Source organism: Archocentrus centrarchus, chromosome 13 (assembly GCF_007364275.1).
Source record: "Archocentrus centrarchus isolate MPI-CPG fArcCen1 chromosome 13, fArcCen1, whole genome shotgun sequence".
Taxonomy (NCBI): Eukaryota; Metazoa; Chordata; class Actinopteri; order Cichliformes; family Cichlidae; genus Archocentrus; species Archocentrus centrarchus.
In genome coordinates, this window is record NC_044358.1 from 36,994,280 (window position 1) to 37,053,623 (window position 59,344).

Below are 59,344 nucleotides of genomic sequence, written 5' to 3' on the forward strand. Positions count from 1 at the left end.
GTGTGTTTCATCAGTTTTTTGTTTTTCGGCTGACCTGATGTGAAAAAGTGAAAGCTTTCCTCTGTTTTGTACCTCAGTAACCTCACTGTTTGCGCTGCACTGCGTCCATTCACCGTTCATGTAATGGTACAAACAATGACCTGAATGTTAATTCCTGTCATGTTGTTCTTTTGTTTTTGAAGCATTTAGCATTTCTGCCTGTTGGATAAGTAGAAGATGAATGGATGGAAAATGAAATAAATAAAATGTCAAACCATTTCTTGATGAATTGACCTGTCAAACCTAATGATTTTGAAATACACCCCCCACCCCCTTGGTTTTATTACTGTAATTGTTTGGACACTTTTCCTGAAATGACTCGTAACTTCCTGCTAAACTACGTTACTTTTTCTAATACTGCAACTGATTGCCTTTATCTGCATGTTGCTTCCACTGTGCCCTTTAATTTATATTCATTAATTGTACTGATAATTGGAAGGCTCTTAAAGACACAGTGGTGAGCAACAGCTGGTAGTTACACTTGTTTGCTTGCTGCTGGAGCCTCGCCCACCTGACTCTCCCAGACCTCCGCACTGAGCCGTCTGCATTGCTGTCTGCGGAGCACAAAGTGGACATCTCTGTCTCCAGCTGGACGGAACCATTTCCGTGGGACTGTTTTAGAAACGAGCACGTTTACGTCGCATACAGCAGGAGGAAAGTATTTCCTGGACCACAATTCTTATTTTCAGAGGTAGGCATTTATTCCATGTATTTATTAAGGTTAAGAAGACTCTTCCGAATCTTATTATGGAAAATAACCTTCATCATAAATCGTAGTTTCCCCAGTTGCTGCGTATTTTCCATATTGTTTCTCCTCAGAATAATATCTTTACCCCTATGTTATAATAGTTTGATACTGAACAGAAGAAAAGGCCGGTACCAAATATGTTGAAATACAACCGCCTGGGGCATCATAGTAGAGAGGCGAAAGATGGATCCCTATGAGGGAAAATCATGAAACACTTCATTAAATCCCTCCCCACCACCGATGATAAACTGCGCTTCTTGAAAAGGGGTCTGGTTTGACCGCGCAGATAATTTGGTGCTGTAGATTATACGTTTGTTTTTAAGCCTTATTGTAACACATTGTGTTAATTATGATATGATGAAACTTTATTCTGGTTTTATATTTCCATTTATATCTTCACATTCACATATTTCAGTCACATTCTGTATTCAGTCTGGGATGTATTTCTCTGACATGTAAATGTAACAATTATATTAAAGTTAAATCTCTTGTTTAGCTGTGCGCAGGTACAAAGATGTCCTGTGGTCTGCTAACTGTCCAGAAGGAACCAGGTAAAAAGTTACTAATCAATACTGAATAAACACAGTTTAATAGAGAAAGGAAGGGATTGGAAAATGCAGTTTGACTTAATGAAGCTGTAACATATCAGTTATTTGTAACTATAGATATTTTAATTTTGTTCCGATGCCAGTTCCTCTGAAGAGCATTGAGGTGGAGCTGGAGGTGAGGGACCATGTGGCTACAGTGGTCTCCACTCTGAACTACGAGAACAAGGAGGACAAACCATTAGAGGCTGTTTTTGTCTTCCCTCTGCCTGGAGATGCTGCTGTCTGTCATTTCAGTGCTAAGATTGGACAGACACAGATTGTAGCTGAGGTGAAGGAGAAACAGGAGGTGAGCTGGACAGTAAATATGACCTCATTATAAGTAAGATTAAAGACAACAATAAACACAGTGAATGATACTGACATGTGTCTCCGTCCTTCAGGCTCGTGAGGAGTATGATGATGCTCTGAGCTCCGGTCAGCAGGCCTTCCTATTGGAGGAGAGTGAGCAGAGTCCAGATATATTCTCTCTGAGTGTGGGCAGTCTGCCTCCAGGAGAGAGCGCCTCCATCAGGTTGGAGTACGTCACTGAGCTGGCTGTGCAGGCTGATGATGGGCTGAGGTTCTGTCTGCCTGCTGTGCTCAACCCTCGATACCAACCTTGGGGTCGGAAAACCAGTCTGCTGGTGGCATTCTGTTTGGGTAAGCAAGTCAAACAGTGCCTGTCTAGTGGAAGTTGTTTATGCATTGTGGATAAACGCCTCAGCTCTAACGAGAGACTGATGGAAGATTAGCTTCTATTTAAAAAAAAAAAACGCTGGTAAAAGTTAACGTACCGATTCAATTTCTTTATTCAAACAAAAGTGGAAAAGTACATGCTATGAAGTAAAAGCTGCTTTTTGGAGAACATTTCTACCTGCTATTTTTGTGCAAAGCTGACTGAACATTGTGTTACATTATTGTAATAATAAAACAATAGTAGTTCAGAATCAGAATCAGAATCAGGTTTATTTTGGCCAAGTATGTTTACACACACAAGGAATTTGGTTCCGGTTGATGGTGTGGTCTCTAGTATTATACAGTGTCCTATAATTTAAGTTAAATGCTATACAATATACAATACACAATATACAATATGGGTCTGAGAAGGGGAGGTGCAGTGTAATTTAAGAAATAAACAATATTCAAAATCTAATAAATAATAAAATAAAATATAGTGTAGTGTGCGTTGTAGTGTAACAACAAAGTTTGTAACATTTAGGCAATTGTGTAGAGATCAATGTTATTGATCAGCTGTTAATGAGTGTGATGGCATGAGGAAAGAAACTGTTTGAGTGTCTGGTGGTTTTTGTGTACAGTGATCTGTATCTCCTGCCTGAGGGAAGGAGCTGAAAGAAACTGTGTCCAGGGTGTGAGGAGTCTGAGATGATTTTCTTTGCCCGTTTCCTGGTTCTGGAAGTGAACAAGTCCTGAAGATTGGGCAGAGGAGCACCAATGATTTTCTCAGCAGTTCTAATAGTTCTCTGCAGTCTGTTTCTGTCTTGTTTTGTTGCTGCTCCAAACCAGATTGTAATAGAAGAGCACAGGACAGGTTCAATAACCGCGGAGTAGAACTGCCTCAACAGCTCCTGCGGTAGACGGTAATTCTTCAGTTGGCGCAGAAAGTACATCCTCTGTTGGACCTTTTTGAGGATGGAGCTGATGTTGAGCTCCCATTTCAGGTCCTGAGAGATGGTGGTTCCCAGAAACTTGAAGGTTTCCACATTCGTCACAGGGCTGTTGGTTATAGTGAGGGGAATCATTGATGAGAGGTGTCTTCTGAAGTCCACTGTCATCTCCACAGTCTTAAGCGTGTTTAACTCCAGGTTGTTCTGACTGCACCAGAGCACCAGCCGTTCAACCTCCCGCCGATACGCAGACTCGTCACTGTCATGTATGAGTCCGATGACTGTTGTGTCATCCGCAAACTTAAGGAGTTTAACAGTCGGGTCTGTCGATGTGCAGCCGTTGGTGTAGAGGGAGAAGAGCAGTGGGGACAGGACGCATCCTTGTGGAGCTCCAGTGCTGACAGTGTATCTGAAGTGATTTCCCCCAGCCTCACTTGCTGTGTTCTGTCTGTCAGGAAGCTGGTGATCCACTGACAGATGGCAGGAGGTACAGTGAGCTGAGAGAGTTTGGAGGACAGGATATCAGGTTTCATGGTGTTAAATGCAGAGCTAAAGCCAACAAACAGGATCCTAGCATATGTCCCTGGGCTGTCAAGGTGTTGTAGGATGTAGTGCAGTCCCATGTTAACAGCATCATCCACTGACCTGTTTGCTCGGTAGGCAAACTGCAGGAGTCCTGTGACATTCTTCAGGTGAGTCAACACCAGACGTTCAAAGGACTTCATTACCACAGATGTCAGTGCTTCAGTAGGGGGTGGTGGACTCTTGTAGTTTGTGATGACTTTAAGGCCTTTCCACACTGATGCTGGGTTGTTGGCTGAGAACCTGTTTTTTAGTTTCTCTGTGTATGTTCTTTTCGCCCGTCTGATCTCTTTTGTCAGTGTGTTTCTGGCCTGCTTGTACAGGTCTCTGTCCCCACTTCTATAGGCGTCATCTTTAGCCTGGCGAAGCTGTTTTAACTTGGGGGTGAACCATGGTTTATTGTTACTGTATGTGCGAAAGGTCTTGGTTGGCACACACATATCTTCACAAAAACTAATGTTCATGGAAATACAAACTTTATTTCAGTCCAAATTCTAATTCTAATGAATACACTCAGCTTGAACACTCTTATGTAGAAGAGGAACAGAGGGAAAAAATTAATTAAAAAAAAAAGCTCTATTTGCTGTTGTCTACATTGTAGAGGGTAACTCTGCCTCCACATCTAAACAGAAACATTACTAGAATCAGGGGTTAAAGTGGGATTCGGTAGGTGGGGGATTATTAAGATCGGATGTAGTGGCTCAATGTCAGGAGAAAACTGCTCACTATAATTTTTATTGTGCTTCAGTAGATTTTCTTTCTGTACAGTTGTTCACAGTAGTTTTGCTACTACACTCTGGATATTGCATACTTGGCATCTTGCTACACATGGACATTGTGTCTTCTGCCTGCTTGGCAGATATTGGTCACTAACTTCAACAGCAGTAAACATATACACCCTCTTGTTAAACTGTCAACTGGTAACCTCTATAAATTATTTACACAATAATATTTCAACACATGTCCAGCATATTTACCAAGTACTTTATAAAGCAGTTTCATGTCCTCCTCCTCTATGCATCTCCAGTTTGGTGTGGACCAACTGCAACCCCAACATTAAACATGGCATGAACCATTGAAGGGGTAAAAAGGGATTCAGATAACCCCTGTCTTATCTTATTGGGCTATCAATAAGATAGCCCGATTGTTCCTTCAGTGGAACAATGGAGCTTCAGGTTGTGCAGGGGCGTCAAACAGCAGCTGGATATGTGGAGATGTTGCAGCGGGCATCCCTCATGACTGAGGGCCCTCGTCTGTGTGGAAATGACTGGGTTTTTCAGCAGGACAATGCTGCAGTTCACAATGCCCGCCTGACAAAGGACTTCTTCCAGGAGAATAACATCACTCTTTTGGACCATCCTGCATGTTCCCCTGATCTAAATCCGATTGAGAACATTTGGGGATAGATGGCAAGGGAAGTTTACAAAAATGGACATCAGCTCCAGACAGTGGATGCCCTTCGTGAAGCCATCTTCAACACTTGGAGCAACGTTCCCACAAGCCTCCTGGAAACACTGGCATCAAGCACGCCTAAAGGATTGTTTGAAGTGATCAGCAAGAATGGTGGAGCTACTCATTACTGAGTTGCTGCATGCGTCTATGTGCGTCTTTGCTGTGCAGAGATATAGAGCACACAGTCTGTGGTGGAGAGAGCTGCTGATGCAGGTGTCACACAGGGGTTCTGTGTGGCACTAGCTGAACTAGCTGAAAGTTCACAGCAGGCCAACAAGACCCTCAAGATAACAAGAGCTACTGGCAAGACATCTTTGGCTACTTTCTTGGCAGCCACTGAAAAAGAGCCAGATTTTATAAAACTGTTTGATATTCCGTGATGTCTTTTGAGAACAGCAGAACCAATCAAAATGCAGGATATTGTCTCAATATGTGGGATGACTTCTGTTCCAGCCTCTCTGGTGCCCTACAGCCTGTCTTTCTCTGCCCGAGTGTCCTCTCCTCGTCCAGTCTCTAAAGTAGAGTCCAACTGCTCCCTGGACCCTCTCCAGTACCTCAGCACTGATCAAACCCAGGCCACGGTAGGTAGAGTGCTGATGTGTCTGCTGTGTGTGGTTGTTACTGATTACTGAGAACTAAATATGAATGTGTTTGTGGTCTGCAGGTCAAGTTGGCTGCAGGACACAAGTTTGACAGAGATGTTGAACTGCTGATTTATTACAAAGACGTCCACCAGCCCACTGCTGTGGTGGAGGCAGGACAGGCCTCTGCTGAGGCAGGTCAGTGAAAATTCATGAAGTTGTTGGTTTGCAAATAAAAATTTCATTGTCATTCTTCATGTCAGGAGTTAAATGTGTTGGAATAAAATTTGTGTAATTTTTCTGTCTCTCTTCTTTTTCAGGCACTCTGATGGGTGATCCAGTGGTGATGGTGAGTCTGTACCCTGAGTTCCCCCAGTCTGTGATGTCTTCAACCACTGCATGTGGAGAGTTTGTGTTCTTAATGGATCGATCTGGAAGTATGAGTAATACTAACATCCGCAGTGCCAAGGTATTTATAATGTGGTGTTACAGTTATAAAATTATAGTCTCAGCACCTCACCATGTTTTCCCTCTTCTCTTAAGGATACTCTGCTGCTCCTGTTGAAGAGTTTACCAATGGGCTGCTATTTCAACATTTACAGTTTTGGGTCCACATATGAACACATCTTCCCGTAAGTTTCACCCTCATCTCAGTCAGCTCATAAAAAGTCTCTGCTCTCTTTGGTAAATTATCTGCATGTGTGTTTTGGTGCATGTTTGTGTGATGGCAGTAAGAGTGTGGAGTACAGCCAGCAGACCATGAAGGAGGCTCTGAAGAAAGTTGAGCAGATGGAGGCTGATCTGGGTGGAACGGAGATCCTGCAGCCCCTCAAACATATTTACAGCCAGCCCTGCATTCCTAATCAGCCTAGACAGGTAACACACACACACACACGCACTTGTCTTTTATACATGACTTCAAAAGACATTACACTGACTTATACAGTATATTTATTTTGTGTGTCTTTGTGTTGTGTTGTCTATTTGTGTTTCTGAAAGCTAACTCAGCTCTCAGCACAAACTGTGTGTTTCTGGGTCTGATGTTCTGTCCCTTATGTACCAACTCTCCTCTCAGCTGTTTGTCTTTACTGATGGAGAGGTGGGGAACACCAAAGAAGTGATAGATCTGGTGAAGAAGAATTCAGGTTCTCACAGGTGGAACCACAAACACACAACTATATCTACACAATTCCCAGGATGTCCAACATGTCCTCAATGTACTTAAAGAAAACTGTTGTACTGCAGGTGTTTCTCTTTTGGGATTGGGGAAGGGGCCAGCTCTGCTCTCATCAATGGGATTGCCAAGGAAGGAGGAGGTCACGCTCAGTTCATCACAGGGGCTGACAGGATGCAACCAAAAGTAAGACATTAAACACAATTAGAAGTGAAGTTAAACACTGCAGCAGCAGCAGATATGTATTTGAGATCAGACCTGCAGTGAGTAAATTGTCTGTTCCAGCTGTTTGTGTATATTTGGAGAGTTTTTCTTTATTTTTCAGGTGATGCAGTCACTGCGATTTGCTCTGCATCCGACTGTGGTCGACATCTCAGTCACATGGGATTTACCAAAGGAAGTGTCTGTCACTGTCCTCTCTCCACCAATCACAGCACTTTTCCAGGGTCAGAGGTCACTGATTTATGCCCAACTCAGTGGACAGGTAGGAGCAGCACCGTCTCATGTTGTTGTTTAGGTATTTGATGACAGTCATTAACATGACTTCAAACACTGTAATTCTGTCTCAGAGCTCAGAGGCAGCAGAGGGCTGTGTGACAGTGAAGTACAGCCTGGCAGGTCATCCCTCTGAGAACCAGCTGCACTTCAGTCTCAGACCTGCAGCAGACACTGGGTAAAGTGGAGTTCTAATAAGAAGCACTGCAAGAGTGCAAACCTCTGCTAAGGCACCTCACTCCCTTGGCAGTATTTACTTTTAAGGGAATAGCATTGTAGTTGTTCTTTTTAAACCTACTTTAAGAAGCTTGTAGTGCAGAACAACAGATAAGGGTAGCAAGACAGATGTTTACTGTGATACCCCAAATGTAATATAGGAGTAGGTCATTGATAATGGGCGCCCTTTGCTCTGCCGGGGGGTGGCGGGGGCGGTGGGTGTGGGGGCTTGGGGGGCATCCTGTGGGCCGGGTTGTCGTGTGCTGCTGTGCCTCCTGGGTTCTTGGGTCTGTTTCGCTGTCCCTTGGCTCGTGTGGTGCTTTGGGCTCCTTTTCTGGGTGCCTATGCCGCCTGGGTGGGACCGGGTTTGTCATGTCCTGGGCTGTTTGCCCAGCGTTTTGTGTTTAGTTTCATATTTCCTGAATTTTTGTCCCCAATATGTTTTGATTCTTGTTCCCTTTGTCCCTGTCTCCCCCTGTATCTGTGGTCTTGTGTCTGTTTTGTCAGCTTGTCTGTCCTCTGACCCACGGTGTTTCTTATGGTGTTTTATTCCTAGTGTTGTGACTAGTCTGCGTCTCTGTCCTGAGCCTGTATGCCAGTTCCCCATGTTGAGTCTGCATGTACCTTGGTTAGTCACTTCCTGTTTTATTTTGACAGTCTGGTTTTCCCTGTGCTTTGTGTTTAGTTTTGCTTCCTCTGTGTTATTAGTTTCATTTGCCTCACCTGCTGTGCCCTGCTGTTTCCTCTTGCCCTGATTACCCATTGTGTATTTAAGCCCTCAGTTTCCATTTGTTCTTTGTCGCGTCGTCGTCAGTATTCCTGCGTCCTGGTTTTTGTATTAGTTCTGGCACTTATCCACCTCCTGTACAGCTGAGTTTTGGTTCTTTCTGTTTTGACAATAAATCCACCTTTTATTTCGAACCTTCATCCGAGTCTGCTTCCTGGGGTCCTATCCTGCCTGCCACACACACCCTAGTCATGACAGGGTTGTGCTCTCGGCCTCTGTTGACTTTGTAAAGACCCTCAGAAACTGATGTAGACATTCCTGCATGTTTCTGCCCTGGCACGGGGGTTTCCACTGCTTCTTGGCGTTTAATACAGGTTGCTGACACTTGGTTTTTTGTTGCCTTCCTGTGTTGTGATGGTTGGACTCACGACACTAACTGATTTGGTTTCTGATACTCTTTGTCCTTGTTTAGGGGTCTGGATGCAGGTTGTCACTGAGGTGCTTTCATTCTTGTTTATTATATTCTTTATTTATTTATTTGATTTTGTAAAGGGGAAAAAAATAAAAATCTTATGAGTTGGGATTCACTGTTAAATTTGGAAGGGTGCTTATGCATGCCTTCGCAAGAGCATGAACATGGGCACGTATGTGCACAGGGACATGCAAGCATGAGCACACACACATACATACACTCAAAAAAAAGAGGGCCAATGATGTATTAAAACACTATCAACTAACAGATACCCCAGCGTGTAGCAGATAGCATAAATGATTTTTTTTTTTTTTTGTTTTTCCAGTTTCCTGCCTGTTCATGCTGCATGGCTGGGGTAGCTGTCAGATTTTTTTCTCTGAGGCCCCCCCCACCAAAAAAAAAAAAAGATAATAGGCACCAATTTGTAAATAAATGGACATGAATAACTTATTACACTATAGTATATTTCTAAGTAACTCTGCAGCTCATTCTCTTTCTCTTAAAAATACTTTATTTAAATAATGCATTTTAAGGTCCGCTTGAAAGAAAGACAGATATGAAATTTAAAAGTGACATCAGTGGTCAAATGTGGCATGATATTTGGATGCAAAGTAAAATGTGATCTTTAGAATCCTTCCAGACCAGCACCATTTCCTAAATGATGCCAATATATACAAATGCAGTACAATTAAAAAAAAAAAACATTTTTTATGAAAGTTTGACTTCATTTGACCCTGAAGAAGAGGTTGGAGGTCCAAAGTAACATGTTTCCCATATGTCTTTCCTTGGCTGTTGTACTGACAAGTATTTGTGTGTTTGTGTATATATATATATATATATATATATATATATATATATATATATATATATTTCTTTTTGCATCATTTTGTTTTCCTATGTTCCTTATTCAAAAAGTTGTTTATTCCAAATCTTTCAGTCCTGTCTTTTTTCAAAAATGTAGGTGTTTTCTTTCTTGTCTGTAGGTTAACAGTCCACAGTTTGGGTGCTCGGACTCTGATTCGCTCCCTGGAGACGGAGGAAATGCTGCACAGTCCACAGCAAGATGGTGGATTGAAGGAGAAAATGGTGCAGCTCAGTGTCCAATCAGGAGTGAGCAGTTTTTTCACTGCCTTCATTGCTGTCAACAAAGACGATGGCGAGAAGATTCAAGGACCTCTTTTGTGCAGATATATTCCAAGGCCCAGTGAGTTTATTCCAAAATTCAGCTCTGAAGATAAAGACAGCTGAGTATGAATGGGAGGAGGATAATGATAACTTTAAGAGCAGAATATCAGAGTCAGTTCAGAGGACCTACAGGAACAAGTACAAAAACAATCAAGTTAAAGCAAAATGTGAAATTTACTGGCAAAAAGACGATAAAAGGGATGATGATACTGATGAGGTGGTGGTGGAGCTAAATATATAATATTTTCTCTGTATTATTTCAAGGTCTTTACCTTGTGACTGTTGAGATTTGGCACTATATGAATTGAAGTGAGTGGCATGGTGTGACAGACAGAATGCAGACAGAATGACTGAAGAGTCAGAGAGACTGACAGAATCAATGAGTAGATGAACAACTTGCATATATTAAATACATATATATATATATATATAGGATTTTTTAGTTATTTGTAAGTTACTCAGAAAACATCAAGAAGCATCTGCAGTACCTGTGAAAAGTTTGGATACACCTACTTATACAAGGGATTTCCTGTCTTCACTACAGTGTACAATAAGACTGAAGATCGCAGAAATGAAACAAATAGGATTATGAAATGGAAAAACACTCTAAGTATCATTTCTGCTGTGCTGAGTTACTGTTGATATGCTGTATGTATCCAGGTCATTCTATACAAAATCATATAATTTTTGTTTGTTCTGCCAAAAACCTTTAGGATATTAGAGCCATGCAAAATCTTTACCTTCATACTATGATTATTTTCATTTACAGGTCCTCAGAATACATTTGATGTGGGTTGAAATTGGACACTTTTTGATTTGCCATATAGCCATCATACATTTTTAAGTACAGAAGCTAACACATATTTAGGGCTGAAAAACGCATCAATTTTATGTTTTCTTTGTTCTATGAACAACTTTGGGCATTTGTCCCGGTGAGTGGGAGCAGACCGTGTGGCGTGTGTGGAGCTGAGGACCCAGGAGCAGGCAGAGGTGAACTAACAAAACGAGCCTTTATTGTGGTCGAAACAAATACACGAACCAAGGTAGATAACTAAACTAAAGAAAGCCTAAACTGGGAAGGGGATCTAGAGAACACTATGAGCAAGGGGAACACAGGCTCAACTGCTTGTTTACAACAATCAGGGAACAGGCAACAGGTGGGGAACACAGCTGAACATAATCACAAAACGAGACAAGGAAGTAAAGTAAACACAGAGCACAAGAGATACAAACTGACAAAGTAAAACAGGAAACAACAGAACACAGAGACAGGAATGTAGACTTGACAACACTCGGAGGCAGGCACAAGAATGAATATAAACTTAAGGCTATTTAACTAAAGATACAGAATGAGAACACATAAAACAACTCAGTGAACACAAAGGCAAACTAACTAACTCAAAGCCCATTAACCACAAAAACATTAGGACCATCACAGCATTAATGGAATACGTTGGTTCCAGCAAATTTTCCAAAGTAAACATCAATTTCTAATATGATGTCTATGATATTTTCTGAGAATTCTGGAGCCTACTTACAAAACTGTATTTTTGGTAAACTTTAAAGGTTCATTTCTCCATGTGGAATAGGTCAAAACAAGTTACATCTGTTATGTCCTACACTTATGACATAACTATTTAGACACCATGGAACCTTCAGTGGAGCGTGACTTCCTTTTTATTAGCCATTTGCAGAAGAACACAGCAGATCAATGCGCACATACGCCACACTTGGTGCTGTTCTACTTAAACACAAAATAGTGCCACTGAACCATGTATTTCTAATGCTAAATACATAACAGTTCCTCCCATCCAGCTTTGATGAACCACAATTAACATCAAGCACCAAAATATATTCCAGGAAATGCTGTAACCCAATAAATTTGCTCCAGAGAGTGTAACAGAAACATAATAACTACTCTGAGATCTACAACATAGTGGCAGATTGTTCACTCTAAACATTTTAACTGTTTCCTTATAAAATGAACTGGAAATCTATAAATTCAGTCTCTGAGGTGCTCTGCGATTTCTCTCAGGGTAACGTCTGCCAGAATGGCCAGAGTCCATAGTACTCTGTGTGGAAGGTTCGGCTGTTTGGGCATCAGTGGTTTCACCTAAACCCTGAACCTCAGGAGGTGTTGCGAAGATAAACTCTTCTGAATCCTGAGATGTGGATGTGCTCTCAGGTTGCCTTGGAACCATGTGGGTTTCTGCATCTACAATCTGATCAACATGTCGCCGCCAGATTAAGTTGTCTCCAACATTAATGTTGTATGTCAGAGGTCCAGTTGGTGACAGAATCATGCCAGACTGCCATTTCTGATTTGGGCCTCTATAGTCTCTGGCAAGAACTTTTTGTCCAATGTCAAATGATCTGGTTCGGTTCTTTGTTGTTTCCACCAAAGAAGATTGTTTGCCCTGGACATTCTTGCGGATGTCTGGTTTTAACAGATCCAAACGTGATCTCAGATTTCGTCCCATGAAAAGCATTGCAGGTGTGTGTCCAGTAGTTGCATGAGTGGTGTTTCTGTAAGCCAATAAGAAGCTGTCGATTTTGTGTTGCATTGGCTTTCCCTCCAATCGGCTGGCTTTCATTGACCGCTTGAAGGACTGAATGAACCGTTCAGCTTGTCCATTTGTTGCTGGATGATGGGGAGCTGAAGTCATATGTCGTACACCGTTGTTCTTGAGGAAACTCTGAAACTCCTCTCCAGTAAACTGACGGCCATTGTCACTTACAAGCTGTTGTGGCAAACCTGTGCGTGCAAAGAGTGATCGAAGGATGCTGACTGTGCTGGCAGCTGTTGCTTGCTTCACAGGAAAAATTTCTGGCCACTTTGAGTGAGCATCAACCACAATCAGGAACATTTGGTCCATAAATGGTCCAGCATAGTCTATATGAATGCGTTGCCATGGAGTGGATGGCCACTCCCATGTGTGTACAGGTGCTGGTTGAGGCTGGCGCAGTGTCTGCTGGCAACCAGTGCAGGATTTAGCCACGTTCTCTATTTCACAGTCTATGCCTGGCCACCAAACATAGCTCCTAGCAAGACTCTTCATCTTAACAACACCCAGATGTCCATCGTGTAGTGAGTCTAGTACCCTTGTACGTAGTTTGGGTGGAAGGATGACACGGGTTCCCCACAAGACACATCCTTGGCAAACAGATAGCTGGTCTTTGCGGGTAGAATACACAGATAATTGAGTGTCACTGGAGGATGGCCAGCCATTCACAGTAAAATCATACACTTTGGATAAGATTGTGTCTCGGCTTGTTTCTCTTTTCACCTGAGCACTGGTGACAGGTAGAGGTTCCATCTGTGCCACGTGAAACACAGTTGCTGGGTCAGTGGTTTCTTCAGTGGTTTGCCTTTGTGGAAGGCGTGACAGTCCATCTGCATTCCCATGCAGTTTTGTCCCTTTAAATTCAATGGTGTAAGTGTGTGCACCAAGGAATAAGGCCCACCGCTGCAACCGTGCTGCAGCCATGGTTGGAATGCTTTTCTGAGGGTTAAAAATGGACACCAGCGGTCGGTGATCTGTAATCAGGGTGAAGTGTCTTCCATATAGATACTGATTAAACTTCTTCACTCCCCACACTAGACTGAGCGCTTCTCTGTCGATCTGTGCATAGTTTCGCTCTGCTGCATTTAGGGACCTTGAGGCAAAAGCAATTGGTCGTTCCAATCCATCAGGCATTTTATGAGATAGCACAGCACCGATGCCATATGGGGAGGCATCACAGGCAAGGCGAAGGGGTAGGTTTGGGTCAAAATGCGTCAGCACCTCCTCTGACGTAATGAGCTGCTTGGCACCATTAAATGCCTCTTCACATTCTTTTGTCCATTTCCATTTGACATTTTGTTGCAGCAGCAAGTGCAGGGGGTGCAGAACTGTCGACAGGTTCGGTAGAAACTTGTGATAATAATTAATTAAGCCCAAGAATGAGCGTAGTTGGCTCACATTTTTAGGTTCCGGTGCCTTCAAGACTGCGTCAACCTTGTCTTTGGTTTTGTGGAGTCCATGCCTGTCGATCTTATGGCCACAATATTCAATGGCATCCTGGAAGAACTCACATTTGTTTTTGTTTGCTCTCAGTCCATATTTTTCTAACCTGGCCAGGACTGCTGCTAGGTTAGCCAAATGAGTCTCCTCATCGACACCTGTGACGATTATGTCATCCAGAAAACATTGCGTTCCTGGAATGCCCTGCAGAACCTGATCCATAGCGCGTTGCCATACTGCTGGGGCACTGGCGATACCAAAGACCAGTCTGTTGTACTGATATAGGCCTTTATGAGTGTTTATCACTAGATATTTCTTGGATGTCTCTTCTACTTCCATCTGAAGATAAGCTTGAGCAAGGTCGATTTTTGAAAAGTGTTTGCCACCTGCCACTGCTGTGAATATGTCTTCTATTCGTGGGAGTGGGTACTGATCGATGCGGAGGACTGGGTTCACTGAAACCTTAAAATCACCACAGATTCGCACACTATCACTTGCCTTCTTGCTCACTGATACTATTGGTGTGGCCCAGTCTGACCATTCCACCTTGGTGAGTATTCCTTGCTCTTCCAGGTGTTGGAGCTCTGCTTCGACTTTGGGCCGTACAGCATATGGTACAGGACGTGCTTTGTGAAATCTGGGTTTTGCATTGTCCTCCAGTATGATCTGTGCTTTAATATTTTTCAGAGTGCCAATACCTTCCTTGAACACCTGAGCATGCTTCTCGAGTGTCTGTTTCAGTCTTTCATCCACAGGATGTGCACTCAGACCATGTGCTAGTCTCATGGACTTTATTCCTTTCCAGTTGAGGTGGATGTGTTTCAACCAGTCACGCCCAAATAATGGCACACCTCCATTTTTCAGAACATAAAGTTCCAGGTTGCACTTATCCTTCTCATATTCCACTTTCACTTTCAGTTTTCCCAAGGGAGTTATTCTTTCACCTGTGTATGTTTTTAACTTCACTGAGGTGTGTTTTAGTTTCAGATTGGGAAATTTATCTCTGTAATCTTCATATGAGATTAGTGAGAGGGCTGACCCAGTATCCAGCTCCATCTTTAACTTAACTCCTTGTATTTTTGGTGTGAGCCATATTGCATCATTATCTTTCCCCTGTATTGTGTTCAGCTCAAGACATGCCAAATCCTCTTGAGAATCATTTGAGTCTGTTTCATTTAAGTCATGCAGCTTCCTTTCTCTTTTCCACATTTTGTTTTTCTTTTTATCATACTGCTTTGATTTGCACATTTTCTGTATATGCCCCTTTTTGTTACATTGCAGGCATTCTTTATCCTTAAACCAGCAATTTGCAGCGTCATGTGACTTCTTTCCGCATCTGTAGCAGGTCTGTGACTTATCATTACGCTGCATGCGCATTTTATTTACAGAACGCGGTTCTGTGTATTTTCCCTGTAGCTCTCCTGCATCTTTTGCTGCTGTCTCCATAGATATGGCGATCTCTAATGCACGGTTCAACGTGAGATTATCTTCTGTGAGGAGTCGTTTCTGTATGCTTTCGTTGTGCAGCCCGCAGACGAAACGGTCTCTCAGTGCATCTGAAAGCCCCTCCCCAAACTGACAGTGCTCCGACAGCCGCCGGAGATCCGCGATGTACTCTGATGTGGACTCCGTTTTTAGCTGATGTCGTTTATGGAATCGAAATCGCTCGGCTATGACCAGTGGTTTCGGTTGGAAATGTTTTTGAAGCACCTCCGTGATCTCCTTGAAACTTTTGGCTGCTGGTTTGGCCGGTGTGATGAGGCTGCGCAACAAGTTATACGTTTTTGCTCCCATCACACTCAGTAACACAGCAACTTTCCTCTCATTCTCTACTTTATTAGCCACACAGTATTGTTCCACTCGCTCTACATATGTTGTCCAATCCTCTGTGCAGTTATCAAATATGTCCATTTGTCCAACACCGCCCGACATTTTCTGTGTCTTTATCAGTGTCCTTCACTTAAGAAGAGATGTTACTCACGCTGTCTATGCAGTTCGCTAGCAGGGGTATTAGCATCCACACGAAGGGTTAGCTTTTTCTCTTTTTTTTTTTTTTTTGTCTTGTCCGTCACTTCCACAAGGATTTCCCCCTCTCTGTCGTCTCATGCACATCAGGGATCCGTTTTAATCTCGTCGCCAATTTGTTATGTCCTACACTTATGACATAACTATTTAGACACCATGGAACCTTCAGTGGAGCGTGACTTCCTTTTTATTAGCCATTTGCAGAAGAACACAGCAGATCAATGCGCACATACGCCACACTTGGTGCTGTTCTACTTAAACACAAAATAGTGCCACTGAACCATGTATTTCTAATGCTAAATACATAACAACATCCATTTTCCTAATTGTTTATCAGGCATGGGTATGCTTAGGTCTCTCCCAGCTGTCTAGGGCAAGAGGCAGCATATACCCAGGCTAGGTTGCTAATTTTTTGCACACTCCCATTCACACCAGTGCAATCACCAGCGAATCCAACATGCATGTCATACATGAAGCATGCAGGTGGAGTTAGCCAGGGGGGTGGAAGAGAGCTTTCTTTAAATTTAGAACTAAAGACAACGTTTTACCAGCATGACAACCCATCATTATCTGGGACATCTATTTTTCACTTACAGGGTCAATCATTTGTTATTTAACTGATTATACAAAATTCATGTCCAAATACGGTAAAAATTAGTACAATTGTCTACATCAGATAAATATTGAATCCAGACAGTTGAGCCACGTGGTGGGTGGATTGAAATTGGATTGATAAAAGCAAATTCATTTTGGATAATATTGTTATTTTCATGATTGCATTCTTCCAGTTACAATGATTTAATGGTAAATTCATCTCGCTGTTCCTGTCTTCAAATGTTTTGATAAGTGGAGTGAAATGTAAGTGTATAAGCTCTGATCACTTGGAGGAAATATGGGCACTGAGTAAGGCATCTTCATATAGGCTTCATCTTTAATGAGATTATTCTGTTGCAAGTGGTTTAGTGTTGAAAGCAAAGATCAAAGGAGAGAGTCATTTCTTCCTTGAAGATGTAACCGATTTGACAGTGGATACAGTCTTTGCTGAGTGTTTTGATCCAATTGATTTTCAAATCTAAATTTGCATAAACAGGTTAAAAACGATTTCTCAAGCTGAGACAGGTGGACGTTTTGTGCATCTAGTTAGGCTACTGTTTCTTCTTTGTTCTTGTGAAGGACTTGTCTTCTGTTAATGAAATCTGTTTAATCAGTGTAAATTATAGATGGGGGCAGCATGGTGGTGTGGTGGTTAACAACAGTGAATTTGTGAATGTGAGTGTGAATGATTGTCTGTCTCTCTGTGTAAGTTCTGCAACAGACTGGCGACCTGTCCAGGATGTACCCCGCCTTTCGCCCTATTACAGCTGGGATAGGCTCCAGCCCCCTACCCCCACTCCCTGTGACCCTGAATGGGATAAGCAGAAGGAAATGAATGAATGAATGGATGGATGGATGGATGGATGGATGGATGGATGGATGGATGGATGTTAAAGTAAACATAATGGGCACAGAAAAACTTGGGTGGATGTGTCCGAGCTTTTTACTGGTACTGTAGACATTTCTGTAAATACACTGAATGGCTAAATACAGAAAATCCAATGTAAAAATGTGAAATATGTAGGTAACTTATATATTTGACAGACAATTACTAATTTGTAAGTTACTGTAATTACCTCAGAGGCTAGATATTTTTGTTTATTAATTGTCATGTCCTTTTTCTTTCTCTTTTCTAGCACTAGAACTCCCAAGGTGGTCATTTTGACCATTTTCAAATTTTGCAGTGCAATATGTTTTTTGCTATTAACCCCATGTAACTGTAGGACCCTGACTTTTCCTCAATATGTGTATATTCTATTCTAACATTGTAATTTTTTAAAAAATTACAAGACACGAGGGTTATGAGTGTTTCTACCTAGAACTCCCATAGGTGGTCATTTTGACCACAATACATTATTTACATAAAATTATGATAAATAAATATATGTATAAATATAATTTGTAATCAATAAAAGATCAAAGAATACATGGATCTGTAATGTTACCAATCAACTAAAGATGGTCGTAGCCAAGGTCATAGGTGTCATATTGACTATATGCATATACAGTGTAATTTGGTGAAATCGGATACTTTTTGACTCCTGATAGCTGCCACCTGCTGTTGATGGGCAAAGTGTCGTTCTTGGTATTCTCAAAAACTTGAAAGCAGGTGACTGGACTTTATTTAAACCCTAGTGGGGGCTGTACCCTTTGGAGGTGGTTGCTGACCCATCATCACATGAGCCAATGTGTGAAAATACACGTGGATCATTACCACAAAGGGTTTCCTGTGAAACCTGATCACTTCAGGTGGCCTCAATAGGTAACTTGAAGTAAGGTGTGAGTGAGGTTTGAGGCACCTGGAAGGGATCTCTGGATTGTATTGTAGGAAGCTGACAGGTGGTATCATAAACCACCATCTCTGTTCAATGATGGTCATTTACAGTGGACATTTTTGTTCCCGGTCCAAAATATGAACAGTGGCATCCTCAGAAGACATGTGGTTATCCCAACTGGGCCTTCATCAAATCAGTGAAGATGAACAGGAAAGAAAGTCGGACGCAAACTAGGAAGAAAGAGGAACCTGCATCTCTAATGTAGCAGGTTTGTCAGCAAATGCAGGAGAATTTTCTCCAAGCATGACATCCCAGCCACACTCTAGGACAAAAAATGGTCCCAAGGACAAAACTCCCAAATACAACTCCATCCTAATGTTTGCTGTGCACTGCAGCAAAGAGTGCTCAGACCTCTACATTGGAAAAACTGAGCAGCCACTCTGCAACGGCCTAACATGGAAGGGCCACCTCAGCATGACAAGACTCAGCTGTACTTCTGCACCTAAAGGATGAAGGACACACTTCCAGCTGCTGACATTTTGGACTGGGAAGGCAGGATCGTTTGAAAGAGGAGTAAAGGAAGCCATCAATGTCAACTGTAAACGACCATCACTGAGATGGTGGCTTGAAACATCAGCTGTCAGCTACCTACAGTTTAGTCTTGAGATCCCTCCCCAGGTACCTTAACCCTGACTCTCACCTTTTTTTTTTTACGTGGTGTGTCACACAGTGGTTCCAGCCCAAAACCCTGGTGGTAATGACCCCCACTTTTTTTTTTAAACCTTAACTTGTGTGCCGCAGCACATGAATAATAGTGGGTCAATGACCACCTCCAAAGGGGACAACTCTATTAAGGTTTAAATACCTGAGGTTCTCCAACTTTTGGTGGAAAAGCCTGAAAAAGCTTCTTGGATAAGATGGGAACCGACTTCAAAAAGATTTAAAGAAGTCCACTCAACTTTTTTTGAGCTGTTGAGAAAACCATGACCTGGATGACTGAGAATCTACACACACATATGTTCCGGTTACTGATGTTCCTTGCCACAACCATCTTTAGTTGATTGGTAACATTACAGATCCATTTATTCTTTGATGTTTTTATTGATTATAGATTATATTTGTACATATGATAGTGATTTATTATAAATGTAAGCAAATTATGTATGGTGGTCCAAATGACCACCTATGGGAGTTCTAGTAGTTCTAAAATTCTGGGAGTTCTAGCGCTAGGAATATATCCTAGGATTGAAAGACATATACCTTGTGGCTACAGACAGGGTAATTATAATAAAACCAGAGGAAATGATATGAATTGCATGTAGCATCTGTTCTGAGCATAAATGAAATCTAGAATCACCTAGAGCAGCAAACACACAAGGCTGAGCTGCTGTATGTATTCAGGCAGTGTGTTTGAATCGGTATCTCAACATGAAGGATGTGAGTGCCATCAAAGAGATGTAACACAATAATAATGATGTTTTTTTTAATTATTTACAGATCACTTTGTTGTTATTGTATTCTATATGATTTATACATGAGAACTAGCAAGTACTTTTTGAACTGCTGATGGGAAGAAGCTAGTTGATACTGTTTGTTATTGATACTCGTAATATAATGTCTTTACTTCCTCTTTCTTTTTTAAATGTCTTGCAGGTCACAGCAGATGTGGTAGGTAAACTGCTGTGTCTTACAAATATGATAAATGGATATAAATACAGTAACAGTTGTTTTCTTTTTGAGTCATTAATGGACTATTGGCTAAAATAGCAAGTAAAGAAGGTTCAGTCATGATCTTTCAATAGTAATTTTGAATGTGAATATTATTGAGCAAGTTGTCCATTTTAAATAATAGTTGTGATAATTTCTGAGACTTTGTAATAACCTCGGAAGCCAGGAGTTTACCTGAAAATTTTTGTTATAAAAAAATCTCACAGGTAATGTCTTGATCTCTTCGACAATGACTTAGAGTTGTGAGGAAGGCTGCACTGTTGTATGTATGTATGTGTGTATGCAGGCTGTGTGCATGTATGTGTGAAAATGTGTGTGCTCTCAAAGGCATAGGTGTGCAGCAAAAATGCAACAAAAATATTTGAATGTGTCTCAGTAGGTGTAACTCAGCATGATTCATATTAATGTCCCTTTTTATCTGGAAATGTCTTGCAGGTGGCCGGTGTGGTATACTGCGATGTTGCTGTTTCCCAGTACTGTTATTAACAAGTACGTAAAAGGTTACATGCATGTTTTCTGTAAATATATTAAATGTATATAAACACTGAAAAAAAAACACAACACATTTCTGTGGTACCACTGCTATTCAATCAGTTTAAGCTTTAATGTTACATACAGTTTGTACAGTTTAAGTTGTGTTTGCCCAGGTTTGTTTCTAGTTTTTAATAGGCTGTTGTATAAAGCAGCAACAGCAACTGGGGGAGGCTGAGTCATGATCATTTAACATTCATTTTGAATGTCAATATTATTGAACAAGTTGTAGATTTTAAATAACATTTGTAAAGTTTTCTTTAATTTAGTTTTTGGTTAAGTAATTCACATGTGATGTCATTGACCTCACCTAGAATAACTTGGAGGCAGTGTGCATGTGTTTCAGTTTGTGGGTCCTCAGAGGTCTAAGTATGCAGCTAACATGTGACAGAATCATTAGATGTGTCTCAGTAGGTGTGATTTAGTACTTTTTAAGCTGCTGGTTATGAGTCATGATAAGAAATTTAGATGATGCTACTTGTTTACTTATTGTAATTTTTTCCAGTGTGTTGTTGTTCAACTGACTCAGATGAGGGTAAGTTAAAAGCTAAATGCTTTATATATATATATATATATATATATATATATATATATATATATATATATATATATATATATATATATATATATATATACCTTGTTTTGTTTTTTTTCCTTGTTGTCTGTTTTGTAAAACCAAAAAAAAAAAAAAATAGAATGAATTACAAAAGAAAAAAAGGGAGATGTGTCTCAGTAGGTGTGACTCAGCATGACTGATAATCCAATTGTGAAAATTAATAATCACAATTGGATTATTCTTGCATTGGATTTGTAGATAAAGTGTGTTGTGTATAGGTGCAAATTTTGTTTTTGTTTTAGTTTTAGTAACACCTCCATTATTCTAAGTACTTTGCATGCATGCCTTTTTCCAGTGTGTTGTTCAACTGAATCATATGGGGGTAAGTTCAAAGCTAAATGCTACAAATATAGTGTGTGTGTGTGTGTGTGTGTGTGTGTGTGTGTGTGTGTGTGTGTGTGTGTGCGTGTGCGCACGCACGCTCCATGTGGTTACAGGTATGTTATATGTAAGAAGTTAGAATAGATTGACATTTTGAACATTTGCACATCCTCATTACTCTTTTTAAACTACTTGTTGTGATTCATGGTACTGTAATGTCCTTACTTCCCCATTTTATGTGGAAATATCATGCAGGCACTGTAGTACACCCTGGTAAAAAGCTATCTGTGTTATCTACAAATATAGTAAATTTATATAAACACTGAAAAAAATTCCAGTGGTTTTCTTTTTTAGGAATACTTTATAGGGGAGAAAGTGTTATATAATGTTAACACTTGAGCATTTTACTGGTATTTCAGGCATTTCTATAAATACAATAAATGGTTAAAAACAGAGGAACCAATGTGAAAATATGTACGTAACTTATATATTTGACTGACAATTACTAATTTTTAAGTTACTGTGTATTGTAAGTTTGTTCACTAATTGTCATGTCCTTATCTTGTATCCTCATATTCTTTTTTTTTTTTCTAGGACTATATCCTAGGGGAGAAACAGCTCTATTTCATGGCTATAGCCATGGTAATAATAATAATAAAACCAGAGGAAACAATGTAAGCTGCATGTAGCAGTTGTTCTGGGAGTACTGAGCATATTTCCCCTTTCTGTTTGAAATGTCTTACAGGTCACAGCAGATCTGGTAGGTAAAATGCTGTGTATTACAAATATAATAAATGGATATGAACACTGTGTTTTAAAATAAATACAGTAAATTTTCCTTTATTTTTTCTTTTATTTTTTCCTTTATTTATTAAGATCAGTTCCTGTACTCATGGTTTCAACTTGTACATTCAAAGTAATAATTTGTAGGTTACTGTAATAACCTCAGAGGACAGATGTTTTACTAATTCTCATGTAATGTCTAAATGTGATGTTTTTTTCTTTGCATGTTAAATCAATGACAGGTGATGTTTCTGAGGAAGGAAGAGCTGCACCTCATTTCTTTCAATATGGTAATTATAATAGAAACAGATGTGAGTTACTGCATGTAGTTGGTACAGGAGTGAGCAATGTTGAGCTGTTGTGTGTATGCAGGCAGTGTGCACATGTGTTTGAATCTGTATATGCATGAAGGCGTGTGTGTACCTATATCAAAATGAATTATTCATATAACACAGTTTCAAATATGTCAAGTAATTTCTTTGATTTGTATACAAGAGCCAGCATTTAGTCTGAGCTCACAGTGCTTTTATGTGTGCACATCTTTTAGAATAACAAGGCTGTCTAACTACTTTATAAATTGCTTGTTGTGAATCATGTTAAGTCTGTGTCTGTGTAGGTTCTCAGTCATGCAGGCCATGCCAGTCTTAAGAGCTTGAAAACAAGTGACTGGACATTTTGAAAATGTTTTTGAAGATGTTTTCATCAATCCATGTAAACTCTATTTAATACTGTTTTCTGCTGATACTTGCTACTGATGATAATCTGGAAATGTATTGCAGGTCACCATTATAGTGCAATGCATGTGCATCTCACTAGATATGGTAGGTAAAAAAAAAAATGTCTGTGTGTTCTACAAGTATGTCAAAAGTAGTAACAGTTGTGTTTGCCCACATTTTCTTTTAGAGTCATTAACAGCCTGTTTCCTAAAGCAGCAAGTAAAGAAGGTTCAGCCATGATCATTTAATAATAGTTTTGAATGTGAATATTATTGAGCAAGTTGTACATTTTTTTTTTTTTGTACATTTTAAATAATAACTGCAGTAATTTCTGAGACTTTGTAATAACCTTAGAAGCCAGTAGTTCACCTGAAAATTTTTATTTAAAAATCTCACAGGTAATGTCTTGATCTGATCTACAATCACTTAGAGCTGCAAGTGAAGAAGGTTGCACTGTTGTATGTATGCAGGCAGTGTGCATGTGTCGTTGAATTTCTGTGTCCTCAAAAGTGTAGGTGTGCAGCTATATGCACTTTTAATAACCTTTATTCTAGATATGTTTTAAACTGCTGTTTTGAGACATGGTAAAAATTTAAGATGATACTGCTTACTTTTTCTAATGTAAAGTCTTTACCAGTGTCTTGCTGAATCACTGGACATGGAGTTTTCTCAATGTAAATAAAAAGCTATATGTGATAGAAACAGAGTTTTTATAAATACAGTAAATAGCTGTAAACAAGCCACCTCATTTCTGTAGAACAGTGGCTGTTTACCTTTGCTTTGGTAGTAGGATCAATAGTGATATGTTTTCTAAAGTTGCAAGTGAAGAAGGCTGAGTTGCCACTTTTCAATATATTTTATATTCAATATTATTGAACAATGTACAGACTTTGAATTCTTACTATCTGAATATAGTATGTAGTTGTTTTGTCTGCTAATTCACAAGCCTTAACCACATATTCTAAATTTTTCACTCATATAAAGAAGAAGTTGCCTGCATCTGAATAGAACTCCACTTCACATGCTCTACCCAGGTGTTACTGAGTGTTACTGTGAATGAGGACATCATCCAAGTAGGGCCCAACATATGCAGTATGGAGCTGGACCACCCAGTCCATGAGGTGCTGGAAGGTGCCTGAGGCCCTTAACAAAGGATATGTTACAAACCCATATGATGTACAAAATAGAGAACATTGCATATTCCTTAGACTCTGGAGACAAGGAAATCTACCAGTAGCCCATGGTCAAATCCAGTGTGAAAAACTAGCAGTACCTACAGTAACTGGTCCAGGTGCTTGTCAAACCATAGAAATAGGATAGGTATGTGACATTTTATTCAGTCAATCTAAACAGTTCCCTATGAGCAAGCACTGGGTGACAGTGGGAAGGAAAAACTCCCTTTTAACAGGAAGAAACCTCCAGCAGAACCAGGCTCAGGGAGGGGCAGTCATTGTCTCCAACCGGCTTGGGCTGAGATTAGGAAGGACAAAAAGACATGCTGTGCAAGAGAGCCAGAGATTAATAATAAATAATGATTAAATACAGAGTGGGCTATAAACACTGAGTCATAAGAGGTGAAAAGTGCGTGCTCAGTGCATAATGGTTAGTTATACACTGGTTCATTATTTAGACTTACATAATCTAATTTAGCACATAATCAAGTCAATTTTATTTCATCTTTGCGCTTTTCTAGGCATAGACACTTTGCTGCAGTTAGTCTTCCTCCAGGAGGCATCTGGCTGCTGGCTGCTTGATCCAGCTCTGGCTACAGTGCTGGGAGAGACCAAGACGAGGGTGAAAAGTTTAAAACCTCCAACGGTAGGTTTTTATCATTAAATATACATTCATCCATCTATTTTCTTAACAGCAGTGGAAAGGTACACCTCAGTCTATCATAGGGCTAATACGGAGAGACAGACTATCATTCGCACATTTGCACCTATGGCCACTTGGAATCATCAATTAACCAAACAGTTGCCCATGAGAGGAAGCCAGAGTACCCAGACAGAAACCACAGAGAGAACATTGAAACTCTACACAGAGGGGCCACAGCTAGCCAGTGCAGTCAAACCAAGGTACCACATGGTGTGAAGTGAAGCTGCCCCCACGACCTGAACCCAGATAAGCAGCAGAAAAAGAATGGATGGATGGATGGGTGGATGGATAGATGGTCGCCAACATTGGGCTGGCACATCTCATTCAGATTTATACTGATTTTATTGTAATTTGCAGGATTGATCTTTTAGTGTATTCATTAGCATGCTATAGTCATCTTCTATGAGGTACCTCTGGGGTCTGTCTATGGACCTTTTTTGTTCTTACATCTGGGGCATGTCATCTGCAGGCACGCTGTGACTTTTTACTCCTATGCAGATGACATGCAGATACAGGGGTTGGACAATGAAACTGAAACACCTGGTTTTAGACCACAATAATTTATTAGTATGGTGTAGGGCCTCTTTTTGCGCCTTGGGAATGACATATACAAGTCCTGCACAGTGGTCAGAGGGATTTTAAGCCATTCTTCTTGCAGGATAGTGGCCACGTCACGACGTGATGCTTGTGGAGGAAAACGTTTCCTGACTTGCTCCTCCAAAACACCCCAAAGTGGCTCAATAATATTTAGATCTGGTGACTGTGCAGGCCATGGGAGATGTTCAACTTCACTTTCATGTTCATCAAACCAATCTTTCACCAGTCTTGCTGCGTGTATTGGGGCATTGTCATCCTGATACACGGCACCGCCTTCAGGATACAATGTTTGAACCATTGGATGCACGTGGTCCTCCAGAATAGTTCGGTAGTCCTTGGCAGTGACGCGCCCATCTAGCACAAGTATTGGGCCAAGGGAATGCCATGATATGGCAGCCCAAACCATCACTGATCCACCCCCATGCTTCACTCTGAGCATGCAACAGTCTGGGTGCTACGCTTCTTTGGGGCTTCTCCACACCGTAACTCTCCCGGATGTGGGGAAAACAGTAAAGGTGGACTCATCAGAGTTGAGTTGCACATTTAATTCTGCCGTGATTTGGGCAGCCGTGGTTTTATGTTTTTTGGACACAATCTGGGTAAGCACCCGAACATCCCTTTCAGACAGCTTCCTCTTGCGTCCACAGTTAATCCTGTTGGATGTGGTTCGTCCTTCTTGGTGGTATGCTGACATTACCCTGGATACCGTGGCTCTTGATACATCACAAAGACTTGCTGTCTTGGTCACAGATGCACCAGCAAGACGTGCACCAACAATTTGTCCTCTTTTGAACTCTGGTATGTCACCCATAATGTTGTGTGCATTGTAATATTTTGAGCAAAACTGCTAATTGGACCTTCACACTCTGCTCTTACTGGTGCAATGTGCAATTAATGAAGATTGGCCACCAGGCTGGTCCAATTTAGCCATGAAACCTCCCACACTGACAGGTGTTTCAGTTTCATCGTCCAACCCCTGTATATGACAGATCTCAAATCAAATAAAAGTTTATTTGTCATATACATAGTCATACAAGGTACAACTAGCAGTGAAATGCTTGGATGACTACTCAATAGCACATAGATAAGCAATATAAATAGAATAATTTACAGAATATAATCAAAATGTACTCAGAATATACACTAATTTAAATGAAAGTAGAATAATTAACAAAATATGGTCAAAATCCCCTGGACAAACTGTGATTGTGTGTGTGTGTCTGTGCATGTGGGCGGGGGGGGGCATAGTTCAGTGCAAATAATCCAGTGCATTGATATGATTGTCCAGATCAGTGGGAGAGTCGTGTGTGGGGGCGGTCCATCAGCTGTCCTGATTCAGGGCCCAAATAACCTGTGGGAAGAAGCTCTTCCTCAGCCTCTCTGTGTTAGCCATCAGGAAGCAAAAGCACTTCCTTGACCTTAACAGGGAGTCCATAGTCGGGGTGGCTGGGGTCTTTCACAGTCTTTTTAGCTTTGGTCTGGCACCACCTGTAGTAGATGATCTGCAGGTCAGGAAGTTCAGTGCGAATGATGCGCTCTGCTGAACGCACCATCCTTTGAAAAGAGTTTCTCTGTCCTGCTTGGTGCTGTTCCCAAACCAGACTGTAATGTGCCCCATGAGGATGCTTTCAATGGTGCAGGTATAGAAGTTGAACATTACCTTGGAGCGCAGTCTGAAGTCTCTTAGATGTCTGAGGTGGTAGAGATGCTGGCGAGCCTTCTTTGCTGTGGAGCTGGTGTGGCAAGACCACAACAGGTCCTGGGAGATGTGCACTCCAAGGTACTTGAAGCTGCCTACTCTTTCTGCTCGAGGTCGATTGAGCTGGACAGGCTGATAGCACCACTTCCGCTTCTTGCTGCAGTCCCCAGCTCCTTTGACCTGCTAATATTGAACAGAAGATTATTGTCCTGGCACCAGTTCTCCAGGTGTTTAATGCCCTCCAGGTAGGTCCTGGACACTTTGTCAATAAATTTGAGCCAATATGGTACAGTATGGTGTAATTTTTGATCACCACTTGGGTTCAGATCAGGCAGCCCATTCCTCCCAATCACACTCCTCCAGGTGTCAGTTCAATTGGCCAGTTGTGTTTTATGCCACTCAAGAGACTCAGCAAGATCAGTTCAATTTTATCTGAAAAAAATCTGTTGACACCTCAGCTTCTCTCTTCACCTGACTGTCCAGAACATACAGCTGGAGATCTAATGATACAATTACAAAATCAATCATCGACGTATGACCTGGGGTGTCCTGGTGTCCATGTGCACTTATGGACATCCTTATGTTTGAACATGGCGTTCATCATGGACAAACTGTGGTTAGCAGTTAACAGAACACCAATCAGGCTTAGTGGATGCTTAAGTGCATAGCGTGCAGAGGTCACCAACTTTCTGCAAAGTCAATTACTAAAGACCTCCAGACTTCATGTGGCCTTCATATTAGCTCAAGAACAGTGTAGAGAGCTTCATGCAGTGGGTTTCCATGGCCGAGTAGCTGCATCCAAGCTTTACATCATCAAGCACTATGCAAAGCGTCTGATGCAGTGGTCTGAAGCACGCTGTCACTGGACTCTAGAGCAGTGGAGATGTGTTCTTTAGAGTGACGAATCACGCTTCTCCATCTGGCAATCCGATGGATTAGTCTGGGTATGGTGGTTGTCAGGAGAATGGTACTTGTCTAAATAGAGTGTGCCAAGTGTAAAGTTTACTCGAAGTGGATTATGATGTGGGGTTGTTTTTCAGGAGTTGGGCTCGGCCCCTTAGTTCCAGTGAAAATAACTCTTAATACTTCAGCATACCAAGACATTTTGGACAATTTCATGCTCCCAACTTTGTGGGAACAGTTTGGGGATGGCCTCTTCCTGTTCTAACATGGTTGGTCCATAACGACAAGGATGAGCAACTTTGGTGTGGAAGAACTTCACTGGCCTGCACAGAGTCCTGACCTCAACTTGACTATATTTGAGATGAATTAGAGTGGACACTGCAAGCTAGGCCTTCTTGTCCAACATCAGTGTCTGACCTCACAAATGTGCTTTTGGAAGAATGGTCAGAAATTCCCATAAAAACATTCCTAAACCTAGTGGAAAGCCTTCCCAGAAGAGTTGAAGCTGTTATAGCTGCAAAGGGTGGGCCGAGATCCCAAATTACTTTTGCGAGATCCCACAAGGCCATGCGCTTCTGCGTTAATCTTGATACAGTAGCATCAGTCAGGACCTTGAAAGGATGGGCGAGAGATTGCCAGCAAAAGTTGTCTGTTCAGTGCAGTGAAGAGTGCTCGGACCTCTACATTGGTGAAACCAAACAGCCTCTTCACAAACGAATGGCACAACATAGAAGAGCCACCTCGACAGGACAAGATTCAGCAGTACATCTGCATCTGAAGGAAAAAGGGCACTCTTTTGAGGATGCCAATGTTCACATTTTGGACAGGGAAAACAGATGGTTTGAAAGAGGAGTGAAAGAAGCCATCTATGTCCACTGTGAACAACCAGTGACGTGCAGTCAGGGGAGGCAGGTGAGGCACGGCCTCACCTGTCATCGTGGAAATATAAAATTAAAAAATAAATTAAATGGTTATATTCATTCAGTGATTTGTATTTTAAAGTTCTTTTCCATTTAACTACACCATTTTTAGATTAGTTTTTTCAAAATCGCTGAATTTTCGCATTTGCCGGTCAAATACTAAGAGACGAACGGTGAGGCACCAGCCCGGCGAGCCGCACCACGGATTGCGCAATCCGTGGTGCGGCTCAGTATAGTCATTGCCAATGACTACTAACTGTGCTGGCATGCTATGCAGTGAGACCGGATTACTTTCCGGTCTCACTGCACTTTTACTATATGAACTAAATTTCCATATTTTAGCTGGTGTATATAATGCACAGTTTATTTTTTGTTTTTTTCATTAACAACTGTATGTGTGTGTAATGCATTCTTGTGTTGAGCGATCATGAAACTGCTGCGAAGAGACTCTAGGTGAGGCACGCAGTTCTCGTGCCTCATGGTAGGGGGCGCTGGTGATCCCAGGGACTCTACGACTCCTCGGCGGCAAGCTACCATAAACAGTTAGCAAGGCCAGTTAGTTTTTCCTGTTGCTTGGCCTTATGTTCAACATGGAAGATTACATAACTCAACTGAAAGAATTTTCTAAACTGGACTTTCAATCGAAGCAGAAGATAATAATTAAAGGAAGACCAACACCGGAGCTAAAAGGTTTGCTTCAGACTATGTTAATGTTAAACAAAACAACTGTTGCCAATCAAATGGTGAATAAGCTATATGTTTGTAAATCTGATGTGATGACGTCAGTGCCTCACCAGTCACGACCCTCACCGCACGTCACTGTGAACAACCATCATTGAACAGAGGAGGTGGATTACGTCACCAACTTTCCCCCGCTTACAGTGCTGTCCTGAGCTCCCTTCCCAGACGTCTCAACCCCCATTCACACCTTTGTTCCAGTGACCTCAATAGGCCACAGGAAACAATGGAGCGGAGTCCTAAATTGGTTTCAACTGAAACCACTGATTAAATATGACCCACGCCCCCTTCACACCTGGGCACATGTGTTCACACACATGATCAATAGAGGGTCATAACCACCTCCAGGGGACTACGCCCACAGGGGTTTAAATACCTGGGTCTCTCCACCATTTGGTTGAGAACTGAAGAAGCCTTTCGGATGAGAGGTGAAACGTCTTCAAGAAACAAAAAGAAGTCCAGTCGCCTTTTTCAAGCTCCAGAGACTACTATGACCTGGATGACTGAGAATCTACACAGACATATTGTCTTTCATTCATAACTCAGCAGCTACTGTTGGCCATAACCTCACCAAAACTGTACAGGCATGTCTCACTCTCACACCCTCACTCCTTCACTCGACCCCCCCCCCCCCCCCCCCCCCCCCCTCCCACACACACACACACACACACACACACACACAAACAACTTGAACATTTATTTTGAGTTTATAGTTTAGTCTAGCAGTACCCAACCTTTTTTGTGCCATGGACCGGTTTAATGTCAGACAGTATTTTCATGAACTGGCTTTTAAGGTGTGGCAGGTAAATACAACAAAATAAATGATACTGTTGGCATAAAAACTGTAATATTTTCTAAATATAGTAGTAAACGTGAATTGAATACTCGTATACTCGTATGCAACTTTATCAGCAGCGTCCTCATAACATTGTGCCATCAACATAACATGAGTAACATCCTCTCTAACCCCAATGCTCTCTGGTCACCATGGTAATGTTTAAACATGCCTTCAAAATAAGACACACCGCAAAAACAAATAAGAAGTGTATGGAAAAATACAACTCACCATAACGCTTTTTTTTTTCTCTGCCTGTTTTTTTTTTTGTCTCTCTGTAGCATATTGTGACTTTTAAACTTTTCTCAGTTGTTTCATTTATGTATTTATTAGGGGTGGGACTCGATTAAAAAAATTGATCGAATTAATTACAAGCTTTGTAATTAATTAATCAAAATTAATCGCATTTTAATCACATTTCAATATTTGACATGAGAAATATTAATTAAGGTTTGGTTGATGAATGAATCAATATACATAAGCTTAAAATTCAAAATTTTGTTTATTTTCCCACCAGTCTACTACACAGACCAACGAAGGGCCGAAATGCTCCTGTGAAATTAAAGTTAAGCATCATAACTGGATAGTTTTATTCAACATTAATGTCTCACTTAATATAGTTGGAAACTGTATTTCTTGATGTTGAAATGTGTCATGCTTGTTTTAACAGCTTATTTTCAATAAAATAATTAAAATTAAACCACAAAAAGGAGAAAAAGTTCGTTCTCCGTTTAACAGCTGCTTTTACACAGCTGTGCTTCACACTCACGGTTGCTAGGCGACATGAGCTACGCAGAGGTGAGGGCAGGTGACGCTGATATGAAGGCTAGCCGCTCACTTCCGGCCTTTGTGGTCTTCGTGGGCTGTGAAGGACGTGGGCCGGGTCCTTCGCAGGATGCGGCCCCTGAATTTGGACATTGTGCGTCGATATAATCTGTATGCCTGGAACTCGCGCACTGAGAAACGTTCCACAGTGCAAAGTGCGATTAAAATGCGTTAAAATTTTTAATTCGTTAATTTCCCCGTAATTAATTAATTGAAATTAACGCGTTAAAGTCCCACCCCTAGTATTTATATGTTTATTTTTCATGATTTATGTCATCACAGTAAGATCAGAACCACAGGATAGCATTTTCCACAAAGATAGTCTATTCTGATGTTTTTGTGTACTTTCTGTTTCATTTGATTTTCTTTAATTTGGTGAATTAGGCCAGCAGTGAAGTGTGGGCCACCATTCTGGCTCTGATCTGGCTTCATGGCTTCAAGATGGATGCAAAGGACGAATGGGTGCTTCTGGCTATGAAGGCTGCCTCATGGCTCCATGCTCAGAATGGTAGTAACCATGATAATAACAGATAATGTGCTTTTTTAAAACAGTGTGTGACGGCTATAATGAGCTGTTTTTCAACAGTCATTCTTTTAATAACTGTGTTTTGTATTTTTTAGCACCATGTGTGACAGAGTGTGTGGAAGCTGGGAATGTCCTGTTGCGTTGCAACGTGAGGAAAGAAGCTCTGGGGCTCTGAGGGTTTTCTTAAAGTTGTCTTACCTTCAGGTTTGTTGAGCAGAAGCAGATCTGCTCAACAATCCTACCACCACCATACTGCCTTTATCATCTACCCTGTTATAATTAAATACTTTTCATCTCCGCCAAGGAGTTTATGTTTTTGGTAGTGTCTATAATGTGTGTGTCATTTTGTAAACACAACAGCTTGAAAAGTTTTGTATGAAATTATCCAAGGTCTTCAATGTCAACTCAATGATTTATTTATTAGTCGATAACTGACAAGAAGCCCTATAACTTAGAAGTGTGCTGTGTATTGTCAACATATAGAAAGCACTGTATAAAGAATTAAAACATCATGTCACTTTTGACCTCTGACCTCTCCTTCAAGTTCAATAGATTGACCTGAAGGTCACAGTGATAATAATCCCACAAAGAGCTATTTAAACTATGTTTCTTACTCCCATTATTTGGATTGAAAACACGGGCATACAGGGAATGATATATGGGGATTTTAAATGTCACATTTGAGCTCTGATCTCACTTTTACATTACACATCTGTCCTTTTTTTCCGAGTTGACCCCAAAATGTGTTATTTTTACTGCACTACAAACTTCTTAAAGCATATTAAAAAAGAACAAAGAAAACAAAGTGAATATACACAAAATACCATTCTCTTAAAAGTAAACACTGCCCAGAGCGTGAGCTGCCTTGGTGAAGTTTTGCCCTCTCAATGTGCTTATTTTAGATTTTTAATTTCTGTTGGGTGTTTATTGGAAACTGGTATTTTAAATTTATACAGAATTTGGTTTTAACATTGTAAAATGTTTATCTTTATATCAGCGTCTAGACCAAAATGTCCAAAATGAAACTGAAAAAAAAACTGAAAAAATTAAACAATAATGTAATTGTATTTTTCATAAGAAATTCTAATTGTACCCATAAAGTGCCTGCATTCTGCCAATCTATGCTAATTGGTCCTACAGCACGCAGTCCCTCAATGGCACCCATTTCCAAAGAATAATTACAACAAAAATCATGACTGTAGTGTATGTAAGAACCAACTGGTTGTGGTATTCAATGGCAATGCTATTTGTAACTGCTATCAAGAGACTGCTGCTAGAAATTCTCTGCTGATCATCTGATTAAAGTGCTGCATGTGTTAATCAACATAGTCATACTTACAGAAAGATATTTGAACTTTGTACAAATAAGTTAATAAATAATAATAATCTCAAAATGGAACTGTATCTATTGTCTTGACCACTTCTAAAACAGGATTTATCCTGCAGCTTCTTTGGGTTTCATTCTGAACTATGTCTAAAGCAACCCAATGAAGCCAGTATTGAGTATTTAAAAAGTCACTGGTAACACCACAGTTGGGTGCTTTGGCAATGTAATTTTTGTCTGTGACCTCATCCGGGTACACACTGAGCCCCCTACCTGTCCGGTCCCCCCGCGAGCAGACCGTGTGAGAGACCCTCACAGCACAGGAGATGGAGCTCCACCAAGGGCAGGCAGTACACTCGGCAGCCAGCAACGCTTCTTCTGCAGGTTCACCAATGGAAATCTTGTTACGACTTTGACTTCCTTTAGTTAGACAAGTTTGATCGCCGAACATTTTTTTTTACACAAAACAAGGCTAGACTCACCTTCAGGCGTGTTTACAATCTGATCAACACCAATAAAAGCCAGCTCCTCAGTGAAGCCAGAAAATGCTTGAAGTCTTATGGTCTGAGTTGGCATTCTCTGGTTCTAGGGACATGGATGCATTTATGGGCAATGGGAAATCATGTTTGAAGGCTTTTGATAATTCAGATGAGTCAGAGGGTATTTAATGGGTTATGATGATTGATTGGAGTATAGTACCTGTACTAAAGGCTTAGTTACTTGGGGGAAAGGCTGCAGGCATCTGGTCAAGGATGAGGCGTTACTTGTCTCTTGTTGTTTATTTTAGTTCTGCTCACATTACAATTCCTTTGTGCATGGTTTAGTTAGCTGAACGCACACACAAAGCTCTCTCGAGTAGCTTAAACAACTTGAAACTACTGTTCTCTCTCACAGTCCTCCTGCACTCCATCGCAGTCCTGTGCTGCTGCTCTGTTAAGTCCCGGAATACTGAAGCGTTGATTGGTCGATGTTGATTATGATTGGCAGGCGAGCCGGCCAATGATGTTCCAGATCAGCCTCTGCTGGCAAGTTTCCAGTCATTTCCACAGTACCTGTGACAGTATTATTTGGGGGCCAAATGGAAAGCTCTGGCAGGCCTGATGTGGTCCGCAGGCTGCCAGTTGATGTTCCCTGTCATACACAAATCTGAATGTTTGTGAAACTGTGCTGACTCATGACTTATTAAATTTAAAAATAAAACTCTTGTGGCTTGATGGCACAGACTTGTTTAATTTCATTTCAGCTTTCATTCACCTTTAAGGGCATTTTCACACTCATAGTTTGTTTACGTTCATCCAAATACAGGAAGAAGATGCTGTGTTCTAGCCTAGTGAATAACACAGAGGCTTTACATTCATTTTACAGCTAGTTGCTAGCCCATGCTGACTGTTTGGGTACCATGCACATCTATGCTACCCTGCCACATCCCACATGAACGAGCACAGAAGCAGGAAAGCTTTGAAGCTGAGCAGCTGTGAAGCGCTTGCATGCATGCGTGTGTGTGTGTACAATAAAATAATTGTGTGCCCAGTAATCACTCCCTATCTGTGGTTACTAAGAAGTACCTGCCACACACGGCAGTAAAAGCGCAAAGTACAGCCAGAAGACAATGAAACCTTCTCTGGTAAAAAGATGAGGGATGGGTGCTAATCTGGGAGAAAGGGAGACTCTGGAGCCTCCACTCTGCACTGCAGTGGTAACATAATAAAGAAAAGAAATAAAACCTTCAAATACTCAGTGGGTCTTGATTACATCTGTGCGATAAACACACTAAAATCAGGTAAACTATTTTCTCTAATTTAGTCTATTTTTTCACATTGACACTATAAAATCCTTCTCCTCACATTTAAGGTCTTGAATAATCAGGCCCCATCTTATCATAAAGACCTCATAGTATCGTATCACCCCAATAGAGCACTTAAGATTAAAACTTCCCTTTTTGATAAAGGTTATAGTTAGGGCTGGATCAGGTGACCCTGAACTATCCCTTAGTTATGCTGATATAGGCTTAGGGTGATTTATATTCACATCTTTTTACTCTGGTTTAACACGCCACATAAATAAAATTGACTTGAACTGAATTAAAAGCAAAAGTGGCTGTCTGCACTTCAGCAGAAAACTAAGCATTTTTAAAAAAAATCCTGTCTTTTCAAAGAAAACAGCAAAGACAATTATTCTCTGACAACTAATTCTTAGTTAATAAGTGCATACAGTACAACGATGAAGTGATATGTTTTTAAAACAATACCTCCAAATGTTCAGCATATGAGAAGGAGGTTGGGGAGCTGCTAAGGTTCTGCTGCCTCAAACAGCTTCAAATTGTCAGTCACAAGATTGCAACACTAAACAACACACCCTGCCTAGTAGACACTATACAAGCTGAAAACCATACATAAATGTTTTCACTTAAATTTCAATGCAAGCAGAGTTCTTTTAGCAAACACAGACAGTCAGCGATCACACACACACACACACACACACACACACACACACACACACACACACACACACACACACACACACACACACACACACACACACACACACAATTCTAGATGAGGCAAATGATAAGAGTAGCAGCACAGTCATTTCAAACATGACCACAGAAAAACAAACAAACAAAAACCCAATTAAACACATGCAGCTGAATTAGACCTATCCTGCATATTTTATTATTTTATTCTAACTTATTGTGTATTTTAATATTGTTTTTGTTTATGTATAGTGTATATATGTCTTTTTAAATGGAAGCTGCTATGGAAATTTTGCTGAACATTCAGTGACAATAAAGCAATCTAATCTAGACCAAAGAAAATGATCAGTTAATTTGATCAGTTAGGCGAATCAGGAAGTGTGGGCCACCCATTCTGGCTCTGATCTGGCTTCATGGTTTCAAGATAGATGCAAAGGTTGAGTGGAAGCTTCCGGCCATGAAGGTTGGCTCATGGCTCCATACTCAGAATGGTAATAAGATGAACAAATACTGAACTGAACTTTTTTTTACTATTTGTTTTGTACACTGCTCAAAAAATAAACACTTAAACAACACAATATAACTCCAAGTAAATCAAACTTCTGTGAAATCAAACTGTCCACTTAGGAAGCACTTGATTGACAATCAATTTCACATGCTGTTGTGCAAATGGAATAGACAACAGGTGGAAATTATTGGCAATTAGCAAGACACATTCAATAAAGGAGTGGTTCTGCAGGTGGGGACCACAGACCACTTCTCAGTACCTATGCTTTCTGGCTGATGTTTTGGTCACTTTTGAATGTTGGTGGTGCTTTCACACTCGGTGGTGCTTTCACACTACAACCCACACAAGTGGCTCAGGTAGTGCAGCTCATCCAGGATGGCACATCAATGCAAGCTGTGGCAAGAAGGTTTGCTGTGTCTGTCAGCGTAGTGTCCAGAGGCTGGAGGTGCTACCAGGAGACAGGCCAGTACACCAGGAGACGTGGAGGGTGCCGTAGGAGGGCAACAACCCAGCAGCAGGACCGCAACCTTCGCCCTTGTGCAAGGAGGAACAGGAGGAGCACTGCCAGAGCCCTGCAACTCCATGAGGATGGTATGAGGGCCCGACGTCCATAGATGGGGGTTGTGCTCACAGCCCAACACCGTGCAGGACGCTTGGCATTTGCCAGAGAACACCAGGATTGGCAAATTGGCCACTGGCGCCCTGTGCTCTTCACAGATGAAAGCAGGTTCATGTGATAGGTTGATTTTATTATTCTGTTGATTATTAATCAAAATTCATAATTGAGGTAAATATCTCCATGGGAATTGTTAAGAATACAACCTATCACTCTTCCATCGGTGTTCTACTTGTTGAGCCTTTTTGTTAATGTGTGGGATATGTGATCATTTAGTCATACCTTGCACTGCAGGAGGGGGGCACTCCGGCCGCGGTGCTTCATTCTCAATGAAGCTGCTGAAGGAGAAGCATCGCGTTCGAGTGTATTTATTGATTTCCTTTCCCCTTCTCAGGGTGTAACATTTTGGAGGCACCGCTGGGATGAATGTGATGAGGGTCCGCTGTCCCAGATGTAGATGCCCTGGTCATCATTCAACCCCTTCCATCTACAAACGGGCTGAGAGATACGGTGTGGTGGTTCCGCGACCGAGCAGAGGGATCCGCATGCAATCTGAGGTCATCTACTGGTACCAGGAGAGCTACACTGTCTATTCTGCAAAGAGAAGGTCCTGCATCACACTAATACATTGCAAAAACTAGAGACTGAAATGGATTCTTCAGAGTTGGAGGACTTGAAATTAGAAGTTTTTGGTGCTTTGTACACATTGAACAAGGACACTTTGATTGAAGTTTGTGATTTTCTGTGTATTGGTGGTTCAAAACTTGAAAATGTATCAGGTAGAAGCCGCTCCTCCCTAATTTCATATGTCATAAGGCACTTAGAAAGAGAGGAGCTGGGCGAGCTTGAGGATCAAGGTATGGCTGAGTTCCTGGTTTTGAAAGATAAAATCGCTGAGTTGCAACAGGCTACTCAGAATAGTGCACTAGAACACATAACCTCAGATGCTAACCTGACAAATGAGACACAAGAGCAGTTCACCCAGCCTTCAGAAGAAGAGCGACTGAAAAGAGAGATAGAGACACTCCAGTTGGCTTTAGAATTATCACGACTGGAAAAAACAAATCCAATTAGTGGAGCCAAACAGTCTGTGAGTGGGAAGGATAACCGTGCCAAACAGGTCCCCCAGCCCTGCCTATCATTACCATGGGGCCGAGAATTCAGAATAGCTGGCCAGATTGGTGAGCCAGGCCAAAAGGACAAACTTACCTTCTCCAGTCTAGCACACCAAATTGAACAAGCCATCAGCAAAGGAGTTCCTGAAATAGAAATAGTTGATGCAGTAATCAGGTCAATAGCACCAGGCTTACAATTACGCAGTTATCTGGAGGGCAGAACCAACCTTAACTTGCCTACCTTGAGGAGGATTCTGAGGTCCCACTATCAAGAAAAAGGTGCAACAGAACTGTACAAACAGCTCACATCAGAGGTCCAAAGTAGTAAGGAAACCCCACAAACCTTTTTAATTCGAGCTCTGGATTTGAGACAAAAAATCCTATTTGCTTCACAGGAAGAGGAATCTGGTTTAAGATATGATCCTGTCCTTGTGCAAAGCATGTTTCTCCACACAGTTCTGACAGGCTTGCAGAATGACAACATCAGAAGTGACCTGCAGCCATACCTCCAACAAGCAACAACTAGTGATGAGCTGCTTCTTGAGAAACTCAATGTTGCCTGTGCAAATGAAGCAGAGAGACAAAATAAAAATAAAACACTTTCCCAGGGGCGGCCAACCACTGTGCACTCACACCAGTCTGACACTCCTGCAGATAAAAAAGGAAAAACCCAAAATCCTGAAACCAACATCAAACCCCAGTCCGACCTGCTGAATGAACTCAAAGAAATACGTTCTGATATGGCATTGTTGAAAAACTTGGGTGCTGACGTTGCACAAATCAGAGAGGCAATCCAACAGCCCACTTCAGCACAAACACAGTACTTTGCCTTACCCATGGTGCCAGAATGTGCTCCTCCTCCTCCGTTCCAGCACTGGCCACAAAACTGGTCTCCTGCAGGGTTGGGACAAAGAGGTGATACAGCTCAGAATCAGCCGAGAGTTGCACCACAACGCCAGTATCCCACTCTAAATCGTGCACGCCTCAGAAAATGTGTTGGCTGCCAACAAAGTGGAACTGAATATTGCACCCACTGCTATAGATGTGGTAGTAGCGAGCACTTCCTCGCAGGTTGCAGGGTGAGAATCCCTAGACAAGACTGGGATGGTCCTTTAAACGGAAGAGGGTTACCCCCGCGGGACAGGGAGTAACTAGTAATAGTGTCTTTGCTCCCACTGTGGTGTTCATGGGAAACTCCAAAGACTCAGAAGGTGTGCAGCCTGTAAAAAAAGCATTTATTGTTCTAAGATCTGTCAAGCTGAACATTGGCCAAAACACAGAAAAAACTGTAATAAACAACCAAAACCTCAGGTAAACCAGCACATTCATCCAAAAACAAGTTCTGTATGCCCCATAAAGGTGGATAGCCAATCCCATCTTGTTGCTCTTGTAGGGAAGCAGTGTATGGTTGAATGTTATATACAAAACTGCAGAACTCAAGCGTTATGGGATACAGGCTCCCAAGTGTGTATTGTTGATGAAAAGTGGAAACAGAGACATTTACCACATGAAAAATTAAGAGACATCTCTGAGTTACTTGATGCACCTGATGACTTGAAAATCACAGCTGCTAATGGGCAGAACATGCCTTATAAGGGTTTCATTGAAGTCACTTTTAGTTTGGCTGCTGAGGGAGCCAACTCTAAAGAACTTGTTATTCCCATGTTAGTGATGAAAGGTGGAAAAATTCCACAGCCCATTATAGGCTTTAATGTCATTGAACAAATAGTGAAGACCAGTACTGTAGAGCAAATGGATACCGCAAGAACAGAGCAGCTGCATGAGTCATTAAGAGTGGCTTTCCCATGCCTCGGAGAGAAAAATGTCACTACCTTCGTTGATGTGGTGACTGCTGACCGATCACATGACTATGTGGTGAGAACGTCAAAAGAGAAAATCCTTGTACCCAAACACACCTCTGTGCAGATTGACTGTAGGGTGCAGACCAAGCCACTGAATAAAGACACTACCCTTCTGTTTGAGCCTGACGTAAATCCTCAGTGGGCTGAAGGGCTTGAGTTTTGTGAGACTTTGATAACACTCAGAAAGGGTGTTCCTCCTTACATTGCTCTCGATGTGCAAAATCCCACTGACCATGATATTGAGTTATCAGGAAAAACTGTAGTGGGCACCGTACAGCACGTCCAAGCTGTGTACCCAGCTACAATTTTAGGGAAACCAAATCAGTGTCCCCCAGTGTTAGTCAGTCACGTGGATGCAGAGAGTGGGCAGGTCCCTGACACTCCATGGCATCCACCAATTGATCTGAGCCATCTGAGTGAACCTGAAAGAGTGGTAGTACAAGGGGTGCTTCGTGATGAATGCGCTTCCTTTTCTAAATCAGATGATGACATTGGGCGTATCGAAAATCTGAAACTGAAAATATCACTGAAGGATTTGGATCCTGTGGCACGCACTTACCTGTCAGTACCGAAGCCACTATATAAGGAGATGAAAGAATACCTGCACAACCTTATTGCACAAGGATGGGTAAAGAAGTCCAACTCATCTTATGCCTCACCAGTTGTCTGTGTGAGAAAAAAAGATGGTAGCTTACGTCTTTGTATAGACTACCGAGAACTCAACAAAAAGACACACCCTGACAGACAGCCAATTCCTCGAGTGCAGGATATCCTTGACAGTCTTGGTGGCAACTCATGGTTTTCATTGTTAGACCAGGGAAAGGCCTACCATCAGGGCTTCATGGATGAAGAGAACAGGCCTTTGACTGCATTTGTGACACCATGGGGCCTGTACGAATGGATAAGGATCCCATTCGGACTAATGAATGCACCTGCAGCTTTCCAACGCTGCATGGAAGAGTGTCTGGAAGAGGTGCGAGACAACATCTGTGTACCCTACCTGGATGACACTCTAGTGTACAGTCACTCATTTGAGGATCATGTCAGTCATGTTAGGAAAGTGCTCCAACTGCTGAGGAATTATGGAGTCAAGCTAAAACCCAGTAAGTGCGAATTATTTAAACCTGAGGTTCGCTACTTGGGAAGGATTGTTTCAGCAGAAGGTAGCAAAATTGACCCAAGTGACACCATAGCAGTAAGAGCTTTGAAAGAGAAGACGCCAAGTAATGTGGGAGAACTGCGGACTGTTATGGGTTTGTTAAGCTATTATAGGCAGTATGTACAGGACTTCTCCCGTATTGCAGGGCCCCTTTATGACTTACTGAAAGGCACAGCAGAAGACAATAATGTGCCGCAAAACAGGACAAACACAAGACAGCCTACAAGAAAGAGCAAAGCTGTGCCATCCCATAAGCCAATTGTGTGGACTGAAAAACACCAGTGCATATTGGAACGGCTAATAGATTGTTTGGTTGAGCCACCAATCCTCGGGTTCCCAGACTTCTCCAAACCATTCATCCTCCACACCGATGCCTCAAACCAGGGCCTCGGGGCAGTTCTTTATCAGCAACAGGATGATAAGCTCCGTGTGATAGCTTATGGTTCCCGAACATTGACTGCAGCTGAACGGAATTATCACCTACATTCAGGAAAATTGGAATTCCTTGCACTAAAGTGGGCAGTCACAGAGAAATTCAGAGACTATCTCTATTATGCGCCTACGTTCACAGTGTTCACTGACAACAATCCTCTCACCTACATTCTGTCAAGTGCCAAGCTCAATGCAACAGGATGTAGATGGGTGGCAGAGCTCGCAGACTTCCATTTCACCATCCGATATCGTCCAGGGAGAGAGAATGTGGATGCTGATAGCCTGTCAAGAATAAATGTTAAAATAGAGGAAATGATCAAACACTGCACAGAGGAAGTGGGATCAGATTGTGTGGCAACAATAACCCAAGCTGTTGAGACACAAGAATCTAACTTAGCAAATGTCTGTACAATGCTTTCCCCTCTCCAGTGTACAGCAGTCAGTGAAGAGAGACACAAACCATTCCCGGTGGCAGAGATTAGGCAAGCACAGCAGGATGATGAAAACATTAGTCCAATAATGCAGTGCAAAATAAGGAATGAAAGGCCATCAAGACAACAATTCTATGCATTAAGCACCCAAAGTAAGTGTCTACTGCGTGAATGGGAAAGACTTCATATCAATGACAACGGCATTCTTTGCAGGAAGACAACAACCAAGACACAGCTTGTACTACCTGAGAAGTATAAAACCACTGTACTGAGAGAATTACATGATGAAATGGGTCATCAAGGCACTGATCGAACAACATCGTTGGTCAGGGATCGATTCTTTTGGCCTTACATGCAAAAAGACATTGAACATTATGTGACAAAGACCTGTACTTTCCTGAGGCAAAAACCACCATGTAGAGAAACGAGGGCCCCCCTCACAAGTATTGTTACCACACAGCCATTTGAACTGGTGTCAATAGATTTTCTTCACTTGGACAAATGTAAAGGTGGATACGAGTATATCTTGGTAATCGTTGATCACTTTACTCGTTTTGCACAGGCTTATGCCACCACCTCTAAGTCTGCCAAAACAGTGGCTGATCGTATATTTAACGATTATGCCTTGAAGTTTGGACTGCCAGCACAGATACACCATGATCAGGGTGGCGAATTTGAGAACCAACTCTTTTCCCAGTTGAAAAAGAACTGTGGCATAGTGGGATCCCGAACAACACCTTATCACCCACAAGGAAATGGGCAGGTTGAACGCTTCAACCGAACACTATTACAAATGTTAAAGACACTTACTGACCAGCAGAAAACAAGCTGGAAAGAATCCCTGAACAAGTTGATCTATGCATATAACTGCACGAGATGTGAGGTAACTGGTTTTTCCCCTTTCTACCTTCTGTTCGGAAGGTCCCCAAGGTTACCTATTGATCTCCTGTTTGGTCTCACCACTGAGACAGGGAAAACAGACCACCGAACATACATAGAGAAATGGAAACAAGAAATGCAGGAGGCACATGAAATAGTACGAGAGAACGCAAAGAAGGCAGCAGAGAGAAGTAAAAAACATTATGATGGGAAAGTAAGAAGCTCTGTGCTATGTCCTGGCGATCGAGTCCTTGTTTGAAACCTGACACCTAGGGGAGGAACTGGAAAGCTTCGTAATCACTGGGAACAGGCTATTCATGTTGTGATCCGTCAGGTTGCAGAGGGCCTCCCGGTGTATGAAGTCAAGCCTGAGCAAGGAAGAGGAAGGTCAAGAATCATGCATCGCAACCTGTTGCTGCCGTGTGATTACTTACCTCTGGAAACTCAGCCGAAAGCACCACCAAAGCAGGAGAGAAGAAAGATGAACGAGACAGAGACAGAAAATGCGGAAGAGGAAGATGATGAAGAGGAATGGGTGTACTGTTACAAACCAGTAATACAGTCTCAAATGCCCCATGCAGACGGAGTGATTGAGGGTGCAGACACACAACAGGACAGTGGTCAGGAGAAACAAAATTTGAGTGATGATGAATTGATTGAAGGAAGGCTCATAGCAAACACAGATGAGCCTGAACCACAGCAGGAAAATGTGCCACAGGAAGAGAACTATCAGGACAGGGATGAGAGCTTAGTTGAAAAAGCAGTGGATGAAATTCCAGCATTCCAACATCCAGAGCCACCTGGAGGAGAAAGAGAACAGACAGATGGTGCACCAAGGAGGGAAAGACGAGCCCCTAAAGTCTTCACCTATGATCAACTTGGGACTCCAACATGCTATAGTACAGCATATGGAAATGAAAGGCTCTACCAACATCAGCCCATACAATATCAACACATTCGACCAGTGACACTGTGGACCAATCCATTCCAAACCTATCAACCCATAATAATGCAAGGACACTAGACACAGATACCATGCAAAACTGGTGAATAAAGGGGAAAGATTATATCATTTGGGTGATTAATTGGCAGTACCCTCCCATGTACTTAAATATGAAACAGTCATGTGGTTGAGCCAACTAGGACATAATGACTTAAAAACCCTTGGTTTATGTGATGTCGGGACGACATCTAACTTTGTAGGGGAGAGTGTGATAGGTTGATTTTATTATTCTATTGATTATTAATCAAAATTCATAATTGAGGTAAATATCTCCATGGGAATTGTTAAGAATACAACCTATCACTCTTCCATCGGTGATCTACTTGTTGAGCCTTTTTGTTAATGTGTGGGATATGTGATCATTTAGTCATACCTTGCACTGCAGGAGGGGGGCACTCCGGCCGCGGTGCTTCATTCTCAATGAAGCTGCTGAAGAAGAAGCATCGTGTTCGAGTGTATTTATTGATTTCCTTTCCCCTTCTCAGGTATGTGATGAGTGTTTGTGCTCCTAAGCTGTGGAGATATGTGCCGTGTTTTGTTTGACTGTCTGTAGACTGACTCACTAACTGTTCAAGATGTTTTGAAGTGTTATTTCTTTTGCATTTCTTGTAGCATACTGTCAAAAGTTACGCGCGAGGAAAAAAAAACATAATCCCCGCAAATAATGTCATTCCGCGAGCGCAGGTATTCATTCCACGCAAGTAAATTTAACAGCGTAGAAGTCAGCTGCGCGCATCCAATGAGGCGCTCTCGTTCATTTGTACACCACTGCGCCGTTGCGTGGTCTGCAGCGATCTGGCGGGTCAATTCAAAGGCTTCATTGAATTTTCTAAAATAGGCCATCATCGATTCACAGAAAGACTCAATGACGATATTAGACAGGAACAACCTGTGAGTGCGGCGCAGCAGGTGTGGAAAGCAGCCAAAACCGCCGAAGATAAATTCAACAAGGAAGTGGAAGTAGTGTTCCAAAAAGCTGAATCAAAAATGTAGGCCGTACGCAGTAAACCGCAGAAAACAATGATGGATTTTATTCAGAAGGTATGTACATTAATTCTACATGTTCCTGGCGTGTTGCGCACAAATATAAGCATAGATGACAATCTGGTGATCGGCAGCTGGCACTGTTGCCAAGTTCTGTGTAAGAAAACTCACTGTCGGCTGTCTCAGACTGTGGTGCACAGGATTTATGAAGGGCTTATATATAAAATGTAGAAATGACTTGTTTTGCAAATAGATTTATGACTGCATTATTGTATCTGCATTATAATGAGTCCAGACGTTTTTGGGTACCCTTTATAGAACTGTAATGTTTTATTTGTTGCAATTTCTGCAGCCATCTTGGCAGATCTCTCAGGAAAAAAGACATTTTTAATGTCAATGATCATTTTTACCCTCATTAATAAAGAATATATGAAAGGCACTTTGCCAAGAAGTGATTGCAGCTTCTACCTGTGACAGGAGTGTTGTTTCTCGCTCAGAATGACATAATATCATCACGAGAGATGTTTGTCACACGTTTCACAGATTTTAGGCCAAAAATTAATCTACAGCAATTTAAATACAACCAATAATTTTTTGGGGGCAAATACTGGAAATCACTTTTTGGCACAACACGACATATCTCTAAAACTCTTCAAAAGTCCCCAATGACACCGGGAAAAGTCGCTAAATTTGATGCTAGTCACTTTTTGGACAAAAAATAAAAGTCACTAGGGGGGTCTGAAAAGTCAAGAGACAAAGTCACTAAGTTGGCAACACTATACGCTGGTGTCGCCAAAAATTGCAGCTTCTACCATGTGACAGGAATGTTATTTATGACTCAAAATGAGATGACATCATTCATGAGAGATAATATTTGAGATACCATACATCAACAAGTAAATTACAATATAAATACCAGCAATCATTTCTTTGGAAAATACTGGAAATCACTTTTTGGCACAAGACCGGGTATTCAGATGATACAGTGGTATTCAAAAGTTTGGCCACCCCTGATAATTTTTCTTTATAAATTATTGGTTGTTCGAATCAGCAGTTTCAGTTAAATATATCATATAGCAGATGAACACAATGATATTTGAGAAGTGAAATGAAATTTATAGGATTTACAGAAAGTGTGCAATAATTATTTAAACAAAATTAGGCAGGTGCATAAGTTTGGGCACCCCAACAGAAAAATGACATCAGTATTTAGTAGATCCTCCTTTTGCAGAAATAACAGCCTCTAAATGCTTCCTATATCTTTCAATGAGAGTCTGGATTCTGGTTGAAGGTATTTTGGACCATTCTTCTTTTCAAAACATCTCCACTTCAGTCAGGTTTGATGGTTTCCAAGCATGGACAGCCCGCTTTAAATCCCACCACAGATCTTCAATAATATTCAGGTCTGGGACTGAGACGGCCGTTCCAGAACGTTGGACTTGTTCCTCTGCATGAACGCCTCAGTAGATTCTGAGCAGTGTTTAGGGTCGTTTTCTTGTTGAAGTATCCAGCCCCGGCGTAACTTCAACTTTGTCCCTGATTCTTGTTCTCAAGAATCTGCTGATATTGACTGAAATCCATGCGACCCTCAACTTTAACAAGATTCCCAGTACCTGCACTGGCCCCACAGCCCCACAGCATGATGGGACCACAACCAAATGTTACTGTGGGTACCAAGTGTTTGTCTTGGAATGCTGTTCTTTTTCCACCATGCATACTGCCCCTTGTTATGTCCAAATAACTCAGTTTTAGTTTCATCAGTCCACAGCACCTTATTCCAAAATGAAGCTGGCTTGTCCAAATGTGCTTTAGCAGACCTCAGTGACTGTTTGTGGTGTGTGTGCAGAAAAGGCTTCTTATCATCTTCTTCTCATACAGCCTCTCCTTGTGCAAAGTGTGCTGAATAGTTGAACGATGCACAGTGGCACCATCTGCAGCAAGATGATGTTGTAGGTCTTTGGAGCTGCTCTGTGGGTTGACTATGACTGTTCTCACCATCCTTCCCCTCTGCCTATCTGAGGTTTTTCTTGGCCTGCCACTTCAGGCCTTAACTAGAACTGTGCCCGTGCTCTTCCATTTCCTCACTGTGTTCCTCACAGTGGAAACTGACAGCTGAAATCTCTGAGAGAGCTTTTTGGATACTTCCCCTAAACCATGATGTTGAACAATCTTTGTTTTCAGCTCATCTGAGAGTTGTTTTGAGGCTCCCATGTTGCCACTCTTCAGAGAAGATCCAAAGAGGAGAAACACTTGCAACTGGCCACCTTAACCCTTTCTCATGATTGGATTCACCTGTGTATGTAGGTCAAAGGTCAATGAGCTTACAAAACAAATTTAGCGTTCCAATAATTAGTGCTAAAGGTATTCAAATCAATAAAACCACAAGGGTGCCCAAACTTATGCACCTGCCTAATTTTGTTTAAATAATTATTGCACACTTTCTGTAAATCCATAAACTTAATTTCACTTCTCAAATATCACTGTGTTCATCCGCTATATGATATATTTAACTGAAACTGCTGATCCGAACAACCAATGATTTATAAAGGAAAATCGTGACAATTATCAGGGGTGCCCAAACTTTTGCATACCACTGTACATTGCTCCACTGCCACTGTATACAGTGTGGCTGCATGTACATTTTGCGTACATGCAGTGCAGTACAATGTTTTAATGGATAGGTAAGAGTATATTTAATACCAAGATTTCCAGAATTTTTCAACACCAGGATATGTTTTTAATACTTCCTATTACATTAAAATACCACAGAACCAGGAGAAATTAAATGTCATGAAAAAATATCAACACTTTCTTTGTACACTTTTGGGGAGGGTGGAGGGGGTCTGAAAAAGAGTACTCTTTGTAAACTTTGGAAAATGTTGATGATTGTGAATGACCCCTTAATGTGCTGGAAAATTTTGAAAATGGACCTTGAACGTGCTTAAAAAGTGCTTGAATTTGATCCTGGAAAAGGTGTACGAACCCTGTTAATAATTTGTTTGGGCGTTTATGTCATATTTGGGTTTACCTGCAAGGGAGGACAAGGAAATTGTACTGTACTTTGGTTGAAATCGTTACTTACCTGTGAAGACAGATGAAGGGAGAGCATTTTATGATACTGTCCTAGAACTGACTGATGTGTACTTTTGTTATAGTGTTCCATATTAATGTTTTGTATTTATGTGTATACTTCAAAATAATTATACATTCTCAATGAAGCTGCTGAAGGAGAAGCATCGCGTTCGAGTGTATTTATTGATTTCCTTTCCCCTTCTCAGGGTGTAACATTCACACTGAGCACATGTGACAGACGTGACAGAGTCTGGAGACGCCGTGGAGAGCGATCTGCTGCCTACAACATCCTTCAGCATGACCGGTTTGGCAGTGGGTCAGTAATGGTGTGGGGTGGCATTTCTTTGGAGGGCCGCACAGCCCTCCATGTGCTCGCCAGAGGTAGCATGACTGCCATCAGGTACTGAGATGAGATCCTCAGACCACTTCTGAGACCATATGCTGGTGCGGTTGGCCCTGGGTTCCTCCTAATGCAGGACAATGCTAGACCTCATGTGGCTGGAATGTGTCAGCAGTTCCTGCAAGATGAAGGCATTGAAGCTATGGACTGGCCCGCCCGTTCCCCAGACCTGAATCCGATTGAGCACATCTGGGACATCATGTCCCGCTCCATCCACCAACGTCATGTTGCACCACAGACTGTCCAGGAGTTGGCGGATGCTTTAGTCCAGGTCTGGGAGGAGATCCCTCAGGAGACCGTCCGCCACCTCATCAGGAGCATGCCCAGGCTTTGTAGGGAGGTCATACAGGCACGTGGAGGCCACACACAATACTGAGCCTCATTTTGACTTGTTTTAAGGACATTACATCAAAGTTGGATCAGCCTGTAGTGTGTTTTTCCACTTTAATTTTGTGTGTGACTCCAAATCCAGGCCTCCATTGGTTAATGAATTTGATTTCCATTGATGATTTTTGTGTGATTTTGTTGTCAGCACATTCAACTTTGTACAGAACAAAGTATTCAATGAGAATATTTCATTCATTCAGATCTAGGATGTGTTATTTGAGTGTTCCCTTTATTTTTTTGAGCAGTGTAGTAAGCCTGCTTTATCATCAGAGTGTGCGGAAGCTGTTGCAGTGGCCTGGAGCTCTGAGAATTTTGAGGGAGTAGCATCTCCTCACAGAGAAGCTGCCTATTTATTTAGTTTGTTTGTTTTTTTTTGTTGCTGCTGCTGTGAACGTGAATGGTTGATTGTCGCTATGTATTAGCCCTGATAGTTGCCCTATTGGCAAGGTTCCAGCCCCTGCGTGACTCTGAAAATGGACCAGTAGAGCTGACATAAAGAAGCGAAAGCATATCTGTGAGCAATCATTTCAGGCAGTTTTATTGCTGTGCTTGTTTGGACGTTTTTCTTGGAACAGCTGAATTAAACAGGGCTTTTAGTTTGAATCCATAAGTTTTCTTCTCTCGGGACTTTGGCAAAATGACTCATGCAACACACTAAGAACTTCCCACAAATCTAATACTGCAGTTGATTGCTGTTATATGGGTGTTTCTTTCACTGTGCCTCTTTAATTCATATTGATTAACTGTACTGATAATTGAGGCTCTTAAAGACACAGTGGTGAGCAACAGCTAGTAGTTTCACTTGTTTGCTCGCTGCTGGAGCCTCACCCACCTGACTCTCCCAGACCTCCGCACTGAGCCGTCTTCATTGCTGTCTGCAGAGCACAAAGTGCACATCTCTGTCTCCGCTTCATTAAATCCATCCCCACCCTCAATGATAAACTGCACTTGGCTTAACTGCAGGGAACCACCCCACCACTTGATAATTTGTTGCTATATGCTTTACATTTACTTCAAATCCTTACTGAGTGATGCATTTAACACTGTTTTTACCAGAGGTGGCAAAAGTACAGAAGTTTCACATTTAACTGAAAAAATGCAGGGCAGCTTTCCAAGTGTTTTATGAATGTAAAGTTTTATCAACAAAGGAAAATTTGTTATTAGAAATATCTCAGCTTTGGGCTGCTGGGGTGGCTCAGTGGAAGAGCAGGTGACCATGCATACCACAAGGTGAAAAGCATGCAGTGCAGGTTTGTGTCCAGACCTGCTGCTCTTTGTACTCTCCTCCTGCACTGTAAACCTGGATAAGTTGAATCTACTTAAAAAAACAAGGTAACTTGTTGCCTTAAATTTTATAAGTAATGAAACAGTTTATTTAACTCAGCCTGTTAAGTAACCACTACTCAATTTCCAATTGAACTAAATTGTATGTTCTAATTGACCAAACTTATCTTTTATAGTTCATGAAAAAATAAAATGTCTTTTGATCAATCAATCCCCCTATCCTTTTCATGGTTGTGTGGGGGTGGTGGGGGCTGGAGCCTATCCCAGCTGACAAGGCAGTAAGATGCAGGGTACACCCCATACAGTTTCACCAGCCTGTTGCAGGGCTGACACAGACAACCATTCACACTTGTGGGCAATTTAGAGAGACCAATTAACCTAACCCCAGTAACTGCATGTCTGCAGATTGTGGGAGGAAACCCACACAGACACAGGTAGAACATACAAACCCCACACAGCAAGAGTCCCAGGCTAAGGTGGAATTGAACCCAGATTATCAGATAGCTATTCTAGCTGTGAGGCAGCAGTGCTAACCACCACGCCACCATGCTGCCCAGTAGCACAAATATTTTTCAGTGTTGACCTGTGTCTGTTTAAATTTGGTAAATAAACATACAGATTTGGGTCATTTTTCACTGGTAAGAATTGTAGCTGGAATGGCCTCCTGTTTCTGAGTAAACGGGCAGCTCCTCTTCTGATTTAAACCCTGTTGGAGCCGTGTGCTGAACCAGAGAGGTTTTTAGCTTAGCATGTTATCAACTCAGTGAAATCTGCCAACTGTCAGGAAGGTTCTTCACCTACAGGAAGTTTTGTTGCTGTTCTCCATGTTTTGCTTTTATTCCTGTATGAACTCGTGATGCTGGTGATGGAACTCAGAGGTAATCTAACCTCCAATAAGTGTTTTGCCGCACTGAATCTAATGTGTTCAGATTTGCTGTGACTCAGAGGTTTGCTGTTTGGATGAACATGAATGTTTTTTAAATGGCTTGACTGCATCTTTGAGCTCCATCACATCAAAGCTAACGATTTTCAAGTAAATTCTGAATTTCTATCATTCTAAGTGGAGTTATGTGGGTTTATTTTGGATAGACATAAGAAGTGATGATGTCATCGGGAAGGCTAAGTCCAACTGACTGATTCACAGTGTTTTCATCCTGGTTAAAATGCTGCCTGGAGCCAGTTACAGATGAGAGTGATGAATATTTCATTCCCCTCCTCCCCTGTAATATATGTTCATTCTGCGTGAATGGTGCTAAAGTCAGCTGTCAGTGTGCTGTGTCTGTGTAGGGTCTCAGTAATCCAGGTCATGGTAGTCTCAAGAGCTTGAAAAGAGGCGACTGGACTTCATCCTCTCATCCAAGAGACTTCTTCAGTTCTAAAACCAAAAGGTGGAGAGTCCCAGGAATTTAAACCCTGGTGGGGGCTGTCCCCTTTGGAGGTGGTCGTTTACCCACTATTGATCAGGTTTCAGGTGAAATCCCTGTGTGACTTTACCCCACCCTATAATGCGACCTATTGAGGTCACCTGAAGTAAGGTGTGAGTGGGGGTTGAGGCACCTTTGAAGGGATTTCAAGGCAGCATTGTAGGTGGCTGACAGCTGGTGTCGTAAGCCTTCACCTCTGTTCAATGATGATCGTTCACAGTGGACACATCTTGGCTCATGTGATGCTGCACATGAATAATAGTGCGTCAGTGACTACCTCCAAAGGGGACAGCCCGCACCAGGGTTTAAATACCTGGGATGCTCCACCTTTAGGGAGAAGCCTCTTGGATGAGAGGTGAAACGCCTTCAAAAACTTAAAGAAGTCCAGTCGCCTTTTTTCAAGCTCTTGAGACCCGTCGGCGTGCTGTGGATGATCATGTGTAATACTGTAATCCAGTGCTGTTGCTCACACATAGCTGCCTGCATTGTTTCCTCAGAGCATAGAGAGCAGGCTGAAGGTCATCCTTCCTGAAGACCTCGGTTCGTCTCTGATGGACGGCGTCGTGCTCTGCCATCTGTCCAATCACATTCGCCCACGCTCTGTCGCCAGCATCCACGTCCCCTCACCTGCAGTAGTAGGTCTTACTGTCAGTTGCGACCTTTGACCCTTAAAATAATGACTGGAAAGGGTTTCGTTTCCTGTTATGTTTAAAATGTGTTTCTAAGTGTAGTTCAGTAAGTTGTTATATTTGTGCTTCCAGCCTAAACTCAGCATGGCCAAGTGTCGGAGGAATGTGGAGAACTTTCTGGATGCCTGCAGAAAAATAGGCGTGCCACAGGTAAGATGTGGCTCTTAGTACGATTACAAACCCTTTACTAGATCCCCGTAGCCTCTCTGAACTGGGGGTTGATTTCAAGTTGCATGTCATCCAAAACCTGCTTCAAGTTATTACACGCTGAGACCAGTCCAGTGTTACCATGACAGTTTTCGTGCAGCCCCACTGCTGCCGAAGGTCTTTCTGCAAGTCAGTGCAGGGATGTAAACCAGCAACCTACCAACCTGAAAACACCCCCAGTTCTTCAGAGAAAGTCCCCGTTGACTCCATATTGGCCTAAATCAAACAGTTGCCTTGGTTGTTGGCTGATTGTTGACGTAAGAAGTCAAAAGAGTTGTGAAAGTGTCCTGCAAAAAACGGATCTCTTCAGGATCGCAGGTATAATTTTATGAATGGTAATGCAGCATTGGCACCTTCAATTTCCTTCTGATTTATGTCAGTATATGAGGTGAAAACTAAAATTATAGATTTTTGCCAGACACTAAATTATAAACCAGACATGGAAGGAAAGCTGATGGTTCTCTGTGTCTAAAAGCAACTTTTTGCAATGTCATCCTTGAGCAAGTAAAACTGATTGATTACAATTTTTTTTTTTTTTTACATCTATGACACTGAATAAGAAATACATCAGTCTAACATAAGTGAGTTTCAACCCAAATCTGTTTTTAACATGAAACTTGAAAAGCACTCAGCTTTCTCCCAGGACTGGTTGAATCCTGCCTCCTTTTTGTTCTAATGGCTATCAAACGGAGTCGTTTAACTTCAACATGTAACGCTGACTCATCACCACCGTCATCACTGCCTGCAGCTTACAGCTTCCTCCATCATGACAGGAGTCAATCAAAATAGCAGCTCCAATCTGGTACGGAGCAGAATGGGCTGCTTGTGTTTACTCCATGTGTTTGACCACACTTAACAAAAGTTTAGATTTGAGCCTCTGGAACACACATCCCCACCACTGCACTGGTTTAAGGAGTCTTTGTGTCCAGACTGAAGCTGTAAAAGGAGAACGTGATACTTGAGGCAGGTTTCTGTTATAGACCCTGCTGTGTGGTGGATTCTGACTGAAATCATTTAAAAAAGAACAAAAAGTCTAAAAGTTGAACAAGTTAGTGGTGAGCTAGATGTTCAGATGGTTATTACTCTCTCTACTGTACACCTGCACACCTGAAGGTACTTTTTGTAAAACTCTTTGCTTAAAAGTAAAGTAAAACCTTTTAGAATTAAATGATGTGAAGAAAGAACCACTATCAAGGGTGTCTAAGATGCTAATGCAGAGATGTCAGCTGAGTCCATATCACCCTGAAATAGGTCCTGGTTATTCTCACTTGAGCTACAAGTTGGTGCACAAACTCTTTAGTGACACCAACCTGATACCCACGTGAAGCATTCCAACGTTTTTTAAGCTGGCCTTTGGCCTCAGTCACACGGGTCTACAGACTGGTCAGGCCACACAGGCCTAGTGACCAGAGATCACATTTTTCCCAAGTGACCGGTCACTTGGGGAAAATGGGAATTCCCTGACTGGTTGGTGAGTGGTTGCTGCCTGTTGCTGGGTGAAATCAGCCACAAAGAGGATGGTTGCTAGTAGATTGCTGCAGTTGCCCATAGTTTGCATTGAAGACACCAACTCGTCCAATTTTTACTCTCCAAATTGTAATAAAGCTTGAAAAAGTGTGTCACAACCTGGAAACTGAGAACATTTACCTTCAAAGTAAAAGTTGTGCCTTACCACTACAACTGATACATTTCAAAAGGTGCAACTTTTACTTTGAAGGAGAATGTTCTCCATTTCTTGTTCGTGTCACACTTTTCAGAGTTTCACTAGTGCTTGGCAAGAAGTTTGCAAGTGTTTGCAGACATGCCCGCATCTTCCATGCAAACTACTGCTAACTGCTGTAGCCTGGTGGTGTCCAAAGCAAGTGCAAGAAACTTTTTGGTGCTGCACCAATTTCATGTTTGCGACTACCAGTAACTTCCAGCAACCACTCGCCAACTGTTTGCAGAATACACATTGTCAATACATTTTGCAGAGGCATCATGTGAGATTAAAGCCAGCAGCTGGCTAGCTTAGCATGGCATAAAGACTGTAAACAGTGGAGAACTGTGTTTGTGGAAACATCAGTTTCTCATTTTGACAGCTATTTTGACAGGATTATGGGTCCATGTCCACAGGAAGCATACTTTTTTTAATACTATTTTTAATACAAATTCTGTGAATCTGAGTTTCACCACTCAGAGTCCTCAGCATTAAACAAAAGCCAGTCAGGGCACAGCTGTTTTCCTGTAGTGCTCTTCACATTCAGTAGCTCAGCATTTGGAAACCCGCTGTTCCTCCAATGTCCTTGTTCTCTCATCGGCCAATCAAAAGCAAGAAGGGGCAAGACTTACAATATCACCCCTGCAAATAATGACAGAGGAGAAAACTTAGGCTCGTTGTTGCTAGGTTTCCATAACCCTCTGTATCAATAAGTGGTTGAGATATGCACTCTGAAAATGAGTCCATGGACACTTCCAGCACAGACGCCACTGTCTGTATACACTGACCATAATGCAGCATTTGTCCAAAGACTTGGAGCAGCAGGGTGCTTATGTTGCCTAGCAGGCTGTGCTGAGTTCAAGGCTACAGTCAGGAAATAAAAGCGAACACAGAGGGGTACATACGCTGTGCACCTGCTGTTACATGCCAACACACCTGTTGTTCAAGGCAACCTGGTAGGTGGACTTTGTTACCGCTATACTAATCCAGGCTGGCTGTTTGTGCTTGTTTCCAGTTTTTATCTGTAGCTCCATACCGGAGGGCAATATCAATCACCAGGAAAAACAAATGTGCAAACTTCCTGAAACTGCTCATTCTACTTTTCTGCAGCAGAATGAGTCAACAGAAAAAGTGTTCTTCACATTTAGAGGCTTCAGTGACAGTAAGTGTGAGACACTGGGTCAGGGTTAGCTGGTTATTGTGTAATCATTTTGTTATATTATTTTTTTATGTTCTGTTGATATGTGTGTTTTGCTTTTATCTGTAAGAAAATTGAAGTTCCAAGGATTTAATCACCTTGACCTTTGACCTCCATCACTGCTTGCTGGCTGTTTTGCAGCCTCTGTGTGGACGCTGTTCACTAGCCGCCGTTTAAGCTGCAGCCTGAATGCTTTAATAGTAATGCTTCTGCAAAGCTGCGCTAACGTGCTAACAGCTTCTATGCTAACGTGCTGGCCTGCTGCACTGGCTCTCCCATCAGCCACCTCTTCATCATAGGACTGCTTACTGGGAGGAAGGGGTCTGCAGAGGTTATTGCCACCCTCTCAGTAAGCATCCCTCCTTCCCCTGCCTGCCTCACCACCAGCTTCTCCACTCTGTGACCTTTGACCTTTATGTCCATTGGTTAACCTTCTGCCTTTTCTTTCTTTTTTACTTTCCGACTGGATCGCACCACGTGTTCCTCCTTTTCCTGTGTTGTCTCCTCTTCGTCATCCTTCCCTTTTCCATAAATTTTCTTTCTTTTTGTTTCTCGCTATTTTTATGAACTTTTGATTTATTTATTTTTTTTACCTGTCACCTTTCCCTTTAATAACTTCCTTCCATCACTTTTCCTCCAATCTTAATTTTTCCTCTTTCCACCCTAAACCTCTCCCTTTCATTGTTTTTTCTCTTCCTCTTTTTGCTGTTTTTTTGTGGAGAATATTTCACCTGTTTTTGTTCCACCAACTTTTGCACACCTTTAATCCCAACATCCTTCCTTCATTTTTTTTAACTACACACTCATGTTCTGCTTCACACACTGCCTTGTTTTGTCCTTTTATCTTCCACCTTTCCATCATATCCTCTCATTTACGTCACCCCATGTTTTCTACAATATTATTTCCCTACATTTCATTTTCTTCTTTCTCCTACATCATTTTTTCCTTCTTTGCTTCCTTTTTTGCCTCCTTTGTTCTTTTACTTCCAACTTTTCCCACTATTTTTTCCTCCTGTCCCCTTCACCCCTTTCTTCCTAATGGGGACAACAGTCTTCCCTCTGCTCGCCCTACAGTATGACATCATCCAGTGCCGCCTGCAGCCAGTTCGCACCACAGTTCGAGCGCTGGTTGCCTTGGATCTGACCTCTCCAGACAGGAATCGGGAGGAGGCAACCTCAGCTCCAAACCCCACCTCCCCTGGGGCGTCAGAGACTCCCTTATTGGTTTCTGTTACCACTCAAACCCCGCCTCCCGCCTGGCAGATCTGGGACCTTATTGGTTCGAGCCTGATTCACATCCTCTGCCTTGTTCTGCTCTTCGTGGCCTATAGTTGGACCGAGCTGATGTAACCGTGACACCTGCAAGCTCCGCCTTCCTTCTGCCCAGGCTCCTCCTCCTTAATTCTGTTGCATTTGTGTCACATGGTGAGAAAGAATAATCTCGTTTAACGACTCTAATTACTCATCTTGTGATCAGGAGTTTCCTGTTATTCTTTGGCCGGTATGACAGTAATTAGGTGTTAAAGTGCTTTCTATGGGGCTAAAAAGAAAAAGGATGCTTTCCATGAACATAGTGGCTGTAAAAAATAAGCCTGTTTGCAGTCAGTGATTTTCAGTGTGTGCCCCACCTAATGTAAGCATGATGATTTGATAAAGCAAGAAGCTGAAATGAACACTATTTAAAACCTACTGTGGCAATTTAATTTCCCCACGTGGCCTCTATAATATTTGTTAGTTTTATTCAGCACCGTCCCACGTGACACAAATGCAGCATCAGCATGAGCCAATGCCTCTTCCTCTATCCTTGTTTGACATCTTTGCAATAAACTGACATAAAACTTAACAGAAGCAGGACATGCAGAGCAGTAAGTTACCTAAAGTCACTGATGTCTTATCAACATGTTGGCCAGCAAAGATAATCACATATGTGCAGGACCGAGAGTTTGTTTTTTTTGTGGGTCACGTCTGGCCTCCGAAACGGTCAATTTCTGCTGAAATTACAAACAAACTGCTGTCTTTTGTCCCTAAGGGAGTGAACATGCCAGTATGTGCACAGCTGACGTAACGTATTCTGTAGTAGTGATCAGATTATTCTTGTATTTATATATAAATGCTGAGTATAATGGGCAGTATTTTGCAGCCTTTTGGAGGTCTAGTGGTCTAAAATATTGAATATATAAATGGTGTGATCCAAAACTTTTGGAAACATCACCGCAAAAAAACAAATCAAGATAATCAAGATAATCGTCTAGTGTACCTCCCGACTACTCGAGCACAGCTGCTACTTATAGATTTCTCCCTGAAAGACCTGTTAGGACCATTTTCACTGTAAACACGCCACACATTTCACCACGGTTCTCAACCACGTAAGAGCCGGCATTACATTCTGCTTCAAACTGACCCAAACTTCATGTGGAGGTTTATCACCGGTGATAACAGCTGGGTCTCTGATTACGACTGAGCAGTTTCCAGACCCAGAGGAGGTGTGTCAGGTTAGAAGCGTGACCCAGGAACATGCTGGCTTTTTTTCTGGGTTGTTCGCAGTGTTGTGCTGCATGAATTCATCCTCCAGGATCAGATACTGAAACTTTCTTGGGCATCAGAGGGAGAAAGCTCAGTGGAAACAACCTGATTTGTAGTGTATACTAGCATGTGCTGATGCAAAGTCTTTAAAAAAAAAGAAAAAGTCTAAATATATCAGGTATTCTGAAAGTGGTCCAGAGGTGCATGAGACGAGGAACTTGAAGGGGAGATTGGACAAATTTCAGACAGGAGTTTTCTTTCTCCCTTTTTTAAAAATTCTTTATAAGCCCATTCCCAACACTTATTGACCTGTGATCAGCTGCATCCACATGTGCTGTGTGGTGGTGATTACATGCTCACAGTCAAATTATTTAAATAGTGTAGTGTAAGATTTATTTTAACTTAACATGGGCATTCATACCCCAAAGAACTTTCCCCCTCTCATAAGCTCACAAACACCACCTTCATGATTGCAGTGGCTTAGCAGAACCAAACACTGTCAGAGGAAGGCAGTCTGTGAATGTAAAAGATACAGTTAGGTCCGGAGGTCAAACAATCAAGATGTGATTAAAGTGCAGACTTTCAGCTTTAATTCAAACAAAAGTATTACATTATGTATTTATATATTAAGTGTTTAAACATAGACATCCTCCTCAGTGGCTTAATAGTAATTAGATAATTGACTGAAAAACTGTTCAGGTGAGTCCTGTTCCATCATTATTTCATGATATATTAAGCAGATGATGGACTTTGAGTTGATTCCCTGTGTTGAGCTTGGATTGGGTAGCTGTTTACCAGAGCTGTCAGCGTGAGATCCAAAGAGATGTTGAAGGACGTCATGGAGAGAACAGCAAAAATTGAGGAATGTCCATGTTAGCAATCTGGTACGTTCTTAAAGAGGACTGTATGATGATTGCAGATTTTTTTTAATTGGTTTAGAAAAACACCTTCACAACATCTGACCAAGTCTAAACACTTAATTGTTCACAATTCATGCCTTCGCTGTATGTTCCCTCATACTGAACTTTGAACTGCAGATTTATTTAGAATATAAAAATTGCTTATCCAACATAAAAAATGATTAATCCTTAATCAATGTTTCAGAGAGCAGGGAGAGTGTATTTTTCAGGTTATACAACACCTCTTATCTGTTATCACACTCCTGTTTTACCTGAGACATGAAAACATAACAGCAATTATTTAATTACATTTTATTCAATGTGAAACTGGCAAGAACCATGTAGAACCATTACAACCAATAAACACTGTCCTCACTGCTATATCATAAAAACATCCTCATAACTTTTTTAATTATAAATTTAAAACAGAACACAGAGAATGCTCACTGCGAACTAACCTGTGCATTCAGAGCAGTGGTCGGAAACCTTGTCCGTGTGTTTCCCACACTCACTGCCACGGCAGCTCAGGTCCCTTCATAATCTTTTGCCCCCTTTTCTTATCTCTGTTTAATCAGTTAGCTCAGAATAAATGGATTCTAATTTGTTTATTTTTAGATTATGTTTGTTACACTGCAGGTGCAAATGTGCTTTTCTAGTCTTACTAGAAAACTGTAGCTCCAAGTCAAACATTAACTATGAGTTCATACAGAACTTTATTCCCTTCACTTTGAGCATTTATGCGCCTCACATCCATGGCCAATTTAGAGTCACCAGTCAACCTCACATGTATGTCTTTGACCTGTGAGAGGAAGCTGGAATACCCAAAGTAATCCTGCACAGGTAGAGGGAGGACAGGCTAACTGTACCCAGAAAGGCCCCAGC

At 41.7% G+C, this 59,344-nt stretch overlaps 1 protein-coding gene across 1 annotated transcript; it reads left to right on the forward strand.

Moving 5' to 3' along the window:
- The first annotated feature begins 1,283 nt into the window (after positions 1-1,283).
- LOC115790507 (von Willebrand factor A domain-containing protein 5A-like) lies at positions 1,284-32,069 on the forward strand. Its single transcript, XM_030744304.1, has 16 exons — positions 1,284-1,338; positions 1,479-1,681; positions 1,776-2,010; positions 5,430-5,614; positions 5,698-5,812; positions 5,935-6,083; positions 6,158-6,246; positions 6,346-6,490; positions 6,690-6,769; positions 6,860-6,974; positions 7,114-7,272; positions 7,358-7,461; positions 9,682-9,902; positions 24,670-24,794; positions 31,753-31,876; positions 31,990-32,069. Exons 1-16 carry the CDS (start codon positions 1,302-1,304, stop codon positions 32,067-32,069), a joined length of 2,166 nt encoding a protein of 721 aa, XP_030600164.1. The 5' UTR covers positions 1,284-1,301.
- Positions 32,070-59,344: the final 27,275 nt, after the last annotated feature.

Bases quoted from the DNA above. Each gene is read 5' to 3' on its own strand.
- LOC115790507 (XM_030744304.1), top strand. From the start codon at position 1,302: ATGTCCTGTGGTCTGCTAACTGTCCAGAAGGAACCAG. The intron at 7,273-7,357 runs GTAGGAGCAGCA...ATTCTGTCTCAG, and splicing joins ATGCCCAACTCAGTGGACAG to AGCTCAGAGGCAGCAGAGGG. The intron at 7,462-9,681 runs GTAAAGTGGAGT...TCTTGTCTGTAG, and splicing joins AGACCTGCAGCAGACACTGG to GTTAACAGTCCACAGTTTGG.